The sequence below is a fragment of the Lactuca saligna genome, chromosome 3 (assembly GCF_052625555.1).
Source record: "Lactuca saligna cultivar CGN05327 chromosome 3, ASM5262555v1, whole genome shotgun sequence".
Taxonomy (NCBI): Eukaryota; Viridiplantae; Streptophyta; class Magnoliopsida; order Asterales; family Asteraceae; genus Lactuca; species Lactuca saligna.
In genome coordinates, this window is record NC_136419.1 from 99345475 (window position 1) to 99417563 (window position 72089).

Consider the following 72089-nt stretch of genomic DNA (forward strand, 5'->3'; position numbering starts at 1 on the left):
CTTGCCCCGCTTCCTGAATCGAATGATGCCTTTCCAAGGCGACACCTTCAGGAGAACCATATCCCCGACTTGGAACTCCAGGTCTGATCGACGCTTGTCAGCGTAACTTTTCTGCCGACTCTGCGCAGTCTGCAGCCTGCTCCGAACCTGCTGAATCCTCTCGATAGTCTTGAGCACCACTTCGGTGCTCCCCATAACTCTGTGTCCAACCTCTCCCCAGCATATCGGGGTCCTGCACCTCCGTCCGTACAACATCTTGAATGGAGGGCGGTTGATACTCGCGTGGTAGTTGTTGTACGAGAACTCAGCCAAGGGAAGATAAGTATCCTAGCTACCACCGAAGTCTAGCACGCCCGCCCGCAACATATCCTCCAGAGTCTGGATGGTCCGCTCGCTCTGACCATCTGTCTGCGGGTGAAAGGCGGAGCTAAAATGCAAACGAGTACCCAACTCGTCATGAAACCTCTTCCAAAACCTGGAAGTAAAACGCACATCCCTGTCCGACATAACAGATATTGGCACCCTGTGCCACGCCACAATCTCCTTAATATAGATGTCGGCCAATTTCTCGGCCGAAATGCTCTCCTGAATTGGAATAAAATGGGCACTCTTGGTCAATCGATCCACGATGACCCAAATCGAATCTACTCCACGCGCAGTCCTGGGAAACTTCGTGATAAAATCCATCGTGATATCTTCCCATTTCCACAATGGGATATCCAACGGCTTCATCTTTCCATGCGGTCTCTGATGTTCGGCCTTGACCTTCCTACAAGTCAAGCACCGCTCTACGTACCAAGCCACATCCTGCTTCATGCAGGGCCACCAATAATCTAGACGAAGATCCCTATACATCTTCGTCGCCCCTGGATGAATAGAGAATTGGGATTTATGCGCCTCCTCCATCAAGATTTGGCGCACACCTCCGTGATACGGCACCCACACCCTTCGCTATAGTGTCAATAGTCCTCGGCTATCTTAATCGAAGGAGGAAACCTGACCCACCACATGCTCGCTCTTCCGATGCTCCTCCTTGATAGCCTCCTGTTGAGCTTCCCGAATCTGCTCCAACAGAGGAGTCACCACAGTCATCCTCATGCAAACATCCCTGATCGGCGTCGCCTTGCGGTTAAGCGCATCGGCCACCACATTGGCCTTTCCTGGGTGGTAAAGGATCTCACAATCATAATCCTTCACCACGTCCAACCACCGACGCTGCCTCATGTTCAAATTCGGCTGGTCCATGAGGTACCTCAAACTCTTGTGGTCCATGTAGATGGTACACCGGACTCCGTAGAGGTAGTGTCGCCAAATCTTGAGGCCGAAAACAACTGCCCCCAACTCCAAATCATGCCTCGGGTAGTTCGCCTCATGAGGCTTCAGCTGCCTCGAGGCATAAGCAATGACATGCCCCCTCTGGTCAAATACTGCGTCCAGGCCTGAGATCGATGCATCACAATATACCACAAAATCCTCTACGCCCTCGGGCAGGGATAAGATTGGCGCCTCGCACAATCTCTGTCTCAGTGTCTCAAACGTAGCCTGCTGCTCGGGTCCCCACCGAAAGACCACGACTTTCTTCGTCAGCCGCGTCGGGGCATGGCTATCTTGGAGAAATCCTGAATGAATCTCCGATAGTAGCCTGCTAATCCTAGGAAACTCCAAATCTCGGATGGAGACTTAGGAACCTCCCATCTCATCACGACCTCAACCTTGGCCGGGTCGACTAGAATCCTGTTCTGGTTGACAAGGTGTCCGAGAAATTGCACCTCGCGCAACCAAAACTCGCACTTAGATAACTTGGCATACAAGCTCTCCCTCATCAGGGTCTCCGAAACCTCTCTCAGATGCTCCTCATGCTCCCCTGTGTCTTGGAATAAACCAACATGTCATCAATGAAAACTATCATAGACCGATCCAGCATCGGTCTGCATACGTGGTTTATGAGGTCCATGAACGTGGCAGGAGCATTGGTGAGCCCAAACGGCATCACCACGAACTCATAATGGCCATAGCACGTCCGAAACGTGGTCTTCTGCGCATCCTCCTCTCTGACCCTCATCTGATGATGACCCGAACGCAAATCGATCTTGGAAAACCAAGATGCTCCCTGGAGCTGGTCAAAGAGATCATCAATCCTCGGGAGTGGGTATCGGTTCTTCACCGTTACTTTGTTTAGCTCCCAGTAATCTATACACATCCGATGCGACCCGTCCTTTTTTTTCACGAATAGAATCGGGGCTCCCCAGGGTGAACTGCTCGGTCGAATGAATCCCTTGTCTAATAGCACCTGTAGCTGCATAGAAAACTCCTGCATCTCAGGAGGAGCCAACCGATACGGTGCCTTGGATTTTGGAGCCGCACCAGGAACAAGGTCAATCCTGAACTCCACCTGTCGCTCCGGAGGTATCCCAGAAAGCTCCTCTGGAAAAACATCTGCGAAATCTCGCACCACCGGAACCTCGCTCACCGTCACCTTACCCGCCTCCCGGGTATCCATCACATACGCGACATAACCTGTGCATCCCTGCTGAACATATCGTCTAGCCCTTGCTGCGGAACAGACTGAGGGTCCACACTGTGGCCTCTCGCCATAAATCACTAACTCTCCCCCACTTGGGGTCCTGACCCACACTAGCTGTTGTGCGCAATCTATCACCGCCCCATCGGGGCTCAACCAATCCATGCCTATAATCACCTTGTTCCCTCGCAACAGCATGGGAACCAAGTCCACCAGATAACTCTCCTCAAATAACCTCAAAACACAATCCTTGAACACTATTGATGCTTGCACCGATCGATCATCGGTAATCTCTACCTCTAAAGGGCAATCCAACATGTCCAAAGACTCAGTGAACTTCTTGCTAAGCGCAAGGGAAACAAACGATCGGGTAGCACCCGAGTCGAACAACACCAGGACTGGGATACCATTCACATGGAACGATCCTAACACATACATATATAAACCGAGCACATATCAATATCATAACATCATATAAATAATGAGAAGGAAAGAATCATACTCGTCACCACATCGGGTGTAGCGCGTGCCTCCTCGTCGGTCAGCTGAAATGCCCGGCTCCTCACCACTGGAGCCTCTGCCTTGCCCTGCCGGCCATCCGTGATCCGCAGGGTCGCTGGAGCTTGTGCCTTTACTGGCGCTGGAACTGTCAACTGGGGGCAATTGGCCTTCTTGTGGCCCCTCTGGTTGCAGTGGAATCATAGCAACTCAGACGTCTGAATAACTGCTGCCGGAGCAGTGCAATCTCTGCTAAAGTGCCCAGACTTGCCGCACTTATAGCAGCCGGATGATCCCGACCTGCACGCCCCCTCGTGTGTCTTGCCGCATTTCCTGCAGCGGCCCCGTCCCTGTTGGCCTTTTGGCCCCACATCTGATCCCTTGGGCTTCTTCCCCGAAGCCCCTCCTGACTGTCCCTCTTCCGCCATCCGTTTCTGGATGTGCTCCAAATCTATCTCCCTCTCCCTCGCCCTGGTAATCATGGAGTCCAAGGTAGGGCAAGCTGAAAAACTAACGTGCTCCCGGATATCAGCCCAGAGCATATCATGATAGCGGGTCCTCCTCATATCCTCGTCGCCCGTGTATTGGGGCACCAACAGTGCCCTCTCCCAGAACTTGGTGGTGATCTCCGCCACAGTCTTCGTCGTCTGTCTCATATCCAAAAACTCCATGGCCAGCTGCTGAAGCTCGACAGCCGGCACAAACTTTGCCCTGAATCTGGTCACAAAATCTGACCAGGTCATAGCCTCGATCGTTGAGGCTCCCAACGAGTCACCCATTGACTCCCACCAGTCTCGAGCTTGGTCTCGTAAACACCGTGCCGCATACCTCACCTTCGACCCCTCGGGGCAGAAGCTAGTCAACTGTGCAGACTCGATGTCTGCAATCCATCGTTTGGCAGCTATGGGGTCCTTCGCCCCATGAAAGTACAGTGCACCACTGCCCCGAAAGTCCTTGAAGGATAGTGTGCGAGATCCCGACTGGCCAGATGCCATGTCACACCTGAATGCCTGGAGGCAATCCTCCATCATCTCCAATATCCCCTCCTTGATCGACCCGAATATAATGGGGGTCGACTCAAGGATACCTCTGGTGATCTCAGACACGATGAAATCGCGTAGCCTCTCATCTCCTGGCTCGGAACCTGATCCCGAACCCGATCCCTCTCCTGAACTACCAACTGCTGGCCTCGAGCGTAGTACCACCATTCTGAAATACAAAGAAATAACAACTGTTAGCGATACTGATACCCCTGGAGGGATCCCACCCACTACAAGTTCCCTGGTCTTATCTTAGCCTTCCTCGGTTCGGGTACGGATCGTCTGCTTTCAGTAGTACGGGCCCATACTACCTTCCACATCTATCCGTACCTTCCCCAAAGACCACCTCGACTCAACCAGGTGCCTTCCACTACCGCTGATCACTGCTACTCTTTATCCTAGGCTTACCCTAGGAAACCTATGACTCCACCCAACCTAGTCCTCAGCTGCTGAAGGACTCTTGGTGATGCCAATTAACTATTACCTGAATACAATCACATGTGATGAGGCTCGGATAATCCTTCGAGTAAGGGACTCATCTCTACAACGGTTAGGACTCAAACAAGAGCTACGCAATAGAGTCAAATCCAACATTCTGAGATTATTCAACCCTGATCACATGTGACTTTAACGTATTCACCTAACAGTTAACTCCCATCACTTCAAAGCCCACATAGCACAAAGCAAACAACATTTGGACATAAGGAAAATAATCTCAAGCAACTCTATCCTCTTAGAGAGAACTGAACTAGCATACAATGTTAAACTCGTACTATCACGAATAACCTAAACAGGCTACCCTACTGCTGTCTACTCAACTCTAGCATGCAACTCTTTCATATACTGAAGCACATAAAGCAGGCACATAAGGCATCACTCCTAGATCCTTAGTCCTATTGTAGCATGTTGTTCTACAGAAACTGATAAACATAAATAAACTTGTATGGGTACATTGGGGAATACTTACTTGAGCTCGGTCAGTCGCGCACATCACACACTTTGTTCTTTCTTAAAACCCTTTACTTAGCCTTTTAGAAAACATTTTCTCTCTCCAAAATCTTTTAATCCCTTGATTTGAGTTTAAACACCCCCGAAGGTGTCCGAATCCCTCAAACAAGGGCTCTGATACCAACTTGTAACAACCCAATTTTTCACGTCCAAAATTTCATTTTTAAAACTTTACTTAGAAAACACTAATAATTAAAACATTGTTTAATTAAACCATTTTAGATCTAAAACCCAAATTTGAAATCCACAACATGTAAACAACCAAAATATCAGAGTATCAATCCCAGAATAAACTCATAACTGCGAAAACAAGAGTGTGTGTGATATGCTGCTACCGCGCCCGCTCCTTTCCCTTAGCTGAAGAGGTACCTGAAACCAAAACTGAAAACCGTAAGCACGAAGCTTAGTGAGTTCCCCCACTGTACCACATACCATATAATCACATAACATACATAAATTGTCAGGCATATCTGGGTGCCCGACCTACCCCTTCGGTCCTCTCGACCGGATGCTGCCTAGCACATCTGGGTGCTGGCCTCCCTTTTGGTCGTCTCGACCGGATACTGCCTAGCATATCTGGGTGCTGGCCTCTCTTTCGGTCCTCTCGATCGGATACTGCCTAGCATATCTGGGTGCTGTCCTCCCCTTCGGTCCTCTCGACCGGATACTGGGGACTATTTCACCCCTTACTACTACCACATAACACATATATCACATAGTCTATCTAGCATGGTTGGGCATGATCGCCCCTTCGGCCCTATCGACCGGTATTCTGGGGGACTATCTCCCCCTACCGTCACTAACACATAAACATAACACATGTAGTAGCAACCATAGAGGAATATCACAAAGACAATCATCTAATCATACATCTCATACTGGTGAGCCGGCATTGTTGTTGGATTAATGTCTAAGTCAGTAACCATATTTGGTATATACTTGACCCGAGTGTGCATGGTCCTTTTGGGTTGCCTTCACCAAAGCAACTTGATAAGGTAATTTGATATGAGAGAGGAGATATTATGATTTATTAATATATTATAAGAATAATATATTAAAGGAGAAATCATATTTATTTGATTAGTATTAGTCATAAATTAATTAGGAATTAATTTGGTGACTAAAAGAGACAAATTAAATAAAGGGGTATAAACTGTCAATTGTGTGATAGTTGAGTTTTGGGCTAGGAAACCTAATGGACTAAGGGGGAACCAAATTATGATGAAGGATCATCATATTTTCGTCCAAGGCCTCATTCCATAAGGTTTCTTGGGCTGCTTGGTGGCTAAGCTGTCCATTAGGGTTTTGACTGAAACCCTAGCACCCTATAGTATAAATACATACCCTATGCTTCAATTTAAGGCCACTTGATTCCAAGGGAACCCTAGGGCCGAAATTAGCATCATTCCCTTCTCTCTCTTAGTTTCCTTATTGCTTCAAGGTGTTTGTGAGCCATTAGAGGCACTACAATTGTGGTGCTTGCTTTCAAGAGTTCTAGAGAGTTCAAGAGATCAAGGAAACTAGTTGTTATTGCTATATAACAACAAAGGTATGTTTTCTACACTTCTATGTAAATTTCGAAAATTATAGAAGCATGCTAGGGTTTATTTTGTGTTCATAAAGTTGTATGTCTTATAGTGAAAACATAGATCCAAACTAGGGTTGCATGCACACATAAGATTGTTTGTATAAAACCTAACAGTGGTATCAGAGCCATTGGTTTTTTGTTTTCAATTGGATTTGATGCATATTATGAACTTGACAAATTAGGGTTTATGGCAAGTAAACCCTAAGGCTTGGTGATTTTCGCAAATTAGGGTTGCCAAACCCTAGTTGGCGATTTTTGATAGGGTTCTTGAAACCTTTTTGCCTAGCCTCCAAATTTCGAAATTAGGGTTATGAAACCCTAAGGATTTCGAAAATCCCTTGTCCCCAAGATAAGATCCCAAGATTTTAGGGATATGGATAATACTATCTTTGTGATTATCAATTTAATTGTTTAAACTAGATAATTGAAGATCTTGTATTATCCTTTCCATATATTTAAAAATAAAAGGATTAAATAAATTAATAGTTTAATTTTATGATAATCCCTAAAGATTTAATATTTCAAATTAATTGTTTGATTTTGATAATTATTAAATCAAAGATTTTTGGTGTTTAAAATTTTAAATTAAATAGCCTTAATTCCGAAAATTTTAAATACACATTAAGATACTAGTATTTTTGAAATGTTTTAAAATACACCCTTATATAATTATGATATTATAAGATTAATTATTATATATGTATAAGAATAAGCTAGTCTTATCGCTAGTAGGCCTCATTCACGAAGCCAGTCTATAAGGTGGGTATAAGGTTGCTGCCTATAAAATGGCGCTTAATGGATGTACACTCACATCTACCGCTTGCTTGACTGGTGGAGGGTCGTTAGCCGAATGGATAGGATAGGGCACTTAATTCCTCATTAAAAGTATAATGGAAATATTAAAGTAACTACATTGTTTTACAAATTCCCACTCTTAGTTACTTTAGGGTAAAATGTGAAAATGATGCTAATCCATGGAATTACACTTCGTACCCTTGTCAAACGTTGATGGAGCGCGTGTGGTTAACCGGCACATCAATTTGGGGATGACATTGGTAGCGAAGGGTGACTCGATGTTTGTCATAGATCAATGGAGTGTGTGTGGTTCACCGGCACATTGATTAGGTGATAAAGACATTGAGTGCACCGCGTTGATTCGCATGGTTATTCACAAATTTGTTTGCGATCCTCGGCATCCCAGTCGCAAATTTGAAATGCATATCGAGATTTAAACATGCCATTGAAAAGTTCAATGAATCTCAAAGATCTAGGAGTTTTCAATACATTTAAAACCTAAATTGCTTTTTCGTTTTTCATGGTGAGAATTAGTGAATCGTCATTCACTTACCTTCAAATTATTTACTTTTAGAGTACGGCATCCCTTTCTAAGTTGTAAATAATGTTGTTGGATCCTAGCCCTAATTACTCATTTGGGTGTTTAATTAGGGATTCATTTCTAATCAAACTTTGTTCCTTTTCAGATGTCAACAAACAATAACAACAACGCTTCTGGGTCATTCTCATTGATGAACTTGTGTCAGAAAGTGACATTTGATGGTTCAAACTTCACCGAGTGGATGAGGTATATCCGCATGATCACACGCTACGAGGACAAAGAATATGTCCTCGATGAAAAGCTTGAGAAGATCATCCCAGATGTTGCTACTCCTGAGGAATTGGCCGCCTTTGAGGCCCACGAGCGTGATGCCACGAAAGTTCACTGCATCATGCTGGCCACCATGAACCCCGAACTCCAAAAGTCCTATGAGGACATGTATCCATATGAAATGCATCAGGATTTGCTGGAAAGGTATCACCAGAGCGCGAGGCAAGAGCGCTATGAGATCATTACTAACATGATCACCGCTAAGATGGGGAGTGGAGAATCCCTAACCTCTCATTTGCAGAAAATGCAGAGGTATGTTGATCGTCTTCTCAAACTTAATGTTAAGTTTGATGAGGATTTGGCTATCGACATAATCCTCCACTCCTTGCCCTCCTGATACAATCAGTTTAGGATGACCTACCATATGAATAAAGAGGAGGTCTCCTTGAGCAAGCTCCAAGGACTCTTGAGGACTGCTGAGAGCAACCTCAAAGACAAATCCGTTGCACCGTCCCCTGCTGTGGCCGCTCCTGTGATGGCGATAGGTCAAGGAAAGGGTAAAAAGAGGAAGGCTCCATGTAAGAGTCACCATAAGGGGAAACCCCGTGATGGTTCGTCCTCAAGTGGGACCAAAGTAGGCCCCGCTAGACCCTCTTCCGATCCTAAAGAAGCAGAGTGCTTCTATTGCCACCAAAAGGGCCACTGGAAGCGAAGCTGCCCACAATATCTGCAGGACATAAAAGATGGGAAGATCAAGCCCACATTTGCAGGCATGTATTCTATTAAATCTAATAACTCATCATTTGCTACTTCATGGGTTCTTGATACAGGATGTGGTTACCACATTTGTTCTGATTTGCAGGGCCTAAAAAGAAGTAGGGAAATGGAGCATGGGAAGATGAACCTGATTATGGGAAACAAAAGATCATCGCCTGTGACCAAAGTCGGTGTTTATTCTTTAGTGTTGAGAAATGGGTTAGGAATAGATTTAGAGAATTGCTGTTATTCGCCAGATATGGCAAGAAACATTATTTCTTTTCACGGGTTGTTTAGACAAGGTTTCAGATATTCTTTTGATAATAGTAATGGTTCTATTAATGTTTATTTGAATGGTGTCTTTTATTTCAATGCATTACCTTGTAATGGGATTTATGAATATGTGATGATTGTTGATAATTTCGGAAATAATGTTTTGAATATTGATTCGTCTACTAGTCTAGACAAAGCATGCTTGTGGCACTGTCGCCTTGGCCATGTCAACAAGAAACGCATAGCCCAACTCCAAAAGGATGGAGTGTTGGAGTCATTCGACCTTAGGGATGATGATACGTGTGAATCTTGTTTACTTGGGAAGATGACCAAGTCACCCTTTACTGGCACTTGTGAAAGGGGTGAGGGTTTATTGGATCTCATACACACTGATGTGTGTGGGCCCTTTAGATCCACCACAAGGGATGCTTGCCGCTTCTACGTGACTTTTACAGATGATTATAGCAGATATGGATATATTTACTTGATCAAGCAAAAGTCGGAAACCTTTGAAAAGTTCAAAGAGTTTAAGAGTGAAGTGGAGAATCAGCTGGGCAGGAAAATCAAGATGCTTCGGTCAGACCGAGGAGGAGAGTACCTAAGTCTTGAGTTTCACGACTATCTAAAAGAATGTGGAATCGTTTCGCAATTGACGCCTCCAAGAACGCCACAATTGAACGGTGTGGCTGAGAGACGTAATCGGACCTTGTTGGACATGGTTCGTTCTATGATGAGTCGGACTTCGTTACCAATAGATTTCTGGGGGTATGCCTTAGAGACTGCCGCCCGTATACTTAACTTAGTTCCCACTAAGAAGGTTTCCAAGACTCCTCACGAGATGTGGACAGGGAAGGCTCCCTCGTTGGCACATATTAAGGTTTGGGGTTGTGAGGCTTTCGTACGACGAGAGACTCACGACAAACTTGAACCTCGTAGTGAGAAGTGTTATTTCATCGGCTATCCACAGAAGTCTTTTGGCTACCTTTTCTATAGACCGAGTGACAATGTTGTCTTCGTTGCTAGAAGAGGAGTTTTCCGAGAAAAGGAATTGATAGGCCAAGAAGACAGTGGGAGGCAAATTGAACTTGAAGAAATTCAAGATCAAAGCGATGAAGGAACCTCTGACACTGGCACTCAACTTGAGGAGGAAACTCCTGTTGAACCTGTTGACGTGTCCTTACCTCTTCGACGTTCCTCTAGGGCTAGTGTTCCACCCCAGTTTTATGGTTTTCATATTACTACTGAAGGGGATACGTTTATTAGTGATAGTACACTAGTAAATTTGGATGAGCCTAGCAACTATAAGGAAGCCATGGCAGGCCCAGAGTCTGCAAAATGGAAAGAGGCTATGGACAGCGAGATTCAGTCCATGTACGACAACCAAGTTTGGAATTTGGTTGATAATGTACCAGGTCGTAAGACAGTCGGGTGCAAGTGTATCTTCAAGAAGAAGACGGACATGGATGGGAAAGTGCATACTTATAAAGCGCGATTGGTTGCGAAGGGCTTTACTCAAACTCCCGGAGTTGACTATGATGAGACCGTCTCACCAGTTGCGAAGATAAAGTCTATTAGGGTGATGCTTGCCATAGCTGCGTTTCATGATTATGAAATATGGCAGATGGACGTAAAGACCGCTTTCCTTAATGGAAAGTTGGCTGAGGATGTCTACATGAATCAGCCAGAGGGTTTTGTCGATGTGAAGCATCCGAATAGAGTATGCAAGCTTGAGAGATCCATTTATGGATTGAAACAAGCATCTCGCAGATGGAATCTTTGTTTTGATGAGAAGGTTAAAGAGTTTGGCTTTCTGCGAAGCGAAGATGAATCTTGTGTTTATGTCAAAGCCAGTGGGAGTATAATAAGCTTCCTCGTATTGTATGTCGACGACATATTACTCATAGGAAACGATGTCCCAACCTTCCAGGAGGTCAAGTCCTGGCTTGGGAAATGTTTCGCTATGAAGGACCTCGGAGAAGCTGCTTATATTCTGGGAATAAGAATAGTAAGAAACAGGGAAAAGAGACTGATAGGACTCAGTCAGGATACATACTTGGAAAAGGTGCTAAAGCGTTTTAGTATGGAAAATTCCAAGAAAGGGGAGTTGCCAATCCAAAGCAATACCAAGCTGAGTAAGACTCAGAGCCCGAGTACAGAGACAGAGATAGCTGATATGAGCCGAGTACCTTACGCTTCCGCAGTAGGCTCTATCATGTACGCTATGACTTGTACTCGCCCTGATGTGGCCTTCGCTTTAAGCATGGTCAGCAGATATCAGGGGAATCCTGGTAGAGCACATTGGATTGCAGTTAAGAATATTCTTAAGTACCTTCGGAGGACCAAGGAATGGTTTCTAGTCCTCGGTGGGAGTGATGACTTAAGGGTACGAGGGTACAGTGATGATAGTTTTCAGACGGATCGGGATAACTTCCGATCGCAGTCGGGCTGGGTCTTTACCCTAAATGGAGGAGCAGTGACTTGGAAAAGTTCCAAACAAGAGACCGTAGCTGATTCAACGTGCGAATCAGAGTATATTGCGGCGAGCGAAGCGTCAAAGGAGGCTATATGGTTGAAGAACTTCATTGGAGACCTTGGAGTTGTGCCATCCATAAAGGAGCCCATGGAAATTTTCTGTGATAATGAAGGAGCGGTTGCCTTAACCAAGGAACCAAGGGATCATGGCAGATCTCGACATATCGACAGGAAATACCATTTTATTAGACATCGGGTAGAAGAGGGACTCCTCGTTGTGAAGAGGGTATCGTCAGAAGATAACCCAGCAGATCCCCTTACGAAGGGACTGAGTAGGGTCAAGCATTTTCAGCACGCTAGGAGCGTAGGGCTGAAGGACGATATTAGTTCAGATTAGATAGGTAGGAAACTTGTAATAGATAATGTCATACTCAACAATTGATGATTAAATAAAAGTGTGTTATTTATAAGAAAGTTTCTATCATGTGTTGATTATTTATCTATTTTTCCGATTTTTGCATGTTTTGACTTCCTGAATAATGAGATTATTCGAACAGTCCACAATCGCTCATATGTTGGAAGTAGATATGAAGAAAGATTGTCATAAATTTGTTTGTAGATTGTCTGAGAAGTTTTAGACATAGCAAAGGTTTGCTGCAAAGTTTATGAGTGCTTATGAAATTAGTATTGAGCATTGGAACAGACCCACACTTGTTGGTATTACTTCATGAATGTCATCACAAGTGATCGCAAGATGATAATATCATATAATCTTTAAACCTAGAGATATGGTTATTGTTTGCTAGTTGATTATACATTGATAATGCAAAAACGCATCAGTAACTTGATGTCATAAAACGCATTATTGTGTATGGTTTAACTGGTAAATGATAAAGGCATATTAGTCGACGTTTTTCTGTTCCTTTTATTCTATGAGGATAAAAGCGATATCTCGGCCACTTGATGATTTGGTTTGACTTATGTGCCGGGCCCGGTCAAGATGAAGTTGATGTGTTCAACTGAGTTCTATGTCGAACGAATCAGAGATCAAGAAATAAAATGCTAGACAATAATTATTGTTAGCATGATATCTAGAACAGAGGATTATACGATCCCTTATCTAAAGGACAAGTTATTGGTCAGAGTTGACAGCGGCTATTGAAAGCTACGATTGCTATCGGGTTCGGAAGTAATACGTGAGATATAGTTACTAGACTTATCCAAGTGGGAGACTGTTGGATTAATGTCTAAGTCAGTAACCATATTTGGTATATACTTGACCCGAGTGTGCATGGTCCTTTTGGGTTGCCTTCACCAAAGCAACTTGATAAGGTAATTTGATATGAGAGAGGAGATATTATGATTTATTAATATATTATAAGAATAATATATTAAAGGAGAAATCATATTTATTTGATTAGTATTAGTCATAAATTAATTAGGAATTAATTTGGTGACTAAAAGAGACAAATTAAATAAAGGGGTATAAACTGTCAATTGTGTGATAGTTGAGTTTTGGGCTAGGAAACCTAATGGACTAAGGGGGAACCAAATTATGATGAAGGATCATCATATTTTCGTCCAAGGCCTCATTCCATAAGGTTTCTTGGGCTGCTTGGTGGCTAAGCTGTCCATTAGGGTTTTGACTGAAACCCTAGCACCCTATAGTATAAATACATACCCTATGCTTCAATTTAAGGCCACTTGATTCCAAGGGAACCCTAGGGCCGAAATTAGCATCATTCCCTTCTCTCTCTTAGTTTCCTTCTTGCTTCAAGGTGTTTGTGAGCCATTAGAGGCACTACAATTGTGGTGCTTGCTTTCAAGAGTTCTAGAGAGTTCAAGAGATCAAGGAAACTAGTTGTTATTGCTATATAACAACAAAGGTATGTTTTCTACACTTCTATGTAAATTTCGAAAATTATAGAAGCATTCTAGGGTTTATTTTGTGTTCATAAAGTTGTATGTCTTATAGTGAAAACATAGATCCAAACTAGGGTTGCATGCACACATAGGATTGTTTGTATAAAACCTAACAATTGTGGCCTTAGACCCACCGCTACTAGAAGGCAACTCACCTCAAAGTAGTTGTTGAACTGATTGGAAACTGACTGTCTACTACTGCTGCTGCTACTGCTCCAGACGCCCTTCGACTATAAATCCCACAAAACGATTAGTCAAACACTGCTAGATGTTGTTAGGGTAAAATGACCCTTTTACCCTCGACCAGGTCGAAATCCAAGTCAAAGTCAACTTCCAGTTGACTGGACTCGCTAAGTCCACAAGCAACTCACCGAGTCGTACCCTTACTAATCCGGTCCCACTCGCCAAGTCCCTCTCCACACTCACTGAGTCACCCTTGACTCACCACTCGGGACTATGGGGCCGAATTGAGTACCGACTCGCCGAGTTTGAAGAAAAACTCGGCGAGCTCCAGGAAATCTTCATAGGACTCGCCGAGTTGTTCATCCAACTCGCCGAGTCTAAGACCATCTTCATAGAACTCGCCGAGTACCACTTTGGGACTCGCCGAGTTCCTCGACCCATTTCGCAAATAGGCCAGTTCTGAGACATACAATGCTTCAAAACCACAGATCTATGGTCCTAGGGCATGTTTACCACGTAAAGTTGCAAACTTTACGTGTATGCATGGCCCAATGAGCTCAAACATGCAATTCCAAGCTCTTTAAGAGATCCTACACTCAATAGGGACCTCAATCACCTCAACCACAGAGACTTTATGCTACTAGGATGTCTTAACGGTCCAAATCCGAAGTCCTTGCAGAACATTAACCATAAACACATAGAGATTTAGGTTCTTAGGGCTTAAAACCTCTTTTTAGGGACAAGAAAGGGGGTTCCATAAACTAAAGGTCAAGGTAGGAACTTTTCTACCTGAATAGAAGCCCTTCACAGAGTATATTTCGGATCTTCTTCCCTTCTTTCACTCTTCAACCTTCTCCTTCTTCTCCCAAGCTCCAAACCACCTTCAAAATGCTAAAAGTCACCCACAAGGACACAAAGGGGGCTAGGGTTTCGTTCTACAGATCTCCGGGAGTGCTAGGGGTTGTGGAGGCTGGGTTAGATCGTTTAAATAGGGTGCAAACACCCGGGTTAGGGTTTTATTCCAGACAGGGTCTACTCGCCGAGTCCCACGACCCTACTCGCCGAGTAGCCAGAGTTGAGCCCGTGACTAGACATGCTTCTACTCGGTGAGTTAGTCCTTTAACTCGCCGAGTCCAAGGCTAAAATGCAATACATAAGGAGAGTTAATAATCAATAATACATACCAGGAACCAGGTGCTACAGTACTGATTCTATTAAGTACCTAATGTGTTAAGAAGCTAGCTTAAGTCAAAAACACAAATTACATGTTGCTGTGAAATGCTCTAATCTGTCATAATTTTTGAAAATTATAACTTAATCATGGATGCTCATTTTTGGTTGAAACCAATTCTCAAAGTTTGGTATATGAGTCTACTTTGTTTTATTAATTTTGGCCAAAAGTTGTAAACAACTATAGCTAGGGTGAAAAATACGATATTCACTGAATGGTTAGATTTTAACAACTATGATACACAATTTTGTAAAATTCATAATAAATTGTAGAAATATCGTGTGTACTTGTGCAAGTACTCCCTAGAAATCTAAGAGACAGGGCTATTGGATTATGAAATTAGATTTCATTTTTAACAGGTTTAAGTAGGGCTAAAGCAGACTTGAACAGTGTATTGTTTTGTGAAAAACAAAAGGCTTTGTTTAGTAAAAAACAACTTCAATTTTATGTAAAACAGCTTTGGAAATCAGAAAACAACTTGGTTTTACTTAAAAACAACACATTTTAAATAGTTTTGTTGAAAGAAAACATAAGTGTTCTGATATCATAATTTATACATCAGTTTTCTGCATGAGAAATCAAATTTTAGAATTCCTGCATCAGAAATCAAGTTTCATAATTGTTCAAAGATAGATTTTAATTATATTGAGTTATGTCCGAGCAAGAGGTAAACATATTTTCTGGAAATTAGAATTCTAAACATTTATATTTAGTGTATAAATGATTGCAGAAATGTCGCTATCTAAAGTGGAATGATTTCTGAAGTAAACTCTATGTATGCTAACTCCATTAAGTGATGGATTGATATGGATGTTACATGCCATGTGTGCTCAAAGAGGGAGTGCCTCAATAAATATAAGGTTGTCCAAGTTGAGACAGAAATTTATTCTTGAAATTTTGATTCTAAACACTTAAATGTGGTATTTAAAACATTCCAGAAATGGTATCACATAGAAAAGAGCTAACACTTAATGATGTGCTGTATGTTCCATTGATTAGGATGAACTTAGTGTTTGGATGGTTGTTGAACAAAAAATGGATTTTTGTTTGGTGTTTGAGTCCAACAAGTTTGTACTAACTTAAAATGGTATGTTTATAGGTAAGTGTTATACGGATAGTGGAATGTTTAATTCCATGTAATGGCTAATGAGCCTAACTTCAGTGAATTGGATAACTCTTCCGCTTACTTGCTTAAATCCTTAAATGTGTGACATGCTAGACTTGGACATGTTAATTTTGACACATTAACACAGTTAATCAAATTTGAACACATACCTCACATTCATATAAGTCTAAATATTTATGCAACACATGTGTTGAATCAAAGTTAATACACCAAGCATTCAAGTCCATTAAAAGGACAACTAAACCCTTTGGATTGATTCACACAAATGTGTGTGATATGAGTTCGAATTCATGTAAAGGTGGAAATAAGTACTTTATCACCTATATTGATGATTTCACTATGCTTTGTTGCATTAATTTACTAAATAGTATACATGAAACGATAAACAAGTTTAAAGTGTATAAAAGGGAAGTTGAGAATCAATTCAAAGAAAAGATTAAAGTACTAAAAAGTGCTCATGGATGTGAATAAATCACCATTTGAAGAATTTTTTTGCAAATATTGGTATAAGACATGAGATTATTGCCTCTTATTCACCACAATAAAAGTGGTGTCATAGAAAGGAAAAATCGTATCTTAAAAGATATGTCATTGATAAGTAATGTTTTCCCCGGTGAATGTGGGGGTAGCTACCTTGTAAGCTAACTGCATTTTAAATAATGTACCCAAAAATAAAATGAGAAAAAAATACCATCTAAGTTATAGACGAGTATAAAATCTGTAACGCCCGTAGATCCGGGCTAGTCAATTTAGAGATAATAGTGGTCGAAAACGAATTTTTGACAAAAGATTATTTAGAATAAATAATCTTAACCAAGTTGTAGAATACGTCTCAAGGGTTTCTTACATTTAAAGAACGTTGAAATCTGAGTTATAACAAAGAAATTATGTTCCGTCGAAGTTTTACGGCAAAACCGACACGACACCGGGAGACGTAAATACTGAATTTACGATGCAGGACTTTTTAGTCTTAATAATCTAAAAAAAGTCGTAGAATATGTTAAACTGAGAGCATCCATAAAAAGAACGCCCAAATCTGACTTCGTATGAGGAAGTTATGAATTTTCTAACATTTGGCATAACAATGCATGACTCGAAACTCGAATTTTAGATCGAGCAGTTTTTGGCCTACGCGACCTAAATGAAAGTTGAAGATCTCATTAATAGGAACTCAGTGGTAAAAAGACAGACGAAAACAGAGTCCGTATGTAGAAGTTATGAATTTTACGCGGACATTTAGTAGTATAATCTCCTCGTACTGTTTTAAGATCGGTCGAGAATTAGCCGACGAAGTCAAAATGAAAGTTGTAGATCTAATTTTTACTTACGTGTGGATATAAAGAACGTCAAAAACGGAGGTCGTATGTGAAAGTTACGGATTTTAGAAGTCGGGAGTGTGCTGTGCGAAAATGGGTGATGTGGCACAATCTTGGCCATTGCTTTCTCCACAAGTCTTGCCACTAGATGGTGACATGTGGCATCAAGTTCAGCCATTTTCACCCTATAAATAGAACCTCTCCCACCCTCATTTCTTTACATATTTCCTATTCTTTCTTCTCTTTACTCTCTCTCTAGAACCTCTCTCTAGCCCCAAAACCCCCGAAAGCCTAGGGAACCTCCCTAGCACGAGGCGGAAGCCCCGGAGTGCTCGACGACTCCAAAAAGAAGAGATTTTTGGCTCAGGAACGCTTCTCCAATCAAAGCCTGGTTTTCTATAAAACCCGCTGTAAGTGAGCTACGCCTACGCTATTTATAATATAGCTTTTATTTAATTATAGTAACGTCATTAGGAACTTATAATAAGTACTTGGGCTATTATTATGGGTTATATAAGTATTGTTTAATGCTTATATAATAGTAATAATAGCTAGACTATTAATTAGTCTCGGCGAATAATATACTAAACTCTAGTGGTAATACTAGGTTTCGTCGAAGGAAATTATTTTAACGTAAACGAAGCGTTGTCCGAGTACCGAGTCACCACCTTATCAAGTGAGTGCATAGTTACTTTCAGCTTACACATAGATATGAAGTATTTTATATAAATTACGTGATGTGTGTGCATATTATCTGTATACTTGCTATCTATGCTGGATGAACAATTTTATACATGTTTTAAATGATTTAAATTGTATATGTATTTTATATCTACAAAATGTATTGGGTAAAATATGGGTAGATGTAATAGTTGCTGTGTGACAAAATAAAATAATGAGAGGCCTCATTATAGATGTTATTGATGATCCAGTCATATAGCGGAGTATAGATGACGACCATGGACTATTCTAGACAGTCTAGTGGAACGCTAGCAGGATCGCAACCTGTAGGTGTTTATTTGAATTGCATGTTTATTTGAACTGTGTGCTCATCAACAGTTTTCCATCCCCTACATGGTTGTCTTATTTGACATGAATTGCTGAGGAACCCCCGAAGCATGTGTTGTCACACCGTTGAATGTCCCTTAGACTAGGTCCCTTGTGTTAGATGTTTTAGGGATGTAAAGTGAGGATACTGGGAATGGGTAATCGGGTTTGTTTGGTTTGATAAAGTTAGTAAACTTATTTATTGTGGGTTGAAAACTCTATGTACTCACCAGGTTTCCCAACCTGACCCACTCGGTTTATTTATATCACAGGTGTTGATATGAAGTCCCATTACACTAAGAGATTAATGAGATATAAATCACTAGTGATAATGAATGTAAGTTCTATTCATGCTTATGTTTTTGTATTGACGATGACATCCCAAATGTTTTAAAATGAATAAAAATACTTTTCTTCGGAAATGATTTGTTAACATATTTATCATGTTTTATTGGGAAGAAATTCCGAAACATTTTTATTAAAAGATGTACTCTGATTTTTATAAAGCATAAACAAAATCGGTCTTTTATTGCCGTGAAAATGGGGATGCCACAGTTGGTATCAGAGCATTAGTTTAAGCGAACTAGGAATTTGTAGGATTTCTAGACTTAAACTTAGAATTCTAAGCGATCATTGTGAGATGTGAGCACTAGCTTATTTTAGGAATTATGCCAAAAAAAATGCTTTTATGTGCTAAATGCTTTGTGCCTGATATGCTGTTATTTGCTCGTATCTATGGTCTGTTGCCGACCGGATCTGGAAACCTTATGTGTTTAGGATTCTAAACCTACGACTACGATATTAGAACTAGAATATAAACGTTTTGGAGGGATAAAGATGATTTAAACATCTATCCTAAGTAAAGATCTAAATTCACCCTATTCGGTGTAAAGATCAAAATGACGAGAACCCGTAGTGGACCCGGGAATGCGAATGGAAACAGAAACCAACCTCCAGTCATTGAGCAAATACCAGTTGTGGTAGCTGCTCCTGAGGCAATGAAGATGGCTGGAGTGCAAGCAATGATCCAGATGATGTTTGATCGCCAAATGGAGGAAACCAGGCGTTTACTACAACAAAATCGCAAGGAAGCCACCATACCAATCGTAGAGCCCGAGGTAAATGATGGGCAGTCAGAAAGAGGTAACTATAGTGGGACCATTGGTCAAGCTGATTCGCCAGTAATTAGGAGGAACAATCAAGATGACGAAGTCGAGAGGAATGGATGCAAGTACAAGGATTTTCTGACTTGCAAGCCATCGACTTTCACTGGAAAGGAAGATCCGATCAGAGTCATGGATTTGATCTTGGAGATAGAGTTAGCTTTATTGACGTGTGGTTGCAGAGGCAAGTTACATACCACCTTTGTAGTACGTCAGTTCCGAGGAGGTGCTGTGCGTTGGTGGAATACCGTCTTAATTTTTCCAATGCTCGAAAGTTCTCATTCATCATACTATACAACTTGCATGATTCCAAGTTTCGGTCCAATTAAAACTTGGGTGATGAGAATATTTCCTTATTTGGTAAATTTAGACACTACCACAAATGAACGAATCAAATTCATATTTCCAATATTGCTATAAACATACAAACATCAAGTTTTCATGAATGCCATTGTAAGGAGATAAAAATAAAGTAAAACAAACTTTTCTTTATTTTCAAATGCGGAAAAAACTTTTTTCCTTACAATGTAACTTGAAATGAAAACTATATTATTACTTGTTTCCTAGCAATCTATCATAACTCCTAAGAGTAGCTCAAGAATCCAATCTTCAATCAAGCGATAGAAATCCATCTTCGCGATCAGATTCAACATACTCTTTCTTTAAGTTTCCTTCACTTTTCCTTTGATTCTTAAACATCAACATGTCACCCAGTCACATCTTGTAATAAGAATCTCAGAACAGAAACTTAACCGAGTTAGATAGTGGACCTTACCTGAAATAGAGTCAAACTTATTGACTTTGCTAGCCTTATGATCGTTCAGGTAAAATTGATAGCTTCGCAACCAATGCCCTTTCCTTTTGGCAATAGGACCATATAGACCCTTAGGTAATAGTAAATGGGACTATCTTAGACTTAGCCTTTCTCTTTACCATTTGGTCAACTGAGTTGACTATGGTCGATCCCTTTCCATTGGGAAGAAAATGCTTTTCTGGATTTCCTGTGTCACTATTTTCCCTGTCCATAAAGTTTTGGGAAGTTGATCTCCTAATCAAATTTGCTTTACTAGTACACTAAATCATTTCTGATTTAGCAGCACCAAGCAAATAGATAAGATCATTAAGGGTCTTGTCATAGTCTGTTTCATAGGAGTCCTAAGGAACTCACTATGTGACTTAGAAAGTGATTGAACCACTAACTTTCTTAAGACTTTGACACCCAACTCTCCCGGCTTGTCAGTATGTGACTTCATCTCCAAGATGTGATCACACCTAGACCTTGCCTTGCCAATAGGGCTTGAGTAACCTTGAACTTGTGGGTTAGGGAGAATAATTGGAGGAGGTGGAGGAAGTGAAGTTCCAAGATATTTGGGAAGATCATAGATGTCTGAACTAGACATCTTTTGGGAGATATTCAAGATAGTTGATTTGAATTCCTTAATATAACACCCAATATGAAATATTTAGGCTAGGACCCAACAAACTATTTTATAACTTGTAAGAGGGATGCCGTAATCCAAGCTATAGAATATTTGAAGGTAGGTGAATGACGATTCACCAATTTCCACCATGAAAAACGAAATAATTTATTAGGTTTTAATTGGATTTGAAACTCCTAGATCTTTTGAGATTCATTGAACTTTTCAATGGCATGTTTCAATCTCGAGTGTTCCCTTCAGGTTTTGTGACTGGGATGCCGAGGATTACAAAACAAGGTGTGAAGTAACCATGCAAATTACTTGGCTCCCTTAAGTGTTTACCCCTCAATCGATGTGCCGGTTAACCACACACGCTCCATCGATACTATGATAAACATTAAGTTACCATTTTCCTACCTTGTTAAATACGAGTTAGTGTACTGGTTAATCACACACGCTCCACTAACCGACTTAAACAAAGTGCAAAGTGTAATTTCATGGATTAGCACCTTATTCACATTTTCCTAAGTAACTAAGATTGAGTATTTATAAAAGGTTTAGTTACTTAGTATTTATCATTAATACTTTTAATGAAGGGAGAATTATAGTCCTTGTCCTACCCGTTCGGCTAACGACCCTCCACCATTCAAGGAAGCGGTGGGTGAGAGTGGAAACCCATTAAACTGCCATTTTATAGGCAGTAACCTTATACCCCCCTTATAGACCGACTTCGTGAATGAGGCCTACTAACGGTAAGACTGACTTTACTCTTATACATACATATATATATATATATATATATATATATATATATATATAATTAACTTATAATATTATAAAGTATAAGGGTTGAATTTTAACTTTTAAAATTCTAAGTTCTAGTTTGGAATCAAAGTATACATGGGGGGTAACTTTACAAATTCCAAAACTTGAGGACAAGTTTTGAAACCTTTCAAAACTCTTGGCTTTTTCATAACTTATGAGTTTAATTAAGGTTTAATGAAAAAATCAAGTTCCATAACTTGAGGACAAGTTATGGAAGACATTAAATCATTTAATGATGACATTAAAAATAGAGACTCTTCTATTTTCATAACCTATGAGACTTAATGACACTTTAAAAAGAAAAACTCTTCACTTTCCATAACTTGAGGACAAGTTATGGAGTTCATAAAAACCATTAAGATCAAATATTCCAATTAACACAATAATCAAATAATTTTTCTATGATCTAGATTAAACTCACAAGTAAAGATAATTCACATCAAAAAATTTCAAGAAATTAGATAATCATATAAACTAATACAAATCTTGAAACTTTGACAATTATCCTTTGAAGACTCTTGGACTTCATAACCTAAAGAGTTAATAAATGAGACATTTCACATCCATAACTTATGGAAGTTTCAAAACTCTTAATATCATAACTTTAAAAAAACTTTTGAGTTCCAAAATTTTATGCAAAATTTTTAACTCCTTAAAACCACTTAGATCAAACTTTTAAAACAAATAAAATAATCATATCATTCTATCTTTTAATAAATTGACCTAATTAAACTCTTGTAGTAAAGTGACTCAAAATTTACAAATAATTAGTTTTTCATAAAATCAAGTGATTATCATAAAATTTGACAAACTTCATGGTTTTTTCTTTTTTTTTCATCAACTTAAAAAAGTACATTTGCATCAAATATAGTAGAAAACAACCCATGGCTCTGATACCACTATTGGGTTTTGGTATAATACAACATCCTATGGTGCACATACAATCCTAAATACCCTTGATCTATGTTTTCACTAATTATACATGCAAATGGTTTCCAAGGAATTAAACCTATAACTAGCATGCATTTGACATAAAACATATAATATACTAGTTAGGGAAACATACCTTTTATGTGGCTTGAAGTCTTGATGTATTTGGCCTTAAGAGCTTAGCACCAATAGTATGAAATGCCTCAAATGGAATCACAACACACCTAGGACAAAGGTGGCTCTTGAGAGAGAATTCCATGCACCAAAACACCTCCATATTTCTCTAAGAAAAGAAGTGGTGATTTTGGCTATGGAGTAACCTATTTATATGTAGGATTTCAAGGGTCATGCGTATAACCCATAATCCATACCCATGGGTTTTATGATCCATGGTTCATGTGGCCCAACGTTTTATGTATCCATACATAAACTTGGTCCAACATGGGTCATAAGCCCAACACATATAAATATAACTAATTATCGTAATTAGTCCCCATAGATTTAATTAGTCTCTTTTGATCACTAAATTAATTCCAAATTAATTCTTGATCGATACTAATTACAACATATGATTTCATATTAATATATTATAACTTACAATATATTAATAAACCATAAATAACCTTCTCTCAAAAGTCCATCCTAACAAATTGTCCTGATGATATGCAACCCAAATGGACCATGCTATTCTCGGGTCAAGTACATACCAATAATAGTTATGGGCTTAGACATCTAATCCAACAAAAGTTTGGGAAGTAGATCTTCCAGTCAAATTTACATTACTAGTGCACCAAATCATTGTTGATTCAGCAGCAATTAGCAAATACATTAAATCGATAAGGGTCACATCGTGGTCTGTCATATAGTAGTCCTTAACGAACTGACTATACGAATCGGGAAGTGATTGAAGAACCAAGTTAATAGCCAACTTCCTCGGGGAAGACGACATCCAACATTCCCAGTGTGTCAAGGTGTAACTTCATATTTAGAACATGTGCAGATACAGAGTTTCCATCTTTATGTTTTAATGCCAATAGGGATTGAGTGACCTTGAACTTTTCAAGTCGACGAAAACATGGGCCAGGGAGAATCACTGGAGGTGGAGGAAGAGAAGAATGATTTCCAGTTCCACCAATGCTCAAAGAAGGGAATGATCTTTCACCTTGATCGACACTTGGAACATCATCTTCAGGAGGAAAGCCTTTTCCAAAAGGAAGAGGAAGACCACAGTTATCAGAAATAGACATCTACAAAAGGGGAGAAATTCAAACCTCCAACACCTGTGGGGGATATAACTTTATCCCATCTAATCCAATGCATACGATACTCATCCAAATCAGCTCCCCAAAAAAAGTAGGATCTCAAACTCTCCAACTGATTTATCAATGTTACTGGAATAGGATAAACGGACATCAAGTTGCTGCTAATAGAACCGAAAACTGCTTTAACTAAAGTCAAGCACCCCCCAAAAGAAAGACTTTTAGCCTTCCAAACAACCAATTTTTTTTCAAAAGCATCAATAATAGAGCCCCAAGAAACAATTATGTTCATATTTTGACAAACCAGAACACCCAAATGAATAAAAGGAAGCGAGCCCAGAGAACATCCCATACAATTAACCAAATAAGAGACTTGGTTAGCAGTCACCCCCACACTGTAGAGATTAATTTTAAGAAGATTAATTTTCAAGCCCAAAGCCAAAAAGAAACATCTAAGAATTCGAACAATTTGGAGAGCATTTTCCTGATTCCATTCTGCCATAAGAACAACATCATCAGCATAGATAAGATGGGAAATAACAAGTCCTTCAATATTGATTCCCCTGTAAGTATTGGCCAACTGAGCCCAAGATAGGGCCACATGCAAACCCTCCATGGCCAAAACAAAAAGAAAAGGGGACAGGGGATCCACCAGTCTCAGCCCTCTGAATATATGGAATTCCCGAGAAGGAGATCCATTCACCAGTATTGAGACGGTGGCTGAAGATAGCTTCTCCAAAATCCAATTACACCACAAAGAACCAAACCCCATAATTTGCATAATCTCCAGTAAGTAGTCCCAAGACAAATAATCTTAAGATTTCTCAAAATCCACTTTAAAGATCAAAAGAGGATTTTTAGACGCTTTACTCCAAGCAACAACTTCATTAAGAAGAAATGGACCATCTAAAATCCGTTTGCCTTTTATAAAAGCAGATCGCTCCACACTAACCGGACTACCAATAATCTCCGCCAACCTATTAGTAAGAAGTTTGCCAATAATCTTATATTGGCAATCTATCAGACTAATAGGTCTAAAGTTTGTAACAACCTTCAGATCTCTAACTTTTGGAATCATAGTGAAAAAGGAAGCATTACACGCCTTAAGAATAGATGACTGCATGTAAAAGTGAGACACCAAGTCAAAAATATCATCTTGAAGAATATCCTAATACCGTTTGATAAAATCAAACGTGAAACCATTTGTACCTGGAGCTTTAGATGACTTAGAGTCCCATACTTCCTTTTTTTATTTCCTTGCAGGTGAACAGAGCATGAAGAAACTGAATTTGAGAAGACGAAAGGTGAGAAAAATGGGAATCATCTGTCCGAGGCCGGGGACCAATCTGTTTAGAAAAAAGTGACTGAAAATGAACACGAAACTCATCCTTAACCCTAATTGGGTCATTAATCCAAACCCCATCCTTTAAAACACCACTTATAGCCATTTATCTTCTCTTACGGTTTATAACTCCATGAAAAAAAAACCTAAGTTTTCATCACCTTCAACACCCACCCCACTAAATTTTATCCTTTTGGGCTAACTCTAGATTTGTAAAATGATCTAAATCCATTATCTTTTTTAAATTTGTAAGTTGTTGCTCCCGTAAGTTATCATTACCCCTGTCTGTCATAAGGATATCGTCAATGGAATCTAAAACTTTTTGGAGCTCTGTGCGATTAGAACCCATTCTAACTCGAGTGGTTATGTTCCAAAAAGGAATGTTAGATTTAAGAAGTTGAAGTTTCTTCTTAAATTTAACCCAAGGGTGAGAAACACTAAAAAAATTCTTATTTTTGAGACCAAAAATTTCAGACAACATCATCAAACCCATCCAAATTAAACCAAGAATAAAAAACATCGAAAAGAATTAGACCATATCAACTTTATGTTTTGATAATAGAATAGGCTTATGATCTGGAACGTTTTTCTCCAAAACCATACTCGATAAATGAGGGAAAGAATCCAAAAACCATGAGTAATTAAAAACCGATCCAGCTTACAAAATATTGAACCTCACTTATCATTCCATTTATACTGAGGACCACCAAGAGAAACATTAAATAAACCCGCCTGATCAATGGTTGAAACTCCTAGCTGTAGCAGAATTAAAAAGAAAACCAAATCTTTCCGATTCATCACAAACCTCATCAAAATCACCCATCAAAACACATTTACTGTGGAAAGAACTAATAAGTTGGAGAAGAGTAGACCAAAGATTTCTCTTAGAGTCAGCCCTTGCAGAGCATAAACAACAGTAAACATGACCGACAACCCTGAAGAAGACTATAGTGCCTCGATAGCAGTAAAATAATCGGAATTATGGGATGTTTTAAAAGAAATACAATCCAAATCCCAAATAAGAAGAATGCCACCCGAAGCCCCACGAGAAGGACAAAACAAAAAAGAAAACAAATTGTTACCCATAAAGAACGAGCCATAGAAACATCAATAACTTCCAACTTCGTTTCCTGAATAGCCAATAAATTAACTTTATGTCTATGACATAAAGTTCGAACCCAACTACCTTTATCTTTACACCCCACTCCTTGAATGTTGATGCAGAGACAATTCATTTCAACACCAATTTATTTCCTTTCCCTTCCACTAGTTCTTTTACCCGATCATAACACCCTTCTAATTTGTATCCCATGGCCTTCCCAATATCTAATGTTTTTTTGGATCTCACTCAAAAAAGTCCCTTTATTATAAGAATTCTCCGAGAATCCATCTAAATTATTCCAACTGGAAAAACCCAGAGGATAGACTGGGGCCGTGTCCGTGACCAAGGTAGCAGATGGAGCTGGAGCTGCTGCCGAAAATGCCTCCTCTGCCGGAACAATGGCTGCCACCTAAACAGTGGCCATCGGGCACTATTCTGTTGGCTTATCAGATTTCGAGGGGTTGTCATGATGTTTTCGAGGTAATAAATTATTCCGCACCTTATTAGAGACAAAAATAGGAGAAGAAAATTTTAGCACTTTTTTTTCAAAAGAATTCCAAAAATGTCCCTTCTCATGAGTATTAACATTGTTACCACCATTAACCAGGGAATCATCTTCATATACATCCAGAATTTTTTCCTTATCAATTCTGCCATCTTCTTTCATTTTTTCTACTGTTTCATAAATCCTAAATTGATCATATGAACCTTCTTTCGTATCACCATGTGAATTAACATCTCGATCTTCTAAGAATTTGCCTTGATCACTTAATTTTTCACTACCGAACTTATTATTTTCCCATACAAAAGATGAAGTCCACCCGGATGCTTCTTTTACTCTAACCAAAAAAACTTAACCATCAATACTAATTCTCACTACTTCCATATAATTTCTTGGAAAGAGGATAGAATACAAATCCGGTTTTTATATACATCCTCTCCTAAATCATCTTCAAGATGGATTATATTTCCCCATTTAGCCAAAATCTTTTTGAAAGCTTATTTAGTCCATGCACGTAGAGGCAAACCTTCAAGATCCACCCATATCAAATGATCCGTAGGCACAAAGTTCCTATCCCAAGATCTTTTCTCTAATATCCAATGGTTCATAACATCACTTGCTAGAAATTTTTTACATGCTTCTTTGTGTTTGAACTCAATCATAACCCATGGGCTCTCAACATATCGGATATCAAAGTCCTCAAATCCCTCATCAAAGCAAAGCATACGTAGGTTGGGCAATGTATGAAAATCCATACCCTTAATGAGGCAAACCCGTTTTCTTTTTTCTATAACAAAATCCCCAACAAAAATTTGAATATTATCTTCCTTATTCTTTGAAATTGATTTGTTACCAAGCCCTTTAGCTACACTAGCATAGCTAACCCCTGGAATTGCCACCTTTTGTATGAGGATTAGGAGGTTTCGAAAATCTTGGTGATGAAGCAAAAAGTTTGTAATATCCAAACCAAATTTCACGTAAATTTCTTATCATAAGTTCAGAATCTGAAACATCCACAAATCTAATAAACCCAAATCGTTTACCCAATTGAGATATCTTGTTAGAGGTAAACACATCAACCACTTTACCAATACGATCACACATACGCCATAAATCACTTCGTAGCACATAATCTAGAAAATTAGTAATATAGAAAGAAGAAATAGCCTTACTTAAAACACTTATCCTGACATTGTTTCATCGTTGAATTCCCGATTTTTTGATCCCTGAGTCATCCGGTTTCTAGCCATTTGTGAATGACGACCCCATAGTATTACCCGAAGAAACACTTATCCGAGAAAGAAAAGAAGATTGCTAGACGTAGAACTCCACAATTGATTAGAAACAGCCTCCGATCACCTCACCGGCGTTTGAGACCACCCGAGAAGGATTTGAAATTTTTCCGAAATCACCGGAGTCCCTTATGTTATAATAATAATTTATCGATACTCTCTTGGTACTATATTTGATTATCTTACTCTTTAATAATCATTAAAGAATTTATTATTAAATGCTTAGGCTTGAATTTACTACAATCACAAATCATATAATTATCTCACTCTCATGTGATAAGTCCGGAATTCGAAATGACTTTCCAAAATAGGGTGTTCCAGAATAGATGATTAGTTGCAATAAAAACAAACAGCTTGTTTATTTTAATCAACATCTGTATTTTCATATTTATATTAACAAATGTATTTTCTTATTATATTAACAAATAGATTTATCGTGTTTAGGGTTATATTACCACGTAAATAACTTTATCCTTTTTCAAAAAGAAAAATCAAAGAATTGATTTATTTAAGATGTCGATAAATAATATTTTAATAATAAAATAATAATATACTCATTCAGTCAAATAACATTCTTCTCGATTTACTTAACATGGAAATAAATAATATTTTAACAAATAATAATATAGTCATTCAGTCAAATAACATTCTACACGAATCAATGGTTAATTTATACTCTTTCTTCATGTAGAAAATCTAAAACAAATCATTACTTATTTATGCATCGAATTTATATGTTTCATCAAAATAGATTTCATACAAATTTATATCCTCATGTATTAATTATAAACATAACTGAATTCATATAAACACAATGCGAATGCAACAATCGAAGAATTCAAAGAATCAGAAACATTCTTCAATGAAAATCAATGGAGTCATTCAACAAATCGAACAATCAAAAATCCCATAATCATTACTGAATTCATATAAAGTCAATGCGAATGCATTAATTTATTAACAAATTGAAGTACCATTGATTCAAGCAAACCTTAACCATAACCAGTTACCCTCCAATGGCGGATTTTCACCGGCGGCAACGGGTGATTGTGGAGCAACCTCTGTTGTACGGATGCACCGGACCTCTAGCTCTCCAGCAATTATGAGTGTAGTACGACCTACCGGAGCGTGGAGGACACGGCACTCTGTTCGCCGACAACGCACCATAAGAGATGTAGTATCTCATATTCCCCCATAGCAGAGATCTACGACCAGAAACCGTTAAACCTCCATCATCTTCCCCTTCGATTTCATTAACATCATCGTAAAACGGCATCTCCATAGTGTCGGTGACAAGATTCAGCTGGAGCTGCTTTAATCCGCCGTCGACACCGGAAGCGCTTGTGACTGCTAGTAAAACGAACAACACCAGGCATATCGGAGTGAGAAAAAGCGGAGACGCCATTGACGGAGGAAGAGCTTATGTGAAGATTGAAGAAATTGAGATTAAAGGAAGCGAGATTGGAGATGAAGATTGAAGATTGGAGATTGAAGAGTGAAGAGTCACATGCGATGTGTGTTGTAGAGAAAGTTGTGGGGTTAGGGTTTGGGAGTTGGGGTACCTACAGCTGTCGGGTTTAATGAGTGAAAGCAATAATAATTTAGGTCGGCCGACAATGGCGTCTGTGACTGTTGCTCATAATGAGGCTGCGGTGGTCGGAGATCATGAGGATTATTTTTTCCGGTGAAGTCAATTGAAGGGCTGTGATTAGCGGGTAATTGGGTGACCTTGATTGCGATGGGTTGTGCTTTTTCTTCATGATAACGATGGTTTTGGATCTTTCTCTTTCATTATATTTCTTTAAACCGTGTTGCTTGATCATTGCTCAATTGGATCCATAAGATATGATTATGAAGTGTGAATGTTTGATAGAAAGATTCGAACCAGGGATAATCGAGTAAAGTTATAGTTATTGGTCGACGGATACATGATTATATAATATAAAATTTGGGTTAGTAACATAAAAAAAAAAAAAAAAAAGTATTTTAACACAAGTTAAAATGGATGATTAATTCCATAAAAATTACATTTAACCGTATTTTATCCACACCATTTTTTTTCTCTTTATATTTTATACAATTCAATAATAAAAAAAAAAAGAGCAAACCCTAAAAATCCCTCTACAAAACCCAAACCCACAACCACGATGGTCGGATTCGTCAGATATGCAATTTATATAAACCCATTAAAAACCTCAAAGTTCACCGTAAAAATACCATTTCAAGGAACTTATTTCAATCACACTTCACATCTAATCTTATTTTGTTCCCCACCCTACATTTAACAAAATCTTTATGGCCAAAATCCTAATTTACAATAAAACCTTTTCGGTACCTTTTCTTTGATGCAAAATGTCCAAACATAAACCATCCAACCACCACCCACACGACCATCGATAAAAATCGTTACCGAAACGCAAGTCGGAAGTAGTATAAGAGGGAAAGGGAGATGGAAAGGGAAGGGTAAAACGGTTGTCACTGAAAATGAAGAAATTTCACAATGGTGGACACGTGAGGAAAAGTATGCTTTAGATGTAGCGTGGTGTGGGACATCGAAAATGAAACTCAAGGAAATAGTATGAAGAAAGGTGTTTATTAGGAAGTGATGCTTGCCAAATAGGAGGTGCACAAAATTCAATGAGATCTACAACAAGTTTCATTTAGAAAAGCAAACCAGTTGCAACGACTTTGATTTGTTTAAATATGCAAAAGAGTAATATCGAGTTGAGATGTGTCATGTGTTCGAGTTTGATAAACCATGGGAGATGCTGAGAAGATATCCAAAATAGACTAACACTCTAACATCAACGAAGGTTTAATCTAAGAGGTCTCGAAATTCGAGTTCAATCGACATTTCCGACACGCATACTCACATCGACCTCAACGTAGACACCGATGATAATTTGGACGAGATCGAAGAGATCTCCCTTCCACGACGACCGGTAGGGCGTGAAAACGTGAAGCACGCTGCAACATATGTGGAGGAAGTTGAAAAAAAAACAAAGCATATGGCGGAAATTGAAGTGAAGTTTCAGGAACACAACTTACTACAAAAAGAAAATGTGATTTGCAATGTGAGCACTTGGATTTCCTTCATAGCCAAGCACATGAGGAGAATGAGCTACGTGGGTGAGAAGATATGATGAATGAATTGGTGGTTCTTAAGACTATAGTGGAATGTTTGGCACCCTAAAATGCATAAATGGTATGAGTGATCAAGGTGAAGATTTAGGTAAAACATTTGCGCAAATCTTAGAATGCGAGCGAGAGGATATTATGTTTTAAATTTATTGTTTTTTCTTGGTATTGTAATGTTTTATCTTAAATTTAAATACTATGTTTTATTTAAATAGTATATTTTATAAAATTATAATGATTTTTTAAATTATTAAAAAACTTGAAAAAATAAACAACATGAATAAATGATGATATGTAAATTATTTGTTGTTATAACATAGCGATCATTTTCTCACAACGGTGTAATAAGATAAACGTGACGTGACATTTGAGGTAACACTTTTTTAGTGTTATAACACCATACAAAACCCACTAGTCTAAATATTGGTTGATATCGCCCTATTTAATCATATTTTGTATGTGATATCTTACTATGTTTATCTACGATTTTAGTATTGAATAAAGATATTTGATACTTATAATGTTTATAATTTTTTTTTGTAGCAACGAATACATGCTCGGGAGAAAATGAGCTAAAATGGTATACGGGAAGCTGGAGAACTAGAAACAAGCATCAAAGTGGAAAAATTGACAAACAGAAGACCACCACTGCATAGTCTCACCATTGCCACACCGTGGTGAAGTTCCCTTATCAAATGATATACGGATAAACCATAACTCAGATTACTTGAAGGGTACGCGTACGAGTCCTTAGCACGACGTGGTGAGACATGCACCACGATGCGGTGGCACATATTTTGGAAACTCAATAAATACGAACCTCTTTCATTCTCTAGGACATTCTACGATTATTACTCAATTTCTGACGACCAGAGAACCCTCAGAAACCTTTTGGAGGCCAGAGATCATTGAAGAGCGAAATTCGAAGAGTTTGAGATTCAAAACATGTTTTATCATTCGTTTTGTTTTGTTTAATTATGTTTAACAACGTTTACTTCATTTTATTTGTGTGTCTACTTTACTAAGGGGCTAAAAACCCTTTACTTTACTTTAGAGTAGATAAAACTCAATATTATGCCTTAATTTCATTAATTTCATTAATTCAGATTTATTCTTTGGTTATTATTTGTGTTTGATTGATCACTGTACCTATCATCTCAAAATTATGATTTTTATAGCCTATTGTTGAGTTATGTGTAGTTAACACGATCAATCCAATTACATTAACTTGAATATTAATTGTTTTATAATCATAAATTGTTAGGATTACAGATTGATCCAATCCTAGGGTTAGGTAATATTAGGGGTTATTTGATAGGATGTGAATTTTTAAGAGGAGTGAAATTCCAAGAGGATTTGAAGTTTTAAGATCTGAATTTTTGAAAAGTTGTTTGGTTGGAACCTCTAAATTGTTGTCTAGACGATAAAATAACTATTATACCCTTTAATATCATTTCTTTCAAGTGCAACATTGTACTCCTAACCTCTTAATTATTGAGACATCGTACTTCGAAAACTATAACCAATAGCATCAAAACTCATAAAAACATCAAACTTCATAAAAACAACACCAATATTAACCAAAACAACATAAAAATTCATAAAAACAACAACAATATTAACCAAAACAACATCAAAATTCATAAAAACAACATAAATACTAACCAAGACAAATTCCATTATTACACCTGTTGATGTAAACGAGTTCATATGTTCTATCGTTGTCATACTAGTACATCTGTTGAGGTAATCATCTATCGAGAAATTGTAGTGAAGATTGAATCGAGTATAGAAACGAAATTAGAGTAAGAACAAATTTAGACACAAGATCTAAGTAAAATCTGGTTGGCTCGTATTGCTTATCAGAGAATACAAGAGGATAAGAGAAATGCTTACAATATCAGAATCAAAAGTCTTTTCCTCTAAGTGTATCCATCCCATATGCATAGGGATACTGAAAGCACAAAAAAATACAAGGGACTAATTACACTAAACTTCGAAATATAAAATGCCCTTGTAATTGATGGGTTTTGAGCAATACATCAATCATATGGTGTACATGCAAACCTTAATAGCTTTTGGATCTAGTTTGTCTAATAAACATGCAATTGAATATCCAAAGCTATAAACCCTAGATCTAGCATACAATTAATCATATTAACATAAGATAGGGTTTAGATCTTACCTTTGATTGTTATACAGCAATAACAATCAATCCTTTGCTTCAGAAAGCTTAGTGCCTCAAGTGCTGCACCTCTAATGGAGTCACAAACACCACTAAGCTACTTGGATGAAGAGGGAAGACAGGCGAGGCACCAAAAAACGTCTGGAAACCCTAAAGGAAGTGTTATCCACGTTTTTGGTGCCCAAGGGTTCCTTATGTACTTAGGCAATTAGGGTTATCAAACAAGGAAAACCTAATTTTACTGCTTAAGCCCTAAGCAGCCCATGGACCGCTTCTGGAACATGCCTTGTACGATTTCTAATTGACTTACCCATAGAATTTTTCCAACCTATTATTCCAAGGTGATCCATAGCCCAATTGCAATTATCTCATAATTACAATTCCAGTCCCCTAAGTTTAATTAATCTCTTTTAGCCACAAAATTAATTCTTGCTAATATTAATTAAACAATATGATTTCTCCTTTAATATATTATTCTTATAATATATTAATAAATCATAATGAAACCTTTCTCTGCTTAATTCATCCTACATATTGTTATGGTGAAGGCAACCCAAAAGGACCATGCTCATAATCGGGTCAAGTACTTACCAAAATAGTTATGGACTTAGACACTAATCCAATAGTCTCCCACTTGGATAAGTCTAATAACTATTTTCCATATGACTTCAGAACCTGATCAACAATCGTAGCTTTCAAAAGCTGTTGTTAATTCTGATCTTATCAGATTGTGTGTCCTTTAGATAAGGGATTATATATTCCTCCATTCTCAAGATATCGTATAGACACAAGACATGAATTTCGATCATTCTCTCTATACTGTTTCCCAACTTCCGATTTATGACGACTGACAACAGACCACAATTGAGCACATCAACTTAGTCCCGGCTTGGCCAAACGCTTAGGTGTCATAAATAAATCATCGAGTGGCCCACAGGTATTGCTTTTATCCCACTTTGGGTAAAAGGAATGGATAAACTTCGACTCATATGCTTGCTTGCATTCACTCATCGAATCACACACAATAATAAGTTTTATAACACCAAGTTAGTGGTGCATTTACTTATCATCAATGTGCAACCGACCAGCAAATAACAACTCACACGTCTCAGTTTAGAAAATATACAATATTATCAACTCACAATCACTCGTGATAAAATCCATGAAGTGATTCTTGTGAACGTAGGTTTAATCCAATACTCTAATCTCATTAAAGCACTCATGAACCCTGCAGCAAACTTGTGCTATATCTAAACTCTTCAGACAATCTACAGACTCTTCATGACATTCTTCCTTCATACCTACTTCCAACGTATGACCGACTGTGGAGGTTCAAATAACCCAGTTATTCTGGAAGTAAAAACATGCAAACTGAAACACAACAATAATACTTAATCCTATATGGCCCCAAACTTATGGGAGTAAATAAAACACTTTTGTTTAAACACCATATTGATTACTCATTATTCATCGTTTAGTGTTTCAGAAAATCAACTTATTTCTAAAATTACAACAATAGTTGTCCCATGCACAAAGCATGCACACTATGTTTCCTATGGTCCTTACTTTGTGAAATAGATCAATTGAAAAACTTTTTCAATGATGCTCATTTCACAATTCTCAATCCTTATTATTAGTGTTAGAACACAAGGTTCTTGCCACTACTAGAATATGCTAGATTCTAACATTTTATGCAACGATCCTTTCGCGAAGTCAAAGCATAAAAGTCACCAAGACTTGGCCAATGAAATTACAAAGTACTCTATCGGAAATTGTTACAAGACAATTCCATAGACGTGAAGTCTCACATTCAAAGTACATTCTTTTGAACAACCTTCTTGCATAAAATTTTATAATCTAGACATATACTCTCAATATCTAACTCCCAATATGGAAACATTTCCATATTTGCCACATGACAACTCATTCTTAATAGAATCTTATCTAATCATAATAATGTCGATATGGTCCATCCAATACCATACTTCCAACTACTCACAAGCGACCAATCCTCAGCGAACTTTGGATCATCCTTTGATAGTTGTTTAATTATTTTAGTCAAAACCGATTCTAGTCCTTTTCCCTCTTAATGCTCTAGACATTTGGAAAATTTTAGAATGGTCAAATATTATTGCATTTGCAATCGATCCTATACCCAAAGCGTATGGAACACGATGAATAATGTCTTACATCAAGATATGATACTTTATCAATCTTCTTCCATAATATTTTATGTGTCACGTTCTCAGAATCCGAACTATGAAGAGGGATGCCGTAATCATAATCGAAATTTAAGAACACACTATGTATCCTTTGACTAAGTTTATTAAAATTTCTCAATCTAAGCTTTAGATTTTGAAATGAAGTATAATATTCTCTCCCTTAATTATAGCAAAACAATTTTTCAACCCATGCAACTTTGCAAATTGAATCTTTGTTTTTCTATAATTAATATTGCTAACTTGCAATACTTTCCATAATAATCATACAAGCATAACACTTATGCTCCCACTATTATGATGATTATTATCATATAAGCATAACACTTATGCTCCCACTAGCTTTGATATGTTTTCAGAAAACAGATGAACTTCCAGAAAACAATGCCTATTGAACTTCCAGATGCTTCGATAAGCCTTAATTTAAGCTTCTTAAACTTATACACCTTTGCCTTAGATAACTCATACGTATGCCTAAACAATTCAGAACTTATATCAATAAGTCCCAAATGTTAGACTAATTGCCAAATCTCACAATTCGAACTATGGAAAGGGATGTCGTAATCATAATCGAATTTAAGAATACAATTTTCACAATTGCTATCTTCTTAAAATCTCTCTTAGTGAAAGCATTTCCTCACAGTAATTTTCATGAAGGAGGGAATCTTATGACACTTAGATTTTTATGGTGTATGTGTTCCTATCCATGTGAATTTGCCAAAACCAAGTTTGCGACTAATCCAAACTCTTATGGACTGAACTTTCTTGATTTCTAGCCTTATGGTAACATGAGTGCCCACCATGTCTTCCAAGTAGTTTAGCAACTTATCCTTACATATCAATGTACTTTTCATCGATCAAGGAGCTTTGTCTTTATGTATTCAAATGAGAACTCATAGAACTCACATGCATAATTAACTCAATTGGAATGACACAAAAAAAAATAATGTCAACACATTAGGTTGTAAACCTCAAGTCATGTGCTAGTGATGATCGATAATGTTTATTCTTGATTTGTTCTTGAAACTTTTTCAAGATCATTAATACTCCCACTAACCTCTTGACATATATGATTCTCCTGTCAGGAAACTTTCCCAGACAAAACAAATATTCAAGAGTTAGTGTAGTTCTTATCAAGACAAAACACTTCACATAATTGGTCCTAGTTGGTCTTTATCTTAGCCAAAACATCACAACTTACCAATTTCAAATGTACAAGAATAAGAAACTTTCTTATTCTACATTTGATAAGTGTTACAAACCTACTTAAGACTTTTCACTCAAGTCACAATCTTAACTCTAAGACTTGATATTGGAACGAAGTATGATTGACTTCTTGATTTAACCATTTCTACAATTCTCGATTCCTCTTCTTAGACATGCAATTGCACTAAGATTCACTTAGAGGATCAATTGAGACATGGTTCTTAATCATTAAGACCTATCATAAAACACAATAAAATTTATTCTCCCTTCTTCTTAGAATAGAGAAACTTTTATTTTTCTGCCTTCTTCATTCTTGTTATTTGTTCTGCCATTCATTGAAACCTTTTCAATTAACTCAGAGTTACATTTAATCTTATAAGTATAAGCATATTTACTAAACTTTAGTAAATCATGAAGAATATCTTTATCACTCTTGTGGTGGACTTGATCGATGCACAACGTTGTGAACTCGATCTCCTAGTCCTTTAGTTGACTCTTTGTCGATGAATTAGTCTTGAATTTCCAATTATAAAGTTTCTCATTCATCACACAACCAAGTTGTATGATTCCAAGTTTCTGTCCAATTGAAACTTGAGTGATGAGAAACTCTCCCTATTTGGCAAATTCTCGACATTTCCACAAATAACATAATTAAGAATCAAATCCATTATTGCTAATAATAGAAACCTTCAAACAATAATTTTTCATACACGGCATTGCAAGGATAAATAAATAAGGTAAAATCAAAATTTATTTTATTGCGGAAAAACTTGTCCTTACAATGCAATTCAACTGAAAAACTATGCTATTACATATTTCTTAGCAATCTACCCTAACTCTAAAGTAGCAGCTCAAAAATCCGATCTTTGAATCCATGCGATCGAAATGCATTTCTTTGTGATCAGATTCAACAGCTTCTTCCTTAAGCTTCCTTTCTTTTTTCTTCGATCATGCAAAAAATCAAAATGTAATCTTATCACATCATGTATTAAGAATCATAAATAAGAACTTATAGATTTAGTTAATGGATTTTACCTGAAGTAGAGCCATACGTCTTAACTCTCCCATCTCTTAGATCTCTCAGGTAAATAGGGGAGCTTCGTCTCCAATGCCCATTCTCTTGGCAATAAAAGCAAATGGACTCCCTTGGCACATTACATGGGACAATCTCATACTTAGTCCTTTTTGGACTTTAATGTTGCCAGTGTCCAATGAAGTATGGGAGTTTGATCGACCAATCAAGTTTGCTTGACCATTGAGCCAAATCATCGCTGACTCAGCAGCAATAAGTAAATAGGTCAAATCAATGAAGGTCATGTCATGAACCATCGTGTAGTACTCTCTTACGAACTCACTATACAAATCAGGAAGTGACTGAAGAACCCAGTCAACAACCAAAATCTCTGAGATATCGACACCCAACATCCTTAACCTATCAATGTGTGACTTCATCTCTAAGACGTGTACACACACAAGTTTCCCATCTTCATGTTTACTTGCCAAAAGGGCTTGAGTGAACTTGAACTTTTAAGGCCTTTGAACTTGTGGGTCAAGTAGAACAATTAGAGGAGGTGGAGGAAGTGAAGCATGACTCTCATTTCCTTGATCGTATCTCGAAACGTCATCTTCATTTGGAAAGATTGTTCCAAAGGATTTGGGAAGACAATTTTAAGATTCAGACATCTACGAAACGGGAGAAAATTCAAGTCAGTTGATAAGAATCCTTGATGTAACACCTAAAATGAAACATCAAGGCTAGGATCCAACACAATACTCTACAAACTAGAAGAGGGATGTCGTAATCTAGTTGTAGAATATTTGAAGGTAGGTAATTGACGATTTACCAATTTTCACCATGAAAAAAAATGAAGTTTAAGTTTTAAATGAATTGAAACTCCTAGATCTTTTGAGATTCATTAAACTTTTCAATGGCATGTTTAATCTCGATTATGCCCTTTAAGTTTACGACTGGGATGTCGAGGATCACAAACAAGGTGTGAATAACCATATGAATCTACGTGGTGCACTCAATGCTGCTATCACCTAATCAATGTGCCGGTTACCCACACACGCTCCATTGATCTATGACAAACACTGAGCCACCCTTCGCCACCAATGCCAAACCCAAATTAGTGTGTCGGTTAACCACACACGCTCCACTAACGTCTCGGCAAGGGTGCAAAGTGTCATTCCATGGATTAGCATATAATTTCACATTTTTCCTAAAGTAACTGTGATTTGGGAATTTGAAAAAGCATGTAGTTACTTTGTACTTCATAATACTTATAATGGAAGGTTTCGTCCTATCTTACCCGTTCGGCTAACGTTCCTCCACTAGTCAAGAGTGCGGTGGGTAAGAGTGGATACCCATTCAATCGTCATTTTATAGGCAATTTCCTTAAACACCCCTTATAGATCAACTTCGTGAATGAGGCCTACTAACGGTAAGACTGACTCTTTACTCATATATATATATATATATATATATATATATATATATATATATATATATATATATATATATATATATATATATATATAATATTAGACTTTTAATGTTATACATATATAGTATAGGGTGTATTTTACACTTTTAAAATACTAGGTGGTCTAATTTAATAAATTATACTTTTAATTTAATTAAATGTAAACCAAAACTTTATGGAATTATTAACTCTCTTTTAATTTTACACTTTAACTAATTAATAAACTATAAAGGTGTAATTTGAATTTTTCAAAGTACAAGGTTTTTAGATCTTAAGATTTCAAATTAAGACTTTTAATTAAAATTTAAAATCCAAAACATGAGGGCAAGTTTTGAAACTTTTTCAAACTTAGGGTTTAGAATTTAAATATTTCAAAATTAAACTTTTAATGAAAATCTAAATTCCAAAACTTGAGTACAAGTTTTGAAACCTTTCAAAACATTAAGGTTAAACTATTTAAATTTCAAAAACAAAAACTTTTAAGTTTAAATTTAAACTATATAACCTAAAGGGTGCAAAATGAAACTTTTCAAACTTACTGGGTCAAATATTTATCTAATAATAATCCTATATTATCCATATTAAACCAAATCCATTAATTTTGATAAGGATAAACATTCCAAACATAAAAAATTGATTTTAGGCAATAAAAACAAGTTTTGGTAACTATCCACATCAAAATCAGGCCAGAAAATCGAAAATCCCGACAATAGAACAGGCAGCTCATCGAGTCCTCTTTGGAACTCGTCGAGTTCTTAGAGAAAACTCGGCGAGTTTATCAAACAGTCAGCCAAAAATTCAAATTTCAGATCAAACAAACATCAAATTCACTAACAAACAACCCTAGGCTCTGATACCACTGATGGGTTTTGAGCAATACATCAATCCTATGGTGTACATGCAAACCCTAATAGCTTTTGGATCTAGTTTGTCTAATGAACATGCAATTAAATATCCAAAGCTATAAGCCCTAGATCTAGCATGCAATTAATCATATTAACATAAAATAGGGTTTAGATCTTACCTTTGATTGTTATACAACAATAAAAATCAATCCGTGGCTTCAGAAAGCTTAGTTCCTCAAGTGTTGCACCTTTAATGGAGTCACAAACACCATTAAGCAACTTGGATGAAGAGGGAAGAGAGGTGAGGCACCAAAAAATGGCTGGAAACCCTTGTACGATTTCTAATTGACTTACCCATAGAATTTTTCCAACCTATTATTCCAAGGTGATCCATAGCCCAATTGCAATTATCTGATAATTACAATTCCAGTCCCCTAAGTTTAATAAATCTCTTTTAGCCACAAAATTAATTCTTTACTAATATTAATTAAACAATATGATTTCTCCTTTAATATATTATTCTTATAATATATTAATAAATCATAATTAAACCTTTCTCTCCTTAATTCATCCTACATATTGCTATGGTGAAGGCAACCCAAAAGGACCATGCTCATAATCGGGTCAAGTACATACCAAAATAGCTATGGACTTAGACACTAATCCAACAGTAATAACATTACAAACTAAATTCGATATTACAGACAACTGAGATACATTCGAAACTCAAAATAACATTTAAAGCTCTACATTCTCCCCCTTTGTGATCATGTCGAATATAAGTTGTTAATACCTTAGCTGTTTGATGAATCACACTTCAAACCTCAGCATACCAGTTAATGATCTTTTGAATTTCAGCTTTCTCCTTGTCATTATTCTTTGCACAATTGTTCATTCTTACCATGAGATTTTGGTAATGTGGCATAGTATACCTTTCAACATCACACACTTGAAACATGAATTTAGATCTATTGCCCTTCTTGTTTTTCCTAACAAAAACAATCCCTAAAGGTTTCAAGGTAATCTCACCATCTTTGAAATCTTTCAAACTAGCCTTAATCAAAAGCATAGTTTATGTAACAGTGACTTCTTTATCAAAATACATTGCCAACTCAACATCTATTAAGGCTAATGCTCCATAGTATCCTTCGATAAACACCTTCAGATGTCCAAAAGCATTCAAAAAATATTCCTTGCTCGTCACTTGCAATTTCTCTAAATCAACACTCTTCATTATCAACGCCACAACTAACAAATCATGAAGATTCATTAATGGAAAGTTTGCAACCGAGAAGTCAAATGTGATACTGTTTTCTCGGACTGCGTGATATCGATAATTCTGGAGCATTCCCTCAAATAGAACGTCTTTAGTAATGCCCATAACCCAAACTATCTTGACAAATGACCATATCTCTTCTTCCTTCTTCCCAAGTACAACATGAAAATGAAACTTCATACGCCTATACTCAAGTTTATCCTTGTACTTGTCAGCAAGCTCGAACTGCTCATCCAGGAACATCATTTTGTTCACTGGGAAATCTAACTGGTTCATGTTGGAGTTCACAGTGTCGAAGCTTTTCTTGGGAATCTTCTCAAACTCATGCATTTTTCCAGAAACAACCAAGGCTTCAATAGATTCGTAATTATAATGCTTTGTAGGATCACCTTTGTTGAGACCACGTGGATCATTGGCTCTCAGTCGGAGTATACTCTGAACTTGTCTTTTCTTCTCGATCTCTTGTTCCATTGCAACTTTCTTTTCTTCCTTCGAAAGCTCAACAGTTACTTCTTTTCCTTTCCCTTTATCTGCTTCTGTAGACTTGGGTTTCGAAGATGAACTTGTACCACCAATTACGATTCCCTTTTTCAAAGGCATTGTTGTTGTAGTTGTAGAGGTTATTGGATCTATTTTACTTTGCATTGACACAAGAATTTGAGTAGTTACAACCTTTCCCACTACCTTTTCATCTTCATATGTTTTTCCAGAACCTCCTTCTCCTTTACTAATGCTAACATGCATTCTTTCTCCCCTTGCACCCCTGTAAAAACAGGAGGGGCACCCGTTCGAATTAATGGAAGTAGTTTTAGAAGTGGAGCTAATTCTTTATGAATTATTGACTTAAGCAAGGTAAACTTTTGAGTGAAAAACTCAGGAGTAAAAATTGAAGATGTCGAAGATCCATACTATGACAAGAGATCCTTTAACACACCTAGTAACTTTTCTATATCACCAAAACTGGTTGTATCAACTTCAACCTTTTTTCAAACTTAGGAACGAAGGAATTGTACCATTCAATAGCTTTTGTGACCGCATCAGCAATTAGATCTACCTTTGTATGAAGGGTAGAATAATTGAGAGTTAGAACTGAGATTTCTTTCTCCATGTCTTCTCAAACATTTTTAAATTTATTTATCACAAATCCAGGATCCTCAAACATAACTCTTTTCTCTTGTGTGTACAATCAAATCGGCGCCTTCCCGCGATCTTGATAAGAACCTAAAACACATAACACATAACATGGTAAGCACAAAGTTTAGTGAGTTCTCCAAAACCACATACGGCTCATTAGCCACTCGAGGCTATAACACAGTAAGACCCTCCGGTTAATGTGTCTCAGTAGGACCCTCCTTTCCCACAACTCTAATGGACCCTCCGGTCCTAATTCTGTAAGCTCAGAATAATAGACAACATAAATCTCAAAGAAATTGAAAGACCCAAACTTTCATACTTGAGACATTGTTACTCCAAGTTACTCCAAATTACACCAAAACATGCTACATGCATATTCATAAATCATATTTTACATTGATAATTTGATTACAAAAGACTGGACACAAACAAACTATTTAGACTACTACAAAGTGTTATATATTACATAACTACCCAGGATATTATTGTTTTATACATAGATGAGTACTAAATACAAAAGTAATTTTTTTAAGTATTCAAAATCTTCTATCAGTATATATATACTTAAATATGGCATACGTGAATCATGTGACAAGCTTTCCATATCAATCGATAATTTTATTCAAACATACACAATCAATGTGACATAACAATTTTAATACTTGATATAAATCAATAAAGTTTCATCCTAAATGGCACAGACGACATACACTTTCTGATTAAACATTTTGGTAGATTTCAGGCTTTTAGCCCAATCTAACCTTCTCCCAATTCCATAAGGGTAGAAGTCATTCTCTTACGAGATATGCTCTACACGACTAGAGGCTACATACCAATACCACTGTGAATCTAAGTCATTCCAATGATCACATGGTCAAAGGTACAACTTTGCTACCATAATAGAATGAAATAATAACACGGAAAAGCACATGACACATATAACACATAACATACAATTGTTCCTATATATTGAAATCACCGTGAAATAACTGAATGAATAAATGATAATTTGGGCAGTACTTCGACTCTAAAAATGACTTTCTGTGATGAAACTGGGTATTTTAGTTGAAAATCGGGGCTTACTCAGGTAGAGTTTCGACTAGTAAGATGATTTTCTCGGAAACTTCGGGGCTTCGTGACTTGCTTCGCGTGTCGGGGATGATAATAGGACTTCAGGGGGGGTGGTGTCACACCCCAAAACCGAGAACGGCGGAAATGTTCTGGGGCGGAGGACGTCATGTAATGTATCTCAACAATGTAAAGTAGTAAACAAGCAACAACATCATCCATTTCATTAATAGTATAATTTTAATTACAAGTGTGTTCTTTCATAATATACAACAATAAAATGAATAATCAGAAAATACGACGAGTTTGAACTGCTCCGTCTTCACCAAAAACCTGGTTGTCGTACCTGTCTATTTGCGACCTGAGAATATAAGTTATTTTGAAAGCGACCTGAGAATGTGTTTTTGATTTGTAAAACTTGTAATGAAAGACTTGATATTGTTCTGAAAGAAGTTCGTATAAGTGTGGAAATGTTTGTAAGTAATCGAAACCGTTTGGTAAACCCTAGAAATCCCTATGATTCCTATTAGTATAGATAAAATCTTCTACCAAGACCTAGTTGTTTTGAAAGTAGTCTTCTACCAAGACCCGACTGTTTTGAAAGTAGCCTTCTACCAAGATCCAACTGTTCGACAATTATTATTAATATAAGAAATTGTATCCTTTGGTACTAGGATACTCAAATACGATTCACCTCATTGGTTATGTGGATGACTCACACGATAATGGTAATAATATAACTAACTTATGTATTATCCCTTTATACTAGGATAACTAACAGTGTTAACTTTAGACATCCATAGATGTACATTTACCTCTGTTGCTAACAGCTGGGTGTAGGAATAGTTAGTCCCTTAAAGTATACCTGTAATGGTATCAACCGAAGACATCCGTGGATGTGCATTTACCTCTGTAGCTAACAGAGATTCTAGGAATGGTTAATCCCATAAAGTATCCTTTGGTACTAGGATATAAAGTCCAATCTATCTCATCGATGATGTGATTGTATCACAAGGTAAAGATAGAAAGGAGAACTATATAACAGTATCTAGACATATAATATGTAATAGTAATTGCCATATAATATCTATGTAAAAGTATTCATGTGTAAGTATTCATGTAAAAGTATTCATGTAAACGTACTCATGTAAGCGTATCTATGTAAGAGTATTCATGTATAAGTATTCATGTAAAAGTATTCATGTAAACATACTCATGTAAGCGTATCTATGTAAGAGTATCCCTATAAATAAATCCATGTATGAGGAATCTCTGTAAGAGTATACCTTCATATAGCATGTAGTCTAGACTCATGAATGAACTGACTCTGGTGTAATTTCTTGTAATAGGGATAATGTTTTGTATCCCATAAACTATTCCAATAATAGTTTACTAGAATGTAATTGATGAGTGTCCAAGTAGGTTTATACACCCTTGCTACGCAAGAGCGTCAGAACAGAATTAACTGATGGAACATTTATGACTATATATGTACACATGATATATAACTAATATTTAAACGACCTTCGGATGGGTACCCGATATCCCACCAGACCACATCCAAATCGAGCAAAAGGAAACAGGGTGGATAGCCTTCCGAAGTCTTTTAAACATGTCTTATATAACTATACATATAAAGGCATGCAATTTATAATATAAAAGCATAAAAGAAGTTTTGTAAAACCGTTGAAAAGTCTAATAAAGAATTTGTGACTTGATGTCAGTTTATAAAACGATTCGAAAACAGTTGACAAGACAGTTTAAGTGTAAGAAAACCTTTGTTTGATGCACAACTATAACAAATTCAAAAAAAGAAACATACAGTTTGTAAGACAGTTTCTAAAAGTGTTTTAACATGTAAAAATTAACGTTTGTGAAAACTATTTGAAGTACATATGAAAATGTTCGTTTGTTGTTGTATATGAATGTATCTCCTTGAAATAGTATTTCTAGTATGTAAAAGTTCGTGATGTTCTCGTAAAACTATACCTATTATAGTTTTCTAAAAGTGTGTCTCATTTGTATAACAAACCCTTAGTGAAAATGTTCACTTGTTATGAAAAGTGTAGTTTTTGTAGTGCCAAAACCGACACATAGAAATATAGTATAAGCAAAGTGTCTGATTTATATAAATACATAAATCATTTCTCATTTCAAAAGATAAAATGTTGTCGTGGTATAATTTGCATATGAAAGTTCCCCTATAATAGTTATAAATCACATATGCTTCCTTTGATAAAATGCGTATAGTGAAAGTTTATGTAACACACAATAATAATCGAGTGTTTTACTTGTATTCCCCCCCTTAAAAGCATATAAAAGTACTCATAAAACATTTAAAAGTGTGAGTTTATAGGGGTATGAACTCACATGATTGATTGAAGAAAGCGTGACGAAAACCGGGCAGAACTTATACTCGAGAGAGCGGATCTCTCGAGATTCTCGGGAATCTCGGGGGCGTAAAACTTCCTTCCAAGCTTGGATATGAAAACCGCGACTTTGGGATGGCTCCGAGGGTTGAAACACAGAACTTCGGAACGAGAAGGGAAGGAAATTAGCAAGAATGGCCGGCATCCTCGCACCTTTTATATAGGGGCTGAAAGCCTCGCGTACGCTTGTATGCGGGGCGTACGCGACGTCATGGATGACCGCATCCTCGGTCAAAGCATTGGAGCGACGTGGATGAACCGGAGCCTAGCATTCAAGTACGCTGCGTGTACGAGGGTATGCTGGGCGTAACCTAGATTGGTCCGATGACTCCTCCTTCGGATAATACCGGATTTTAATTAAATTAAATATTTTAATTATTAATAAATTCCAAAATTCATATCTTCTTCATACAAATTCCGTTTTTGACGTTCTATATATCCACGCGTAGGTGAGACTATGTTCTACAACTTTCGTTTAGACTCCGTCGGCTAGTTTTGACTTTATTTTTAATATTATATTTTTAATAGGCCGGGATAGGAAAAGTCCGTTAAAATTTCATAACTCCTTCATCCGCTGTCTGTTTTCGCCAGACTTTTTACCGTTTTAATACCAATGATGAGATCTTCTATTCTCATTTAGGTCATGTTGGAAAAAATCCGCTCGATCTCGATTTCGAGTTTGTAGTTGTCTACTACTATGTCTGAAACTTCGAAAAATCATAACTTCCTCATATGAAGTCAGATTTGGGCATTCTTTTTAGGTATACTTACGGTTTTGGGATATCTAAAACTTTCATTTAGATACCTAAGGCTAAAAGTTATTGTATTGAAACTTCGCGTTTTACGTCTATCAGTGTTGCAGATTTTCGCTGCTAATCTTAGATTGATCATAACTTCTTCGTTATAACTCAGATTTTAGTGTTCTTTATATGCACGAAAACCTTGATACGATTCCTACCACTTTATTTAACCCAAATAAGATTTTAGGAAAGTTAAATTTTTACCTATATTTGACTGGTGTTACATTTCATTGTCTCGAAATATCGGGTTGTCACAGGGGGGGGGGGGGTTAAAAGTAGGCTAAAAAAGAAGTAGAGAGTGAGAGGAAGTAGAGTTTGTAAACAAAATATAGAGGTCTTCTTCACTATTTATAGGGTGCTAAATCACGAATTACGCTGTGCGTAATTCTCATTTACGCGAGACGTACAACCCTGATGGCTTCTTCGCTTGGCGTACACTCCAGTACACATGTGTGACAACCCGAAACTTTTATCCGGTACAATTGATCTGTATATCAATATTAAACTCGAAGTTATCATCTTTTAACGAAATTGTGGTTCCGTATGAATGCTCTAGGCTTAGTATAAGCTAGATATGAGTCTTAAGAAGGATTAGAAAGTGTGTAGCATCACAAAATCAAGCCAATCACACCACAAAAGGTGTGTACGGCCACACACCCGAGTGTGCGGCCAGCCAGCCGCACGCACACCCCCAACCACACACCTGACCTTATATATAGGAAAGGGCCCCGCTCCCTCATTCACTTTTTCTTCTTTTGGCTTTACTCTACTTTCTCTATTTACTTTCTGTCTCTAAAAATCTCATCCACGAACACTCTAAGGGCCTCAAAAACGTGAATAACTCCATCATCTACCTTGTTATACAGGTAAAACACCTAAATATAAGCCTGCAATTCTTCATGTTCTCCGTGTTCTTCGTCCTTTAATGGATTGTGGCCGCACACCTTCATAAGGTGGCCGCACACACCTCAAAACTCTCCAAAGTGAAGAGTTTGGCCTCCATTTTCTAGTTGGACTTAGTTTTAGCACCTAAACACCCAAAAAATTGACATTTCGAGCACAAATGAGGAGTGTACGGCTGCACACACCCCTTGTACGGTCGTACACTCCTATGTGCAGCAACACACACAGTCTGGCCGCAAACCCTGGCCGCACACTCACCTTTATGGCCACACACTCACTGTAATACGCATATTTGGCCTTAAACTTGAAAAGATCACTAAGTATGTGACATAAAACACTTAGTTCTAGTGATTCCAGGTCTTTAGGGAGGCTTTCCATCATGGTTTGTCATGGAATACTCAAATCTAATACATATATGTGGAATATATGTTAATAGGGTCCACTCGCGTACAAAACACCGGTTAACACTCGACGCTCATAACCAATTAAACATTCGGATCCTACGATAAATTGTGAGTTCATACCCGTACACTTTTATGAGTTTTTTCCTGTTTCCGGGGGGGGGGGGGGGGATACAAGTTAAACATAAAGATTTTCAAAACTTAAAAACTGATGCAATTACAACTGTTTCTATCAAACATTTAGATACAGTTATCCCTTTTGTAATATGCGGAGCATAAGGGATGTTTTCAAATCCTAATTGTATAGTTTTCAAAATCATACACGAACGTAACAACCATTCAAATTATAATAGGTATAGTTTGGGATTTCATTACCAGTCTTATAGATTCAAACCTCATGCAAAGTTAAATATATAACTTATGTCAGATTTAGTTTATCCATTACTATGAACACAAAAGTAGAGCATCATGCTAAACAATTATTTTATGTATAACTATTTATCCTATACACCGTTACAAACGATTTCGAACTCAAGAACAACCGAACAACACGTAAACTAGTTAATACATGATTGTGAGACTATCTCCGTCATGCCCCGCGGGGTACCAATAAATCCTCACCGGTAGAATAACCAAAGTCTCCTGGAGGGAGAGCGTGGAATTTGTGAATAGATCTATTCGGGACCGACAATCCCACACTTGAACTGTTAGCTACGCCTGGGGTGACAAATTTTGTAATCGTACGACGCCTGAAGAACGTCAAGGAGGTCACATGTCAAATTAGTATGGTTATACGACTCACAATAAGTATAAACTAACCTTGTTTACGAGATTTCCTTCTTCCATGGTTTTATTTTAATTAATAAAACAACTATCTACTTACTGGAAGGTATTACAGGGTTTTCGAACAGAACTTACGTTACGTACTGGTGGTAGCCATGGTTTTCAAACAGAACGTACATTTCATACAAAAACGAACAAACTTGTTAGAAAATATTGGATTTTATTGGTAAGCATGCGTACATATTTCAGAACTTGGTAAAAATGGTTTTCGATACAAACGATATTTACTTATAATGGAAAGAAAACATTTATACAAATTCATTTACTAGTTTTCAATACACAAAAACATATTTATGAACTCACCAGCTTTATGCTGATACGTTTTCAAAACTACTTGTATTCTCAGGGCAACGATAGACAGGTACCCAACCAGTGTTTGGAGAAGACAGAGCATTTTTGGAGTCTCGTCTTTATCTTTTGTTATATAATGTTATGTACAAACTATATTTTGAAACAGATGTAAATATTCATATTGTAATGTAATGGTTGTGTTTACTTTGATTACTATGATACGATTGTTGTGATACTACGTATGACGTCACCACCCCCAGACGTTTCCGCCGTTGTTTTTTCGACGGTTCGGGGGTGTGACAACAGGGCATAATGTATTGCGGCTCAGTAAGCTGGGCGTACAGCGAGTACATGGCACCAGACTTTTTGAGTATGTATGATACGTGTCGCGTGCGAGGGTTGGGCGACGTGGCCAACTCTGGTTCACACACACGAGTACGTTGGGCATACTCATGTACGCAAGGCGTACACAGATTTACCAAACTTCTAAAATCTATATATTTCGCATACGAGCTCCATTTTTGACGTACTTTACATCCATGCGTAGGTGAGATTATGCTCTACAAATTTTGTTTAGACTCTGTCTGCTAATTTTGACTTTATTTTTAAAGTTATATTTTTAACAGGCCGGGACAGGATAAATCCGTTAAAAATTCATAACTTCTTCATTCGACGTCCGTTTTCGTCTGTATTTTTACCTTTATACTAATATTCATGAGACCTTCGATTATCATTTAGGTTGTCTCGGCTAAAAATTACTTGATCTTTATTTCGATTTTTTAGTTGTATACTGTTATATCGAATGTTAGAAAAATCATAACTTCTTCGTACGAAGTCATATTTTGACGTTCTTTTTATGAAAGTTTTCGGTTTAACAAATATTAAAACTTTCATTTAGATCATATAGGCTAAAAAGTAGTTTATCGAAAACTCACTTTTTACGTCATACGGCGTCGTGCCGGTTCTGTCACGAAACTTGAAGGAGTCATAACTTCTTCGTTATAACTCGGATTTCGATTAGGTTTTTGCCTAAATGTTTTTAACGAGACTCTCTAGTACTTTCAATAATATAATTTTTTACTTATTTTCCAAATTAATTTTACATTTTCGTAGATTTTAATAGCTGACATTTGATTGTAATCTCATAAGACTTCGAACACTTTTTAAATGATTCTAATCATAGTTTTACTTCAATTCTAATAAAAACTATTTGTTAGAACTCAACGCTCAGAATCACATAATATTTCATAATATTATTCATTTTTAAATGTTACAAAACACGATAATTGAACGTGTATGTTACAAATACCTCCTCCTTTTGAGGATTTTGTCTCCGAAAGCATAACGATTTAAATAAGTGGGGATATTTCGTTCTTATCTCATTCTTATTTTCCCAAGTATAATTTGGGTCTCGATGGTGTTTCCACTTGACAAGCACCAACTCCACTTCTTTATTACGCAATTTCATCGTTCTTTCATTTATGATTTCTGCAGGCTCTTATACATATCTTAATTTATTATCCAGTTTCACTTCGGATAACGAGATCGTTTCATCATATATACTTAAACATTTACACATATAACTCACATGAAATACATCATGAATATCTGCCAAATCTTCCGGCAATTCCAAGAGGTATGCTTGTTTACCAATTCTCTGGATGATTTTGAAAAGAACCAACAAATCTGGGACTCAATTTTCCTTTCTTCCTAAATCGCATAATGCCTTTCCATGGGGATACCTTTCGCATTACAAACCCACCCACCTGGAATTCTATGGGTCTTCTCCTGTTTTTCGCATAGGACTTCTGTCGATCCTGAGCCGCTTTCATTCTTTCTCGTACGATTTGAATCTTGTCAGTGGTGTCTTGAATCATTTCAGGGCCTCCAAGGATTCTATGTCCTATATCACGCCAACATAATAGAGTACGACATTTACGCCCATATAGTGCTTCGTATGGTGGCATTTTGATTGAACTGTGGTAACTGTTATTATACGAAAATTCGACAAGAGGTAAGTACTTGTCCCAGTTAACACCGAACTCCAAGATACATACACCAAGCATATCTTCTATTGTTTGGATTGTTCTTTCCGTCTGACCATCTGTTTGGGGATGATAAGCTGTGATGAAAGCAACTCGAGATCCCAATTCACGTTGCATACTCGCCCAAAAGTGAGAAGTGAAGCGATTATCACGATCGGAAATGATCTTTAGTGGCTCACCATGTCTCGAAAAAATTTCATCCAAGTATACTTATGCGTATTTCTCCATTGGAGCCGTTTCATGCATGGCAAGAAAATGTGCACTCTTAGTCAGGCGGTCGACGATTACCCAAATGCTATCATTTTATCTAGCAGTCTTTGGTAATTTGGTAACAAAATCCATGGACTGCTCTTCCCATTTCCACACAGGAACACTAAGACTTTGTGGAGTTCCATAAGGCTTTTGGTGCTCTGCTATGACCTGTAAGCATACTAGACATTCATACACATATCTTCCAATGTCTCTCTTTCATCTAGGCCACCAATAATTAGCTCGTACATCAAAGTATATTTTACTTGTACCAAGATGTATTGATAGTTTAGATTTATGGGCTTCATCCAAAATCTTCTGTCTTAATCCGACAATTTTTAGAATCTATAGCCGATTCTTAAATACCTTTAATCCTCGTGGATCATCAAGCAAAACATCAGTATAATGTATCATCCCTTCTTTCTTCACATTTTCTGGCTTTAAGGCCTCTTCTTGCCATTTCTCTAGTTCATCAAGAATATTGAACTTTACTGTAGTGTGAGTAATAGTATAGCATATACTATTACGATAAACTTTTTGATGGGTTTTAATCATAAGACATCCTATGTGCTCATACAAACCCTAATGCTTGGATCTAGGTTTCTCTATTGTACATGCTTTGAATCCAATACTATAAACCCTAATTCTAGCATACATATAATCATATTAACATGAGAATAAGTTTATAGTGTTACCTTGATTGTTATGTAGAAATAACAATCCCAAATCTCCTTGTATTAACTTTAGAAGGCTTAGAGTCACAAGTGTCACTCTTCTAATGGTTCACAAACACCATAAGCAAGAGGATGAAGAGGAGAGAGGATGGAGGCTGCCAAAAATGTGTGTAAACCCTTACCAGAACATTAGCCACGTTTTTTAGCCTTAAGGGGTCTTTATATAGTTGGGCTATTAGGGTTATCTAACAAGGAAACCCTAATTTGGATGCTTAAGCCCTAAGCAACCCATAGACTCCTTTAATTAAGCCCATGGACGATTTCCTTATGGGTTTCCCATTAGAATTCGTCCATCTCTTAATATAAGGCAATCCATGGCCCAAATTGCAATTATCCTATAATTACAATTCCAGTCCCTTAAGTTTAATTAATCTCTTTTAGTCACAAAACTAATTACCAATTAATTATTGACTAATATTAATTAAACAATATGATTTCTCCTTTAATATATTATTCTCATAATACATTAATAAATCATATTTAATCCTTACTCTCCATAAATCATCCTATCAAGTTGCTTTGGTGAAGGCAACCCAAAAGGACCATGCACCATCGGGTCAAGTACATACCAAAATAGTTATGGACTTAGACACTAATCCAACACTTTTCTCCTAAGAGCATCAACAACTACATTGGCCTTTCCAGGATGATACAGGATTTCACAATCATAATATTTGATCAGCTCCATAGCTTGTTGTTGTCTCATATTCAGAGTTTGTTGACTTAATATATACTTCAGACTTTTGTGGTCGGTAAACAATTGGCATTTTGTACCAAAAATATAATGTCTCCAAAGTTTTAGGTCAAATACCACCGCTGCAAGTTCAAGGTCATGGGTGGGATAATTGTAACGCCCGTAGATCCGGGCTAGTCAATTTAGAGACGATAAGCATCAAAATTGACTTTTTGATGGAAGATTATTTAGAAGGATTAATCTTAACCAAGTTGTATTATATGTCACAAGGTTTCCGTGCATATAAAGAACGCCAAAATCCGAGTTATAACGAAGAAGTTATGACCTGTCGAAGTTTCGCGATAGAACCGCCACGACCCAGCGCGATGTAAATAGTGAACTTAAGGTAGATATATATCTATCCTTAGTGATCTAAAACAGAGTTGAAGATATATTTGATAGTAGTCCAACGATAAAAATACAGACGAAAACGGAGTTCAGATGAAGGAGTTATGAATTTCGAACGGAGTTTTCCTGTCCCGGCCTACTATAGATAATATATAAGTAATATACTTATAATATATTAAAAATAAAGTCAAAATTATCCAATGGAGTCTAAACGATAGTTTTAGAGCATAATCTCACCTTCGCGTCGATATAAAGAACGTTGAAAACGGAGTTCGTATGCGAAAGTTATGAATTTCTGAAGTTCGGGGAGCGAAACCCCAAAACTGTCAGAGACCACGACGTGGCAAGCAGTGCCACGACGTGGAAAGTATCCTGACAGCTCCGGGAGTCCCCCAGATGCAACTTGGGATGATGCATGCAGTGACGATCAAGCCCACGACATGGCAAAAAGATCCCTTGACGTGGCAAGGGCCAAATTTGCCCTATAAATAGATTTGAAGGGCCAGCCGACTATGGTTGCTCCATCCCTTCTCTCCCACTCCCGATACACCCTCTAAGCCTTATTTTAACCCCCCAAAGCCCGGGTATCAACCCCGAGACCCGAAGCAAGTCCCGAAGCCCGAAGATCCCGAGAAGAAAAGAGTTTCCGAGCTGAAGCTCTGCCCGCGAGAAACTAGGTGTGTGAAGTGATCTCGGTTTCACCGAAGAATACTACTTCTACAAGTCGTAGTGTTGTCCGATCATCTTCTGATCAAGTGAGTGTATAGTCCCTTTCATAAACACGATTTTCATACAAGTATTGTTTTAATGTATTAAGTATATGTTTGGTGTGAGTGTATAGTTACTTTCTTCTAACATATAAGTATTAAGTATTTGCTACGATATACGTGTTATGTGTTTATATACTGTCGTTTATTTGAGATAAGCATGAAATCGATGTTTTATATAGGTTTTAAATGAGTTAAACTGTATATGTATGTTATATCTACAAATATGTTGGGTAGAACATGGGTAGACGAATTAGTTGGTGTGTGATGACGGATGAGTTTGAGTATGAGACAAAGGATGAACCTTGGTAGCTATGGATTTAGTACTGTATAGATGAACCTTGGTAGCTATGGATTTAGTACCGTATAGACAAACGTTGGTGGCTATGGATTTAGTACTGTTAGATAGATGATGGTAGCTATGGATTTAGTATTGTTAGATAAACGATGGTAGCTGTGGACTTAGTACCTACACCGGTAGCTATGGATTTAGTACTGTTAGATAAACGTTGGTAGCTATGGACTTAGTACCTACACTGGTAGCTATGGATTTAGTACCCGGTGAATGAACTATAGCAACTATGGAATTAGTGCTCTATGAAGGAGCCTTAGCAGCTATTGTCTTAGTGCCTAACATGGAGTGAACGAATAGATGATTCTTAGGGTAGACCCGTAAGAGTAAGGAAGATAATGGGGATGGGTAATTGGGTTGATTGTTTGATGATTGAATATAATAATTATATTATTGTGGGTTGAAAACCCTATATGCTCACCAGGCTCCCAAGCCTGACCCACTCAATTTAATTGTATCACAGGTATCGATATGAAGCTGCTTTGCACTGAGAGATTAAAGGAGATGTAAATCACTAGAGTAAATGAATGTATGTTCTGTTTATGCTTATGTGTCTGTATCGGAACATGACATCCCGAGGTTTTATTATTTAATGAAAATACATGCTTTTTGAGAAATGTTTTGATAAGTTTTTATCATATCTTGTTTTGGGAACAAATTCCGCAATCGTTTTCTTTAAACGATTACTCTGATTTTAAAAACAAAGCATAAACAAATCGGTCTTTTCTGACAATGAAATTGGGGATGTCACAATAATTCTTTTCATACTCTTTCAGTTGTCTTGAGGCATTGGCTATTACTCTACCACATTGCATCAACACACAACCGAGTCCCAACCTTGAAGCATCACTATACATGGAAAAATCATTATCACCTTCTGGAAGTGATAAGATCGGGGCATGAGTCAAAAGATCTTTTAAAGTAAAGAAAGCTTTTTCATGGGCTTCACCCCATTCGAACTTGGTTTCCTTTCGTGTAAGACTTGTGATAGGTACAACTATACGAGAAAAGTCTTTAATGAATATCCAGTAATACCCCGCGAGACCCAAGAAACTTCGAATTTAAGAAGCATTACAGGGCACTTCCTAATTTTGAATGGCTTCAATTTTGGTAGGATCTATGGATATACCGTCACCAGAAATCACATGGCCGAGAAATTGAACATGGCGAAGCCAAAATTCACATTTCGAGAATTTAGCATATAGTTTCTACTTTTAAAGAAGTTCTAATAGTTCACGAATATGAATGGCATGAGCAGATTCAGACTTGGAATAAATTAGAATATCATCAATAAATACGATGACAGATTTATCAAGCATTGGACGACATATGTGATTCATCATATCCATGAATATAGCAGGAGCATTTGTAAATTCGAACGTCATGACAAGGAATTCATAATGCCCATATCGAGTACGAAAAGCAGTCTTCAATATATCCTACTTGTGTACTTTCAACTAATGATAGCCAGATCTCAAATCAATCTTCAAGAAATAGTTAACACCTTGAAGTTGATCAAACAAATCGTCAATGCGAGATAGTAGGTACTCATTCTTGTTAGTTACCTAATTTAACTCACGGTAATCAATACACATTCGCGTCAAACCGTCTTTCTTCTTGACAAATAACACTTGAGCACCCCAAGGAGAGGTACTATGTCGAATAAAGCCTTTATCAAGTAATTCTTGCAATTAGATCATCATTTCCTTCATTTCAGCTGGTACAAGAAGATAAGGATTCTTTGCAATCGGAGCAGCACCAGGCACAAGGTCAATTCAAAATTCTACTTGTCTATCCGGAAGAAGTCCAGTCAATTCTTCAGGAAAAACATCAGGATATTCATTAACAACCGAACATCATTTATAGCTTTCTTCTCCTCTTTTGAGATATCAATTGTATAGGTCATTAAACAGAACATCACTTCAATATGAATTTACGGGCTTTGAGGAAAGAGTTTATTTTCAAGATTCTTTGTTCACCATAGACATAAAAATAATTCCTCCCTTCAATAGGAATGTGTAGTATCTTTTCATAACACAAGAGTTTCGAAGACTGCATCAGTCCACTCGAAAAGTTCGCGCGCCAGGCCAAAACCCAAAAACGACATTTTGAGCACCTAAACAGTCCTAAATGGCCGAAATAACATCGTCGACGATCACGAAGTGATTTATAGTTTTAGCATATAAATAAGATGTGTGAATTTCGTCCAATTCTGAGACTGCATCATTCCACTCGAAAAGTTTGCACGCTAGCCCAAAACCGAAAAACGACATTTTGAGCCCCTAAACAGTCCCGAATGGCCGAAATAACATCGTCGGTGATCACGAGGTGATTTATAGTTTTAACATATAAATAAGATGTGTGAATTTCATCCAATTTGGAGACTGCATAATTCCACTCGAAAAGTTCGTGCGCCAGCCCAAAACCGAAAAACGAAATTTTGAGCCCCTAAAGAGATTTATAGTTTTATCATATAAACAAGATATGAGAATTTTGTCCAATTCAGAACTGCATCATTCCACTTGAAAAGTTCGCGCGCTAGCCTAAAACCGAAAAACGACATTTTGAGCACCTAAACAGTCCTGAATGGCCGAAATAATATCGTTGGCGATCACGAAGTGATTTATAGTTTTAGCATATAAATAAGATGTGCGAATTTCATCCAATTCGAAGACTACATCATTCCACTCGAAAAGTTCATGCGCCAGCCGAAAACCGAAAAAACGACATTCTGAGCCCCTAAACAGTCCCGAATGATGAAAATAACATCGTCGGTGATCACAAAGTGATTTATAGTTTTAGAATATAAATAAGATGTGTGAATTTAGTACAATTCGAATACTGCATCACTCCACTCGAAAAGTTCGTGCGCAAGCCCGAAACTGAAAAACGATATTTTGAGCATCTAAACAATCTTGAATGGCCGAAATAACATCGTCTGCGATCACAAAGTGATTTATAGTTTTAGCATATAAATAAGATGTGCGAATTACGTCCAATTCGGAGACTGCACCATTCCACTCGAAAATTTCATGCATCAGCCCAAAACCGATATACGACATTTTGAGCACCTAAACAATCCTAAATGGCCGAAATAACATCGGCGGTGATCACGAAGTGATTTACAGTTTTAGCATATAAATAAGATGTGCGAATTTTGTCCAATTCGGAGAGTGCATCGTTCCACTCGAAAAGTTCGTGTGTCAGCCCAAAACCGAAAATGACATTTGAGCCCCTAAACAGTCCCGAATGACGAAAATAATATCGTCGATGATCACCACGTGATTTATAGTTTTAGCGTATAAACAAGATGTGCAAATTTTGTCCAATTCGGAGACTGCATCATTCCACTCGAAAAGTTCGCGCGCAAGCCCAAAACCGAGAAACGACATTTTGAATCTCTAAACAGTCCCGAATCGTCGAAATAACATCGTCGGTGATCGCAAAGTGATTTATGGTTTTATCATATACACAAGATGTGCGAATTTTGTCCAATTCAGAGACTGCATCATTCCACTCAAAAAGTTCGTGCGCAAGCCCAAAACCGAAAAACGACATTTTGAGCCCCTAAACAGTCCCGAATGGCCGAAATAACATCGTCGGTGATCACAAAATGAATCACAGTTTTAGCATATCAATAAGATGTGCGAATTTCGTCTAATTCGGAGATTGCTTCATTCCACTCGAAAAGTTTGCACTCCAGCAAAAAACCGAAAAACGACATTTTGAGCCGCTAAACAGTCCCGAATGACGAAAATAATATCGTCGGTGATCTCAAAGTGATTTATAGTTTTAGCATATAAACAAGATGTGCGAATTTTGTCCAATTCGGAGATTGCATCATTACACTCGAAAAGTTCGCGCGCCAGCCCAAAACCGATAAAAGACATTTTGAGAACCTAAACAGTCATGAATGGCCGAAATAACATTGTCGGCGATCACAAAGTGATTTGTTGTTTTAGCATATAAATAAGATGTGTTAATTTCGTCCAATTCGGAGACTGCATCATTCCACTCGAAAAAGTTCACGCGCCAGCCCAAAACCGAAAAATGATATTTTGAGCCCCTAAATAGTCCTGAATGGCCGAAATAACATCGTCGGTGATCACAATGTGATTTATAGTTTTAGCATATAAATAAGATATGCGAATTTCATCCAATTCGGAAACTGCATCATTCCACTCGAAAAGTTCGTGCGCCAGTCCAATATCGAAAAACGACATTTTGAGCACCTAAACAGTCCTGAATGGCCGAAATAACATCTTCGGTGATCACAAAGTGATTTATTCTTTTAGCATATAAATGAGATGTGTTAATTTCGTTCAATTCGGAGACTGCATCATTGTGAGCCCCTAAACAGTCCCGAAAAACAACATTCTGAGCCCCTAAACAGTCCCGAATGACGAAAATAACATCGTCGGTGATCACGAAATAATTTATAGTTTTACCATATAAACAAGATGTGTGAATTTCGTCCAATTCGGAGACTGCATCATTCCACTCGAATAGTTCGTGCGCCAGCCAAAAACCGTCATTTTGAGAACCTAAACAGTTATGAATGACCGAAATAACATCGTCGGTGATCACAAAGTGATTTATAGTTTTAGCATATAAATAAGTGTGCGAATTTCATTCAATTCGGAGAATGCATCATTCCACTAGAAAAATTCGCGTGCCAGCCCAAAACCGAAAAACGACATTTTGAACCCCTAAACAGTCCCGAATGGCCGAAATAACATCGTCGGTGATCACAATGTGATCTAAAGTTTTAGCATAAAAATAAGATGAGCGGATTTCGTCCAATTCGGAGACTCCATCATTCCAGTCGAAAAGTTCGCGCGTTAGCCTAAAACCGAAAAACGACATTTTAAGCACCTAAACAGCCCTAAATGACCGAAATAACATCGTCGGCGATCATGAAATGATTTATAGTTTTAGCATATAAATACGATATGTGAATTTCGTTCAATTCGAAGACTGCATCATTCCACTTGAATAGTTCGCGCGCCAGCCCAAAACCGAAAAACGACATTTTGGGCACCTAAACAGCCCTGAATGGCCGAAAGAACATCATCGGAGATCACGAAGTGATTTATTCTTTTAGCATATAAATAAGATGTGTTAATTTCGTCCAATTCGGAGACTGCATCATTCCACTCGAAAAGTTCGCACGTAAGCCCGAACCGAAAAACGATATTTTGAGGCGTAAACAGTCCCGAATGGCCAAAATAACATCGTCGGTGATCACAATGTGATCTATAGTTTTAGCATATAAATAAGATGTGCGAATTCCGTCCAATTCGGAGACTGCATCACTCCACACGAAAAGTTCACTCGCTAGCCCAAAACCGAAAAACGACATTTTGAGCCCCTAAAGAGTCCCGAATGACGAAGATAACATCGTCGGTCACTACAAAGTGATTTATAGTTTTTTCATATAAACAAGATGTGTTAATTTCGTCCAATTCGGAGACTGCATCATTCCACTCGAAAAGTTCGTGCGCCAACCCAAAACGGAAAAACGATATTTTGAGCCCCTAAATAGTCCCGAATTGCGGAAATAAGATCGTCGGTGATCACAAAGAGATTTATAGTTTTAGAATATACATAAGATGTGCGAATTTCGTCCAATTTGGAGACTGCATCATTCCACATTATAAGTTCGCGCCAAAAACCGAAAAACGACATTTTGAGCCCATAAACAGTCCCAAATGACGAAAATAACATCGTCGGTGATCACAAATTGATTTACAGTTTTAACATATAAACAAGATGTGCGAATTTCTTCTAATTCGAAGACTACATCAGTCCACTCGAAAAGTTCGTTCGCCAGCCCAAAACCGAAAAACGACATTTTGAGCACCTAAACAGTCCTGAATGGCCGAAATAACATCGTCGGTGATCAAGAAGAGATTTATAGTTGTAGCATATAAATAAGATGTATGAATTTCTTCAAATTCGGAGACTGCATCATTCCACTCGAAAAGTTCGTGTGCCAGCCCAAAACCAAAAAACGGCATTTTGAGCCCCTAAACAGTCCCGAATGATGAAAATAACATTGTCGGTGATCACAAATTGATTTACAGTTTTAACATATAAACAAGACGTGCGAATTTCGTCCAATTCGAAGACTACATCAGTCCACTCGAAAAGTTCGCTTGCCAGCCCAAAACCGAAAAAAGACATTTTGAGCACCTAAACAGTCTTGAATGGCCGAAATAACATCGTCTGCGATCAAGAAGTGATTTATAGTTTTAGCATATAAATAAGATGTTTGAATTTCTTCCAATTCAGAGACTGCATCATTCCACTCGAAAAGTTCGCGCACCAGGCCAAAACCGAAAAACGACATTTTGAGCCCCTAAACAGTTCCGAACGGCTGAAATAACGTCGTCGGTGATCACGAAGTGATTTACAGTTTTAGCATATAAATAAGATGTGAGAATTTCTTCCAATTCAAAGACTGCATCATTCCACTCGAAAACTTCGCCCACGAGCCCAAAACCGAAAAACAACATTTTGAGCCCTAAACAGTCCCGAATGACGAAAATTACATCGTCGGTGATCACGAAGTTCGTGCATAAGCCCAAAATCGAATAACGACATTCTGAGCCCCTAAACAATCCTGAATGACGAAAATAACATCGACGGTGATCACAAAGTGATTTATATTTTTAGAATATATATAAGATGTGTGAATTTCGTCCAATTCGGATACTTTATCACTCCACTCGAAAAGTTCGTGTGCAAGCCCGAAACCGATAAACGAAATTTTGAGCATCTAAACAATCTTGAATGGCCGAAATAACATCGTCGGTGATCACGAATTGATTATATAGTTTAAGCATACAAATAAGATGTGCAAATTTCGTCCAATTCGGAGACTACATCATTCCACTCGGAAATTTCGCGCGCCAGCCCAAAACCGAAGAACGACATTTTGAGCACCTAAACAGTCATGAATGGCCGAAATAACATCGTCGGTGATCACGAAGTGATTTATTATTTTAGCATATAAATAAGATGTGCGAGTTTCATCAAATTTGGAGACTGCACCATTCCACTCGAAAAGTTCGCGCGCCAGCCCAAAACCGAAAATGACATTTTGAGCCCCTAAACAGTCCCGAATGACAAAAATAATATCTTCGGTGACTACCATGTGATTTATAGTTTTAACATATAAACAAGATGTGTGAATTTTGTCCAATTCGGAGATTGCATCATTCCACTCGAAAAGTTTGTGTGCCAGTACAAAACCGAAAAACGACATTTTGAGCACCTAAACAGTCCTGAATGGCCGAAATAACATCCACGGCGTTCACAAAGTGATTTATAGTTTTAGCATATAAATAAGATGTGCAAATTTCGTCCAATTCAGAGACTGCATCATTCAACTCGCAAAGTTCGCGCTCCAGCACAAAACCGAAAAACGATATTTTGAGCAACTAAATAGTGCTGAATGGTCGAAATAACATCATCGGCAATCACAAACTGATTTATAGTTTTATCATATAAATAAGATGTGCGAGTTTCGTCCAATTCGGAGACTGCATCAATCCACTCGAAAAGTTCGCATGCCAACCCAATACCGAAAAACGATATTTTGAGCCACTAAACAGTCCCGAATGGCCGAAATAACATCGTCGGCGATCACAAAGTGATTTATTCTTTTAGCATATAAATAATATGTGTTAATTTCGTCCAATTCGGACACCGCATCATTCCACTCGAAAAGTTCGCACGCCATCCCAAAACCGAAAAACGATATTTTAAGCCCCTAAATAGTCCCGAATGGCCGAAATAACATCGTCGGTGATCACAAAGTGATTTATAGTTTTAGAATATAAATAAGATGTGCGAATTTCGTCCAATTCGGAGACTGCATCATTCCACACGATAAGTGCTCGCGACAGCTAAAAACCGGAAAACGACATTGTGAGCCCCTAAATAGTCCCGAATGACGAAAATAACATCGTCGGTGATCAAAAAGTGATTAATAGTTTTAGCATATAAACAAGATGTGCGAATTTCGTCCAATTCGGAGAGTGCCTAATTCCACTCGAAAGGTTTGTGCGCCAGCTTAAAACCGAAAAACGATATTTTTGGCACCTAAACAGCCCTGAATGGCCGAAATAACATCGTTGGTGATCACAAAGTGATTTATATTTTTAGCATATAAATAAGATGTGCGACTTTCGTTCAATTCAGAGACTGCATCATTCCACTCGAAAAGTTCGCACGCCAGCCCAAAACCGAAAAACGATATTTTGAGCCCTAAACAATCTCGAATGACAAAAATAACATTGTCGGTGATCACAAATCGATGTATAGTTGTAACATATAAACAAGATGTGCGAATTTCGTCCAATTCGAAGACTACATCAGTACACTCGAAATGTTCGTTCGCCAGCCCAAAACCGAAAAAAACATTTTGAGCACCTAAACTGTCCTGAATGGCCGAAATAACATTGTCGGCGATCAAGAAGTGATTTATAGTTTTAGCATATAAATAAGATGTGTGAATTTCTTCCAATTCGGAGACTGCATCATTCCAATCGAAAAGTTCGCGCGCCAGCCCACAACCGAAAAACGACATTTTGAGCCCCAAAACACTCCCGAATGGCCGGAATAACGTCGTCGGTGATCACAAAGTGATTTAGAGTTTTAGCATATAAATAAGATGTGTGAATTTCGTCTGATTCGGAGACAACATCATTCCACTCGAAAAGTTAGTGCACCAGCCCAAAACCGAAAAACAACATTTTGAGCCCCTAAATAGTCCCGAATGACGAAAATAACATCGTCGGTGATCACGAAGTAATTTATAGTTTTACCATATAAACAAGATGTGTGAATTTCGTCCAATTCGGAGACTGCATCATTCCACTCGAAAGTTCGTGCGCTAGCCCAAAACCGAATAACGACATTCTGAGCCCATAAACAATCCCGAATGATGAAAATAACATCGTCGGTGATGGTTTTAGAATATATATAAGATGTGTGAATTTCGTCCAATTCGGATACTGCATCACTCCACTCGATAAGTTTATGCGTAAGCCCGAAACCGAAAAACGAAATTTTGAGCATCTAAACACTCCTGAATGACCGAAATAACATCGTCGGTGATCATGAATTGATTTATAGTTTTAGCATATAAATAAGATGTGCGAATTTCGTCCAATTCGGAGACTGCATCATTCCACTCGAAAATTTCGAGAGCCAACCCAAAACCGAAAAACAACATTTTGAGCACCTAAATAGTCTTGAATGGCCGAAATAACATCGTCGGTGATCACGAAGTGATTTCTTGCTGTAGCATATAAATAAGATGTGCGAGTTTCGTCCAGTTCGGAGACTGCATCATTCCATTCGAAAAGTTCGCGCAGCAGCTCGAAACCGAAAATGACATTTTGAGCCCCTAAACAGTCTCGAATGACGAAAATAATATTGTCGGTGATCACCATGTGATTTATAGTTTTAGCTTATAAACAAGATGTGCAAATTTTGTCCAATTCGGAGACAGCATCATTCTACTCGAAAAGTTTGCGTGCCAGCACAAAACCGAAAAACGATATTCTGAGCACCTAAACAGTCCTGAATGGCCGAAAACATCGTCGGCGATCACGAAGTGATTTATGGTTTTAGTATATAAATAAGATGTGCGAATTTCGTCCAATTTGGAGACCGCATCATTCCACTCGAAAAGTTCACTCGCCAGCACAAAACGAAAAACGATATTACGAGCACATAAACAGTCCTGAATGGCCGATATAACATCGTCGGCAATCACAAAGTTATCTATAGTTTTTGCATATAAATAAGATGTGCGAATTTCGTCCAATTTGGAGACTGCATCATTCCACTCGAAAAGTTCGCTTGCCAGCCCAAAACCGAAAAACGACATTTTGAGCACCTAAACAGTCCCGAATGGGCAAAATAATATCGTCAGTGATCACAAAGTGACTTATAGTTTTAGCATATAAATATGATGTGCGAATTTCGTCCAATTCGAAGACTACATCATTCCACTCGAAAAGTTCGCGCGCGAGCCTAAAACTGAAAAACGACATATTGAGCACGTAAACAGTCCTGAATGGCCGAAATAACATCGTCGGTGATCACGACGTTATTTTTTTTTAGCATATAAATAAAATGTGTTGATTTCATCCAATTCGGAGACTACATCATTCCACTCGAAAAGTTCGTACGCCAGCCCAAAACCGAAAAAAGACATTTAGAGCCGCTAAACAGTTCTGAATGGCCGAAATAACATCCTCGGTGATCATAAAGTGATTTATAGTTTTATCATATAAATAACATGTGCGAATTTCGTCCAATTCGGAGACTGCATCATTCCACACGAAAAGTTTGCGCGCCAGCCCAAAACCAAAAAACGACACTTTAAGCCCCTAAACAGTCCCGAATGACGAAAATAACATCGTCGGTGATCACAAAGTGATTTATAGTTTTAGCATATAAATAAGATGTGCGAATTTCGTCCAATTCGGAGAGTGCATCATTCCACTCGAGAAATTCGCGCGTCAGCCTAAAACCGAAAAATGACATTTTGAGCACCTAAACAGTCCTGAATGGCCGAAATAACATCGCCGGCGATCACAAAGTGATTTATAGTTTTAGCATTTGAATAAGATGTGCGAATTTCGTCAAATTCGGAGAGTGCATCATTCCACTCGAAAAGTTCGCGCCATCCTAAAACAGAAAAACGATATTTTGAGCCCCTAAACAGTTTCGAATGACGAAAATAACATCATTGGTTATGACAAAGTGATTTATAGTTTTAGCATATAAACAAGATGTGCGAATTTCGTCCAATTCGGAGACTGCATCATTCCACTCGAAAAGTTCGCACGCCAGCCCAGAATCGAAAAACGACATTTTGAGCACGTAAAAAGTCCTGAATGACCGAAATAACATCGTCGGCAATCATGAAGTGATTTACACTATTAGCATATAAAAAAGATGTGCGAATTTCGTCCAATTCGGAGACTGCATCATTCCACTCGAAAAGTTCGTGCGTCAGCTCAAAACCAAAAAACGAGATTTTGAGCCCCTAAACAGTCCCGAATGACGAAAATAACATCGTCGGTGATCATGAAATGATTTATAGTTGTCGCATATAAATAAGATGTGCGAATTCCGTCCAATTCGGAGACTATATCATTCCACTCGAAAAGTTCGCGCCCAAGCACGATACCAAAAAACAACATTTTGAGCTCCTAAACAGTCGTGAATGGCCGAAATAACATCGTCGACAATCACAAAGTGATTTATAGTTTTAGCATATAAATAAGATGTGCAAATTTCGTCCAATTCGGAGACTACATCATTCGATTTGAAAAGTTCGTGCGCCAGCCCAAAACCGAGAAACGATATTTTGAACCTCTAAACAGTCCCGAATCGTCGAAATAAAATCGTTGATGATCACAACGTGATTTATAGTTTTATCATATACACAAGATGTGCAAAATTTTGTCCAATTCAGAGACTATATCATTCCACTTGAAAAGTTCGCGCGCCAGCCAAAAACCGAAAAACGACATTTGGAGCCCCTAAACAGTCCCGAATGGCTTAAATAACATCGTCGGTGATCACAAAGTGATTTATAATTTTAGCATATAAATAAGATGTGCGAATTTCATCCAATTCAGAGACTGCATCATTCCACTCGAAAAGTTCGCGCGCCAGCCAAAAACCGAAAAACGATATTTTGATCCCCTAACGAGTCCCGAATGACGAAAATAATATCGTCGGTGATCACCAAGTGATTTATAGTTTTAGCATATAAACAAGATGTGTGAATTTTGTCCAATTCGGAGACTACATCATCTCACTCGAAAAGTTCGCGCACCAACCCAAAACCGATAAACGACATTTTGAGCACCGGAACAGTCATGAATGACCGAAGTAACATCATCGGCGATCACGAAGTAATTTATAGTTTTCTCGACAATCTAATACAATGTTTTTCTGAACTATTTTAAATCAGAAAAATACACATTCTTGCTTTCACATTGATTAAACTTGTTTCATGTGTTTTGTTTTTCAAATTCTATCTGTATCCAATCTCCAACCATTCAATAAATATTCAATTTATGAAACCGTTCCTTGTAATACATTTTGTACAAGTTTTCAATAGAATTAATATCTCTAAAATTTCCAAGAAAAATAGTAGATGAATCATGTACCACCAGAAAGTCTTTAAATTGAAGTTTGATTTCCACCATTTCCTTTACCGTATTCTGGATTGATTAAATGAAAAATTAGAGATATTAGTATCTCTAACATATACATTGAATTACAAATTCCCAATAACTCTTGATAATGATATCAAAAAAAGTAAGTAGTGATGTTTTATATGTAATGTTTTCAACAAATTTTTGCCACAATATCTAGATACTTACCATGTCATACACATTTGCTTTTTCATGACATATTACAAATCAAGAAACCCTAATGACATGTCCTTTTCATAATTTTTTAACTTATTTATAGACTATTTTACAATTTGGGGTCCTTAGTATATTTTCATAACCAAATAATTAGTTACCGATTCGTGAAAACTTAGCATTTCATGAAACCCTGAAAACATTTTTTTGATATGCCATTTTTACATTGTTTCAAGTTATGTTTATATTCTTTTACATATTTGGTTAATATGGTTGTATATTTAAATCATCAACTTGCTAACGTATTGTACTTTTACCAAAACATTGTTTAGTGAAACCCTAACAAAGCATAAAACCCTAAATACATATCATGATATGTCATTGTAATGTTTTTTCACGTTACACAAAGATTTTTCTGGAATTTTTTTTTTATTAAGAGCTCAACATGCAAGGCGCTGAGAAGAGCACAATAACAAACAAGGAATCACAAATATAAAAATGGGGAGCAACCCCAATTAGTCCAACAACATTTTATATAATTACTCTTGAGTTTGTACCACCCAAAATGCCAAATACCATGGTGATAATAGTATCAACCAGCTTTGTATAAAAGGAATTCATTTTCTTAAAAAACCCAAGTCATTGCAAGTCTTCCAAATACACCAAAAAGAACCGATGATATTGGCAATGAAAATCTTCCTTTCTTCAGTTAAAGTCCCCAATTGGCAGAAAGGTTGATCACATCTTCCACCTTTTTAAATCTCTAGTCTAGAATGTCATACCACTTGAAAACCCAAAGGAAAGCTTCATTTGCAAACCGGCATCTGAGGTGAATATGATTTGCGACTTTAGGGGGAGAAAGAGAAAGAGAAAGAAGAGGAAGGAACATATATAGACACCTCTTATTCTCAGGGATACAAAAGTGGGAATACGATCCATGCAAGATCTCCAAACAAATTGATTACTTTCAAGGGGATGAGATACACCAAACAATGTTGATTTCAGAAGGGGAGGTGATCTTTAAGTCAGTCAACCCCCGAGGATGACTTACCTGAAAAACTCCATCATGACACTATTATATTTCTAAATGTGCTTTAAATCGTTAGGGGTAAAACTATAAATTGTAAAAAGTAGGTGGTTTAATTCCATGTGTTCTTCCTCTACTATTAGGCCTTCTCTTCGAAACGGGGTTGGCTAAAAAGACACCACATTTTACCATTTTGACAACCCTAATTAATTTTTGAAATACTTTCGGAAACCAAGGCGGATTTTCATTTCTTCAAAGCATAAAGGGAGGGGATTCGAAAAGCAAAAGAGTCTCCATTTGTCCACATGTCATTCCATAAAAGTGTTTTTTTTCTGGGAGCCAACAAAGCAAGAAAATATGAAATTTAGATTAAGGCTTATCTTGCATAAATCACTCTCACTTTTACTATGTTGAAACAAGTGCCTAAAATGGATTTTTTTTGCCAAGGCACAAAGATGTTTAAGAGTTAAATTATGTACATCGGAGATAACACGACTCCATAAAGTGTTTACATTAGATTTTAATCTCCAATCCATTTAGTTATAAGAGAAATGTTTAAAGATTTTCATGAGCCAATCTTGAGACCTCCATATTTATTGGAAGCTAAAACTTTTAGCCAAGCCACCCAACAGATTTTGTTTGTCACCTCCCACCCTACAAAACTTTTCTATAGATTTTCTCCAAAGTGTCTATAATAGATGGGGGTGGGGCATTTGAAAATATAAAAAATAGTATAATGGAAGGCTACCAAACAAGCATTTCATAAAAGTAATCCTTCATACAAACGAGAGAGTTTTAGATTTCCAAGAAGAAACTCTAGCCCTAACACATTTAATGATAACCTGCCAGTTTTGTTTCAAGTCCATGTTGCCACCCACTGAACTCCTAAAAAGTTGAAAGGCAATGCATCCACTTCACAACCAAGGATTCTAGCTTTACGGGTAAGATCGTTGTTGAAAACGTAAATTCAATAGACTTTTGATTTATTTAAGTCCACCTTTAGATCGGAGTGTATATATATATATATATATATATATATATATATATATATATATATATATATATATATATATATATGAAATCACTTAAGAATACGATCTATATTCTTTAGGTTGCAATCCGACCAATCTCCCTCAAAATAACACCATCTGCTTAAAAATGGTGAGACATGCATGAACCATTATTCAAGATTTTTATATCATGTAAACCGGATTCCTCACAATCGGTGTTCATTGATATATTTAAGCCTTCCATTACAATATTGAAAAGAAAGGGGGAGATAGGATTGATTTGACATAACCCTTTTGTAATTGTAAATTCTATTGTAGGCGAACCATTTATTAAAACCGAGGCCAGGGCGGAAGAAAGATAACTTGAAATCGACAATCTCCATTTATCCCCAAAACCAATTTGAGACATAATTGAGTCAAGATATCCAATGAATTTGAAAAGGAAGCTTTTTTTTCCAAGAGAATAACTCATTAATAATAACCGGACCATCAATAATATTTCTTCCTTCAATAAAAGTTGTTTAAACTTCACCAATAATCGAGCCAATAACACTTTTAAATCTTAAAGAAAGAGTTGTGCCAATGATTTTATATAGATATCCAATGAGACTTATCTACACATCCTTCAATAAAAGTCTTTCAAAACATTATAACAGCGATAACTTGTAATTGGATGGTTCTTAATTAAATAGAGATTTATTTATATTCAATATGCATGAAACCATTTGTCAATTAATCTATCCTTGTGTTTCGTTTTTCATGTTTTACTTCTTGAATATTAATTTATTTGAAATGCCAAAATCAATCGTACTTTGGGAGTAAGTATTGATTTAATATCATCATGAAGTGTTGTAGATTATCTATAGACACTGGACATTACATTAGATGATTAGAATGGCTACAAAATTCATGAGTACTTAGAAATAGAGATTTTGAGTATTGGTTAAACCTACGCTTACAGATTACTTCATCGATTTAATCATAAGTAATTCTAAGATTATAATGCCCTCTATTCTAAAAACAGAGATATGTAAGTCATATTTTACAAATTGGTAGTGCATTGGTTTACTCTAACATGTCTCATAACTAGGTGTTGTAAAGTGTAATTCCATGTATAACTTTATAAGAACAATTGTATGAGTATACAGTTAAAGTTTATTTGTTCCTTTTACCTTAATCGGAAAACTGATATCTTTGGGCCCTCGGTGTTTTGATGTTGTCGTTATAGTGTTGAGCCTAGCCAATACTAAATTGATGTGTTTAATTGGTAGTCTAATGACATCATCACAAAACGGGATTATTGGGAAACAGAATCTTGGAAAAATATATTGATTCTAATCCATGTCTCATTTTCATATAATATCGGGAAGAAAGAATTAATAGTCTATCCCTTATCTTAGGACGAATAGAGTCTGATAGTGTTTTTGAAAACACTTTTTACTTGTTATTTGGAGTTATACTTGCAACTTTAGTTAACAACTTATCCATGTAGGAGACTATTGGATTAAGGTGTCTATGGTCCTAAATAAATTCGTATAATGTTGATAAATTAAAATAAATTGTTTTTAGGTTGCCCTTGTAACCAAGAAATTGCTTAGATTGATTATACAAGAGAAAGATAAATGATTTATTAATATATTATATGATTAATATATGAATTAGAAATAGTTATAATCAATTTAGTATTAATTAGAATTAATTTGGAATTAACTATGGGTTAATTGGAATTGATTAAAGGTTAAAGGACTAAAGTAGTAATTGTTCAAAAGTTGAGTAGATGAGAGGTTCAAGAACCTTCCTCATATGGACGGTTATATGAGACCCTATTAGGGTTTTCTGGAAGCGTCTATTTAGATAATCAAGGAACTAGATAACTGCCTTATTTAAAATAATATTAATTTATGTTCAAATTAGGGTTTTCTAGATGTTTTCTAATCAACTATAAATAAGTTCTGATACCTTGGAATTTTCGGCCACTCTATTCCATATACTAGATCCGAAAATATGTTCTAATCTCCCCTATCTACGAATCTTTTTAGGGTTCTTGTGTTGTGGGTATGAACTATTAAAGGCTTGCACACAATTGGAGCTTGTTTTCAAAGAGACTTTTAGACTAATCCTATTGGAATCAAAGGGTTTGTTTATAATAACAAATCGCAGGTATGTAACCTTTTATATATTTCAATTTCTACTAGGGTTTAAACTTTTGTTGTTCAAATGTATGTTACTTCAATAGTGTTATGATATAGATCTAGTAGGTTGGATGTACCCTTAAGAGTATAGAGAATTTTTTCTGCAATATTACAGCTAGAACCCATCAAGTAGGTATCCTTCCCTTTTTAACTTTCATTTTCAAAAATTATTTTGGTAGCTAGAGAGCTACATATGGCTATTTCAAGGTTTTGAGATAACAATTAATTAGTGATTGAAGAACCAGTGAAACACTTGAGCGTAAAAGCATTATAAGTTACAGTTCTTCCCATTAGATCAATCCAGGTTCAGACTTTTCCCAAATCCGTATTTGATTAAGTTGAGGATCATTAAAATGAAATAATCAATAAGTAACTTGGTTTTAGTCATATTTTAGAATCTATGGTCAAATCACCCATACATTGGTTGATTAATTATAGTTTAAAGCTTCTAGCCCTAATAATCGTGATTTTAAGTTTTAGTAACAATAGATGAAATTGATACTCAAATTAAAATTAGAATAGGGTAGCAAAATCAGGCAGTCATGCCATGGTTTTGTCTAACATGACAATGTTTTATGTA

General features: G+C 37.3%; 1 protein-coding gene and 1 pseudogene across 1 annotated transcript; both read right to left on the reverse strand.

Moving 5' to 3' along the window:
• Positions 1–23841: 23841 nt before the first annotated feature.
• LOC145035816 (uncharacterized) lies at positions 23842–24955 on the reverse strand. The gene is made up of 4 exons (XM_078984327.1): positions 24488–24955; positions 24221–24409; positions 23974–24171; positions 23842–23901 (listed from the first exon to the last, which is right to left on the reverse strand). Exons 1-4 carry the CDS (start codon positions 24953–24955, stop codon positions 23842–23844), a joined length of 915 nt encoding a protein of 304 aa, XP_078840453.1.
• Positions 24956–29309: 4354 nt separating this feature from the next.
• Positions 29310–30263, reverse strand: LOC145037048 (protein RALF-like 34 pseudogene; annotated as a pseudogene).
• Between the last annotated feature and the right edge of the window lie 41826 nt (positions 30264–72089).

Coding starts and splice junctions, on each gene's coding strand:
- LOC145035816 (XM_078984327.1), bottom strand. CDS start 24,955: ATGGGGTTTGGTTCTTTGTGGTGTAATTGGATTTTGGAGAAGCTATCT. Junction 24,410..24,487: donor TTATTCATTTGGGTGTTCTG/GTTTGTCAAAAT, acceptor GTTGTTTGGAAG/GCTAAAAGTCTTTCTTTTGG. Junction 23,902..23,973: donor GTCGACTTGAAAAGTTCAAG/GTCACTCAATCC, acceptor CTAAATATGAAG/TTACACCTTGACACACTGGG.